Source organism: Nuphar pumila, chromosome 3 (genome assembly GCF_984573655.1).
Source record: "Nuphar pumila chromosome 3, dmNupPumi1.hap1.1, whole genome shotgun sequence".
Classification (NCBI taxonomy): Eukaryota; Viridiplantae; Streptophyta; class Magnoliopsida; order Nymphaeales; family Nymphaeaceae; genus Nuphar; species Nuphar pumila.
In genome coordinates this window covers 146,865,567-146,937,655 of record NC_143251.1, presented here as the reverse complement: position 1 = coordinate 146,937,655, position 72,089 = coordinate 146,865,567, and the positions used below count along the sequence as shown (strand labels likewise).

The 72,089-nt window shown below is 38.5% G+C and overlaps 3 protein-coding genes across 3 annotated transcripts; 2 read left to right on the top strand and 1 right to left on the bottom strand.

Moving 5' to 3' along the window:
- Positions 1–12,834: 12,834 nt before the first annotated feature.
- Positions 12,835–25,108, top strand: LOC149844333 (phosphomethylpyrimidine synthase, chloroplastic-like). The gene is given in 5 exon segments (XM_090002144.1): positions 12,835–12,888; positions 12,890–13,000; positions 13,002–13,610; positions 13,755–14,440; positions 24,779–25,108. Coding segments are annotated over 4 exon segments (1,443 nt in total). The 5' UTR covers positions 12,835–12,849; the 3' UTR covers positions 14,439–14,440; positions 24,779–25,108.
- An 11,319-nt stretch (positions 25,109–36,427) lies between these two features.
- LOC149844332 (protein LURP-one-related 8-like) lies at positions 36,428–37,696 on the top strand. The gene is made up of 2 exons (XM_090002143.1): positions 36,428–36,742; positions 36,850–37,696. Exons 1-2 carry the CDS (start codon positions 36,494–36,496, stop codon positions 37,246–37,248), a joined length of 648 nt encoding a protein of 215 aa, XP_089858269.1. The 5' UTR covers positions 36,428–36,493; the 3' UTR covers positions 37,249–37,696.
- A 12,965-nt stretch (positions 37,697–50,661) lies between these two features.
- LOC149844331 (mediator of RNA polymerase II transcription subunit 22a-like) lies at positions 50,662–70,606 on the bottom strand. The gene is made up of 4 exons (XM_090002142.1): positions 70,297–70,606; positions 52,672–52,858; positions 51,295–51,360; positions 50,662–51,078 (listed from the first exon to the last, which is right to left on the bottom strand). Exons 2-4 carry the CDS (start codon positions 52,849–52,851, stop codon positions 50,842–50,844), a joined length of 483 nt encoding a protein of 160 aa, XP_089858268.1. The 5' UTR covers positions 52,852–52,858; positions 70,297–70,606; the 3' UTR covers positions 50,662–50,841.
- Between the last annotated feature and the right edge of the window lie 1,483 nt (positions 70,607–72,089).

The window sequence follows — 72,089 nt, the reverse complement described above, 5'->3', positions numbered from 1 at the left end:
TGTGTGGGGTGGGGTGGGGTGGGGTGCGGGTTGGGGGCCGGGGGAGGTGGTCATGGGCTCCTTTTTAAAGGAGGAGTGCCAGTGGTTGGGCAAAAAACTTTGTTAAGTGTTTGGTCCAAACACTGGATTTGCTTCCACGATATTTGGGCTCTTTAACAACTTGAAACCTTTGAAACTGCCCAAGCCCTTTCCTTCTAGTTGGCTGTTCAAAATTACACATAGCATCCCTTCTCAAGCATTCAATAATCAACATGTTGATCTTGTCCATTTGACACATAAATGAACCCAAAAATTCCGTTCTCTGTAATCTAGAGAGCAGTAACCTTAATACCAGCTTGCTATAAGGAAAAACCCTGATGGATCTCTCAACGTTAAACCGATCGCTATAAATGTAGAATTTGAGTCCATTAGTAGGGGCTCTTCATCTTTCAGCATGATTCCAATTTGTAATGACATGGTGCATGCAATTATGGTCTACATACCAAAAATGTGTTCTCTTATGTTTGCACAACCTTGTATTCTAGTAGGAGTTTGCCTAATAAAAAACTTGCTAATAAGAAAAAAGTATTCCTCACCGCATTGAGACATGAGTAGATTGTTAAGATTGAAAAAATATCATTTTTCAATATCTCACAGCTTGAGATTTTTCATTATACATGATTGACCTTGGGACTCTCCTAAACTTTTACTACCTATTTCACAATTGATAGAATTCCTTTCACATAAGGCAATTTCTTCTCAAAGAATGACCGTACTATATAACAAAAAATGACGTGTTTTCCAAAATGCTTTATAATTTTTGAAATCTCCTTCATGTCCAAATTCACAAATTTTTAGTTTTAAAAGGATATTTTTATCCTTCAGATAAGAGAAATTCTTTCAAATATGCAAATTTTCTCTCAAATATGTGAATATGCAAAAAGGCAAATTTTCTCCTAAATATATGAATTTGCTCTCAAATATGCAAATATCCTCCTAAATATGTGAATTTCTTCTCAAATATATAAATATATAAAATTCTTTCCAAATATGTGATTTTCCCCCTAAATATATGATTTTTCTCTCAAATATGCAAATTTTCTCTTAAATATGTGGATTTCTTTCTAAATATGTGAAATTTCTCTCAAATATGTGAATTTTCTCTTAAATATGTGAATTTTCTCTTAAATATGTGAATTTTATCCCAAATATTTGATTTTTCTCTAAATATGTAAGTTTTCTCCTAAATATGTAAATATCTTCTTAAATATGTATTTTTTCTCCTAAATATGTGAATTTCCTTTTCAAATATGTGCATTTTCTCTTAAATATATGATATTTATCCTAAAAAATACCACAAACTATGACATAAATATGCACCTACATGAAATTAAATTCACTGTCTTTGCCCAAATATTGCATGTATTATGACACCTCTAAATTTAAAACCCAAAATTTTACCAAGATTTTTTTTTTAATATTGATTGCAAAAAATAATTTAATATAATGTCATATTTGGGTTTAAAATGTTTTGGGTGGGTCACAAAGGCAAATCAACTCTAAGCATTATCAGAGTAAAACCAAAATATTGCTTACATTATCATTATCAAAATACACAAAATATTCAAAACACAAAACTTGAAAAACAAGATTTTATAAACAAAATCCCAAGTTGAACCCTAGATCCTCTGGAGAGTGCTAGTCCTTGATGTCATTCCTACCCAGCTGCATTCACTAAGTGCTATGCCCTATACTTGAATACAATTTCATCAAAGGGTCAGACTTCTGATAGTCTAATAAGTCTATACTAATTTCAGATAATTCAGAATATTAAAACATATTCAAGTGTCACAATTTATTTATGATTGAAGATATTCCACAGAAAGTATGACCAAAATAAAGAAAAGAACATGCTTAAGTGTTTGCATTATAAGGGCATATTTTTATCTCAAACTGTGTGATTCAAAAGTCTTTGTTTCAATATTTACTATCCACTCTGGTATGTGGGGGAACACAACATTGCATACAGTAGAAGCATCTGAAGGTATATTATTCTCAGGTATTTTAACCCAGGTGTTTGATTGAGCAGACCCAAAGCGGGCGATCAATGACCAAAAGAAATCCTCGCTAAGGCAAAACAATATAGGATGCATCTTGGACTAGTTGCAGTAGTTGGGAGATCTATTACCTAAGACAAGTTCAATAGTCTTGACCTTCTCAAAAACTTACGAGGCAAGTAGAGACTCTGATAAAACTTTCATTCTCAAACATAATCGAAATCACTCAAGGTTGTACCATCTACCTTCTCCAGAGTAGAGATCGATCTAGAATGGGTCTGGAGGTTTAGCTTTATTACAGGGGTCTTTATTTGATGAAAGCCAAACCAAGGTTTAATAACCTACTTACCCATTTTATGGTAGAAACTATAGTCCTCTGACCCAATTTAGTGAGCACTTTGCTTACAGGCAAATCTTAATTTTTGTTGAGTGTGTAGACATGTTTCACTTTTCACTTAGTCTTTTTCTACACTTGGATGGTTCAAGTTACCCCGAGCTCGTATTTGAGACAAACATAATACATATATATGCCCTACACACTAAAGGTTCCTCGAACCTTGGCATCTTTTGGGCCACATCTGTTTTGTTTCATGCATAACAATATTCATTAGCGAAATAACTCATCGCCTGTAGGGTGTCAAAACCCCTGACTTTATTGTCGAGCCACAACAATTATAGAATGTTTCTATGTATGTTTACTGCATGCAAACAAGCGCATATGTGCAAACTTTAAAATAATGAATATCATTTTTGCACATGAATCTAATTTCACCTGTAAAACAATGTACGTGAATATCATTTTTGCATGTAAAACGATGCATGCAAATTTAAGTAGAGTGACACGTGCGAATTAAAATATTATGATGCATGTGAAAATATATATTTTCATGTAAATCGATCATTATAGTTTGAATATTATTTAAGTAAGGTGATGATGTATATAAAAATATTTGTTTTCACGTAAAGCGACACATGCGAGTTTGAATATTATTTAAGTAAAACGATGCATGTGAAAATATTTTTTTTAATGTAAAGTGATACATTATAGTTTGAATATTATTTAAGTAAAATGATGCATTAAAAAATATCCGTTTTCACGTAAAGTGATGCATGCGAGTTTAAATATTATTTAAGTAAAGTAATGTATGTAAAAATATTTATTTTCACGTAAAATGATGCATGTGAGGTTGAATATTATTTAAGTAAAGCGATGCATGCGAGTTTGAATATTATTTAAGTAAAGCAATGCATTCGAAAATATTTCTTTTTTTTACATAAAATGATGCATGAACAATATAATATTATTTTATGCATGCAGAAAACAAAAAATACATGAAACTACAAATTTCTCATATACGAGGCACTGTGATGGTTTAATGTAGTGAAAACACATGTAAGAACAATATTTTTTCATAATTGAGCACGTGTTAAACAATATATTTTAATACTAAAATTATGAGCATTTGGCATAGAGACCTACCTCATAGAGTATAATGATAAGAGACGGAAAATTATGCGAAGTGCGGTGTGGAGAGAGATTGATCCGTGGAGTTAATGATCAAAGTGAACCGAAGCACTAGGGAGGACCGACTCTCTAGGTGAACTAGGTCACTAGGGGCTACTGGACCGAGTTAATAGGGAGACCAAACCAGCTAGGGAGGGTGACTGAACCACCAAGGTGGTGGTGGAGAGAGGAGAGAAGGGAGAGGAGGAAAGAAGGGATAGAAGGGCTGAAATGAGGCTAAGGAGGAGGGGGAGGCCCTCTCTTTATAGGAAAAAGAAAGACCCAAGTGTATGCTTCGGGATTACACCTGGCAAACCCCATGTAAACTATGGGCTAGAGGGGGAGGGAGGAAGAGTAGGGTGTTGCTAAGTGGCAACAACAAGTAACACTTGGAATAATGAGTAAAATCATGAGAGAAACCCATGGGTTCAAAAATGAGGCATGGTAAAGTATTTTTAGATCCTGATCCAGTCCAATTGATCCACATTAAACTAGTTTGGTTAGGCCTAATTAGTGAAACTAGGTTTTTCTATGTTTAATTTATTCCAAATAAGGTCTTTCAAAAATAAAAGTTACAAGATAGTTTATAAAGTTTTAGAATTTACAAATACATGACTGACTGTTGTTCAACTTGCAGCTTGGACAACTACAATCCTTGGGTCATAAATATCTCTGAATCTATCATAAAATTACCACTATGCCAACGGGACTTGTTGGGAGTGCTTCAAACTCATTTTAACTCAATTTTATTCAAAATCAAGACTGTTCTTCTTAAAATTTCGATATGAATGCAATCACGTGTTCAAAACTCATAAAATAGACCTTTCAAATTATGATTTTGCCCTTGGTATTGTCTAACATGCTTTGAGTTTGCGCAAACTCCAATTTCGACAAAATTATTTTCGTTATCTTCAAAAATTTGATGTGAACGCGATCATGCACTAAAAAATCATGAAATAAGTTACCAAAAATATAACATAGGTATTATATTTGATAAAAAATACCAAAAAATTTATCAATTATTACATGTATAGTAGAGCAAATATACATAATCAAACCTATGATAATCATATACCAAGTCAAAAACATATATATGTATGAATATACTCCTAAATATGTGATACTTTTCCCAAATATATAAATTTCCTCTTAAATATGTTAATTTTCTTGTAAATATGTGCTTTTTCTAAAATAACACTGGTGATGATTTGATATCCATCAAAAGTGATTGGGATGAGTATGAAATTAACTATTCCCGACATAGTTCTAACATAATGATAAGGAAAATTATTGGAGAGACAAGAAGTAGCTCGAACATTTCATTAGGGAGGGAGATGTTAAGGGGCATATGAGATATTCATGTTGAGGATGTTCACATTTTTAACTCCATCATAGGGACAATAATAGAGACCTCCACATGCATAGGTGGTTTTGTTTAGAACATGTATGTCTCTAATGTGGTTATGACAAATGTGAAGACTACTTTCAATTTCACTAGTCACTATGGTGAGCACCCAGATGAGAATTATGATCTAGGTGCACTTTCTATCACAAACATGATTACATTTAAAGATATAAGAGGAAATAATATCAGTTCAACTGACATTTTGGAGGGAATTGAAGGAGATGATTTTCTTGATATATATGTTTTTCTAACATTGTTATCCATATCTCGCAACCTCTCACTAAAAATTGTATTCACACAATGTTTTCATAAAAATCCTAAATTTTGCATAATATGCGAATATGACTAGTTTTCATCCCCAAAAAGTAGATTTACACATCAAATACATGCATCTTCTCTGTTCTGCAACCCCCATGCAAAATTGTTCTCCTTAAAATGTTGTATCTTACTATATTTTATAACACTCATGCAAAATACATAAATTCATGCATACATCATGCAAATAATCATCAACGACACTTCATTGACGACTTTTTTTTAAAATCATTGATAATGTCCGATAAGCACATCTTTAACATCAAAATCAATTATTTTTTAGCATTATTATCTCGACCAATTTTTATGGTAAACACATTATACGCTGAATTCTCCACACATTTGTGAATCTGTTGGAGGATCATATACTAAAGAGAGTTTTACATGGATCCTCGAGAAATTTTGTACTACATATGCAGAACTCATATGGTATATATTTGGGAACGTGAGTAAATTTTTAGTTATTCGCATAACGTACACGCAAATTTTTGTATTCCACATGGGCGAAACGGAGCAAGGTGCAACATTTCAAAGAGTGTAATTTCACATGTGGGTTGCGAAACAAAGAAGCTACACATGTTTGATGCGTGAATCTACTTTTTTTGGGATGAAAACAATTTTGCATATGGTTAACTCAATTCGAATATATATATGTTCTTGACTTGATATATGATTGTTATAGGTTTGATTGTAATATATTTATCCTACTGTACATGCAATATTTGGGCAAAAAAATAAAATGTCATTTTATGCAGATTGCATATTTAGAAAAAAATTTGCATATTTGAAGAACAATAATATATTTAGAAGAAAGTTTACATATTTAATAGAAAATCTGTATTATTTTCCAATACAATTGTTATTTGACTCATTTGATTTTTCTTTTTTTAGAGTTTCTTTTGTTTGAAGCTCATGTTTTTTGGATTTATAACTTGAAGAAACCACACCTGGCTCGAAGACTTGGTCGCGTTGGCTCAACCTGCTATACCTACTATCGTTATACTGGTAGCATAAAACTTTGAGGCTAGGACCCCGCCCTCGAGGCCTATGTTGGGTGTCAGCTTGCACAGAGAGGAGACACCCATGGGAATGAAACCTTGACCACCTGTCTAGTGGACAAGGCCCTGCCCTACTGCACCAACCCCCTTGGGCTCTGCTGCTGAAGCTGATTTGGATAGTTTCCTTGGCACTGCCAGACCATTTTCAATCTTAACATAGATATGTTGCTCTTTTGAAACACTGTCTGATTGTGGATCGGCCATAATTCCCACAATTGTTTGGAAAGCATCCAAGCGTTGAATCAGAATTTTGTGCTCAAATTTATTTTGACCCTAATGCATGCCCTCCATTTTGATGTCCTGCTTGGGGAAATCTCTTTTAGACAATCAAAACATTATGAACCACTTTATATATATATATATATATATATATATATATATATATATATATATATATATATATATATATATATATATATATATATATATATATATATATATATAGTAGGGCGTAACTTCTGCTTGAGCGCCTACTTAATCAAGCTGGCCATCCATCGCGCTTGATGGATCGCCAGCATAAAATAAAATGCTAAAACAATGCTTTTGGTGCAAAAACGTGTGGAAAAAACCCTCCTCTGAGACCTTTAGCGGCACTCAAAAGGTAAAAGGGATGTGTGCGTCATTACAATTTTATAATAACGATGAACCAAAAGGTTCTTTAGACCTGATCTGTACGTTGAGGCCACATTTGGAATCGAATTCTCGAAAAATATTTATCCACAAATTGGATCATATGGTTTTTCTCCATGAAATTCTTGAAAGCGACGAGGAGAAATTCTTGAAAGCAGTACAATTTTTATTCTAAACCTATTGAGCTGCAATGCAGTAAGCAAGAGGATTTGGACTCTAAACATTATATACTCTATGATATAAGATATATGTAAAATATTTTTTAATTCTACTACAAATGTCAGCACAACAAAGCCTCTGGTGGCAGCAATCAATAGATATTTCAATCATATCAACGTATAGCGTTGAAAATTTGACATTATTGCGATATCCCAGCGCACACTTACAAATTGCAATAAGATATTTTTAAGAAGCGAACAAAACCAATGATGCGAATGTTACATAAGGTGGATAACCTTTTTTGTAAATCATCCACTTTAAAGCAAAAGTGGCAAGAAATATCGTCGTTCGAGGACCATTTTTTTAAAGTCTGTAACCCATATCCCATTTTTTCATACGACTTTAGGGCATGTTTGAAAGAGAGAAAGATGTAAAAACAGTGATGTAAAAAATAAAAAATTCATACCGATTTTCGAGAGACTTTGAGTTTTTCTAAAATATACATTTTTTTTATAAGAAACATTCTTCCATGGTGAGTGGTGGAAGAATGTTTCTTACCAAGAAAAAAATTATTTTTATTACCCCACGTCCATCTCACCATCATGACCACCACCCTCTTCTATCATTTTTTACATTTTCTCACTCTATTTTTCTCATATTACACAAACAAACAAAAAACTTCTTTATAGAGGCAAAACTTTTTTTCCTGTGAGAGTTTTCCTCCCTTTTTCGACAAAGAGATATATGTCGATTGACAGAATGGGAGACTGTTTTAAATCAATTAAAATGTTCATAAAAGACTTGTCGTTTTCCTAAATAGCAGTTATCAAATAATAGATTCACTTGCTGAAAGGGAAACTCTTTTAAATCATTAATTTGTTCATAATAGACTTGTTTGTTTTGCTGAATGCTCTCTCTCTCTCTCTCTCTTGTTGAATTCGATCGTCGTTTCTGATATCATGTGAGAAACTAGGTTTAACAAGTTACTGTTGAGATGGCATTTGGATAACTTTGGAAATTTGGGGTTCATCCTTTTTATTGTTGGATTCAATTATATCCGGATCATGATATTGTTCACCCACAGTTCCATATTTTTTCCTCCTTAAATTAGGTTGTAGAACCACACTTGCACATGCAAACTGACGCTACACGATTCAAACAAACAGCCAAACAGAAAAAAGAGAGTAAAAATTATATATTGTTTTTAGATAATAAAGTGCATTCCAATGCTACACTTTTTCATAATTAAAAAAAAGTAAAAACAATTTTTGTTTTATAAGATTTAATTTAAGATTTGCATTCGAATGAGCATTACGGACAAGAGCCCTAAACCTGTCTGTGCTTTTCAGAAGATTGGTCCGTCTATGTCGGTCTCAGCAAGCACCCGACCCGACCCACGCATTTCCTTCTACCACATTCCCATTTGGTTATCCCTTCCCTATATATATGCATCTGCATGTCTACGACTCGGCGTATTACCTTGTGATAACCATCTCATCTCGCTTGGCCCGCGCTCTTGTTCCCGGTGGATAGGCAGGGGAGTGTTTTCACAGAGGTTCCCTTTCTTCACTTCATCACTCTCGTGGGAGTTTATCTGTTTGTATGCTAACGATTGATCCTCTTCCTCCTCCTATCGTGATATAACCCGTGTTCGCTTTGATGGATTGCTTGCTCGTGCTCGTGCTCTTGCATGGAAAAAGAAAAGTCCTTTATCATATAACCCACTAGGTTCCCTCCTTTTTATTTTTTATTTTTATGGGGTTTTCTTTTCTTTTTTCTTTATCATTGCTAAATCATGTGCGGAATCCTTGTTAGATTGTCATTTTTGCTTCTACTTATGGAAATTGTTGTTGAATTGGATGCATTTTCCTATTTCTCCTCATGTTTTCCTCTTATTTCATTATACTTTTTTCCTCATTCGATCTGTCCAAGTTTTTTGGAATCGTGTTTGTACGTTTAGAGTTCCCTTTTTTTCTACGATATCATCTGGAAATGGGTGAGACCAAATTGCATCAGGACTCTTTTCTGCCTTACTTTGTGTGTGTGTGTGTGTGTGATCTGGATTTGAAGTATCTGTAAGTCTGCAATTTCACCATAGTGGTTAACCTTGTGGATCAAATGACGGTGTTGGCATTAATTTAAACCCTCACCCTCCTTCTCTGCGTTGAGCTCAACTTGAACTAGTTAAATATGAATTGAAACGGTTTTCAGCCTTCTAGGAATACTAAACTGCCTTATTTATTGAAGGTTTGCAAATATGAAGCCGAACCTTTTCTTTTGTTGTTTTATTTATTCATTTCTTTATTTTCAATTGACTCAAGATATACACAAAGTATTAATTTTACCATATCAACAATAGGGAAGCAGCATTCACACCCATCTTGGCGAATCCATTGTAATTTGATACAAATGGAAACATAGAATTACAGTTACTCAAAGTAGGTTCCAACTTGTTCCATTTGATTAATCCCTGATATTCCACCAGTTCCAGCATATGTTCTTCATTCATAAATTCCATAAGATGTAGACTATTAAGAAGTTATTGGCAACAATCTTATAGCATAACCAAGAGACTGGTTTTATCCAGTATTTGTCCTAGGAAAATTATCTTACCTAAGGATGATGAGAAACTCATTCAAGTAAAGACCAAACGACAGCCAGTCCAACAAAGACCTTATCTTCAATGAACAGAGTACCTTTCGGTATGTCTTAGTTTGTGGTGGTTGAAACATGCTTGATCTTAGGAATTAGGACATCGTTCATGCTTTCCTGAAATCCATACCCTATCCTGTTGCATGACGTAAATTATAATATTATTGGTTCATCTTGTTCTCATTGTTTGTCTTGAATCTTGATGATACTCTTGAAGCTCCATTTGCAGTTATGCTATTAATAATCTGTTGTATACCTTCACTATTATATTTTTGGTTAGCTCAAATCACCTCAATTTCCATGCTCCAGTTTTACAATTCCACTCTACGAGAGTCTTCTTCAAAACTGGGGAAATATCCTTTATACATGAAGCAGAGTGTCCATATTAGGAGGCCCAAATCTCTCTCTCTTTCTGTCTATCATTTTATTGTTTGCCAGTAGTATAAGCCAAAAATTTCAATAAAAAAAACATTCATGTAACTAATGTCTGGATTGTTCTTTTCCAGATTTCAGGTGCATAGAGAAACTACATGCTTTCAAAACTTAAAAAAAAGGTTGAGGTTCAACTAAATACTAAATATCTAGATTTACATATGAAGTGATGCTGCGTGATGCTTTACCATATTCCAGCATAGCCCAATTTTTTGCCTGTTATCCTGTTGTTCACTTCTAGTACCTTAAACAGATAAATTCTTTTTAAGCTTTCTTATCATCTAGATCTCCATTAGGGCTCGTTCCTAAAATAATAATTCTTAGACTGTTGCTCATCTTGCATTAGCTGATGTATTATCCCCAAGATTGAATAAGCTCCATCATTGTGAACTTGTCAGTGCTTTCATGGCTTTTTTTCAGTTATTTCTTTTTGTTTGCACAAATATGTCATGTTTGTTTTTGAGGTTTCTTGTAAATTACATGACAATTTCTTCCAACATGAGCACACTTGCTTTGTGTTATTATTTTTGATGCTCTTTACCTAAAAAAGATCTTCTTCTCCTCCTCTTCTTCTTTCTTCTTCTTGATACAATGTTGTCAGTATTGTTGTGAATAGTCCTGAAACGGCCAATTCGTATCATATCAGCCAAAAATCGATAGGAAACAGTGCTGTTTCAGCTTATTTTTCAAAAATGCTTAATTTTTTTTTAAATATTTTTACTGACACGTGTCGTCTCCTGGTTGAAAACTGCCCAATTCAGACTGATTCAGGTCAGAATCTGAGTTGGTTGATTCCCTGAATCGTCAATACCGATACTGACAACATTGACTAAATACACAATCTATAAAAATTTAAAAAATGTGCACAATGACTGCCATCTTAAATATGTTTTTCACGTTACGTGGGATGAGAGCTCAAAGACATGGATGTCTTTGCCATGCAATTTGTCACTTGCAAAGCGGAAATTATGGTCTGAAAGATTAGCCATTGAAGTGTGATAACCCAAATAAGATGACCAAAACTCTCATCCAGTGGCGGTAGTTTAGGTTCCAGTTATTTTGTTTAATCACCTGACATTGGACCTATATATATATAATTTGTTTATTTATTTACACCTTAGACATTTACATGAGAAAGTCATCAGAAAGAAAATGATGGTTGGGTAACTGGTTCCATATCTTCTTGTTCATGAGGTGGCATATTTTATGCACTTACAATTTTGCATAATCACCTGTTGGTGAATGGAAAATAGACTTGTTCTTGGCCCTTTCCAAAGAGCAATATGTTGACATGTTTATATACGCTACACAATAGTATACCACCTTTTTGCATTTTTCTTGAACGTTCAACAGAGAAACAGAAAACAGGAAACTATGAATTCAAACACAGGAGATTATACCTGATAACTTGCAAGTTGCCTTTTTATATCATAATTTTCATACTTTCATTAAAAACATTCATACATAACTTTCATCCCAGTTATGAGATGTTATGGGAATTCCTTCTTTCAGAGCTGAAATTTAGTATTTGGATAGCATAGCTGGAGACTGATTTTTACTGCATGGATTCTCTTCATCATTGAGTTCATTAACTTTGCATAGTGATAATTACATATCGCTTTTATTGCAAGTAATACCGAACATCTACGTATGGCTGATAATCAGTATCATGTTGTTACAGTGATGGCATCCATAAACCCAGCACTGACCACGTCTATATGCAAACAACAAAATACTGCTAATTTGGCTTCATACAAGTTACCAAGAACATTTTTACATGGAATTGAGGAAATAGGGAACATTTCACATGTACGAAGGGCAGGCTTGTCCAATGACCTCACGAGCTTGGGACCTAGAGCCTCATTGACTTTGGGCAGTCCAACCATTGGTTCGGATCCTAAAAAACACAGCAAACACACAGTAAATCCAGTTGCCCCTGATTTTCTCCCACTTCCCTCCTTTGAGCATTGTTTTCCTAGGAGTACCAAAGAATACAGGTAAAAATCTTGTTTCATTCTCCTGTTTTAAAGTTAAAATTATTTTAACAAGTCCATTAAAGGACTTTTTTTGAAAAAATGATGAGTCTAAACTGCTAGATGCTTTTGTTATTTTCACAGGGAAGTCATTCATGAAGAATCCGGGCATGTCCTCAGGGTCCCTTTTCGTCGGGTCCACTTATCTGAAGATGAGACTCATTTTGATGCATATGATACCAGTGGCCCTCAAAATGTAGACCCACGTGTTGGTATGTGTTGGGGAACTTATGAATTGATGTTCCTGTAGTATCTTAGTCAAGTTGTAGCAAGAGAATGTCGGAAGCTGAGTCCAGATTTATGGACCTGTCCTCAAGCTGCCTCTCTCTGCACCTATAGTTTGATAGCTAATCTGTGGGATCCAATACAGGCTACTAGTTATGTGGAAAGATGCAAGCAGATATCATATTGATATTGCTGTTGCTTGTTCTCTTTTTTTTTTCTAGTTTCTGAACTCATTCTTTGCCATTAAACTGCTAATGTTACTTTGTTGTCTCTTGATGAGTAGTCTGAATTAATCCACGTTATTCTTAGTTGAAGATTATTTGTTTCGTCAGGGCTGCCTAAGATATGCAAAGACTGGGTTGAAAGAAGCGAACAGTTGGGAATGCCAAGGTACACCCAAATGTTCTATGCCAAACAGGGAATTATAACTGAAGATATTTCTATTCTGTGCTGCACGTGAGAAGCTCAATCCAGAATTTGTGCGTTCAGAGGTTGCACGTGGCCGAGCCATCATCCCTTCTAACAAGAAGCACTTGGAGCTGGAACCTATTCTTGGTTGGGAGAAACTTCCTGGTCAAAGTTAATGCAAATATTGGGAATTCATCTGTGGTTAGCTCTATTGAAGATGAGGTGCATAAGCTACAATGGGCTACCATGTGGGGTGCTGACACAGTTATGGACCTCTCAACTGGTCGGCACATACATGAAACCCGTGAATGGATCCTTCGTAATTCAGCTGTGCCAGTAGGTACTGTGCCGATCTACCAGGCCCTTGAGAAAGTCAATGGAATTGCAGAAAACCTGAGCTGGGAAGTTTTTAAAGATACCTTGATTGAACAAGCAGAACAAGGTGTGGATTACTTCACCATCCATGCTGGAGTGCTGCTACATTATATCCCATTAACCGCACATCGGATGACTGGTATTGTTTCTCGTGGTGGTTCAATTCATGCAAAATGGTGCCTGGCTTGTCACAAGGAAAATTTTGCTTATGAGCATTGGGATGACATCCTTGACATCTGTAATCAATATGATGTGGCACTTTCCATTGGTGATGGGCTGAGACCTGGGTCAATCTTTGATGCCAATGATACTGCACAGTTTGCAGAGCTTCTCACACAAGGCGAGCTGACACGCCGAGCATGGGAAAAAGATGTTCAGGTAAAATTCCCTATCACAGCATGACAGATTTTTCTTTCATTTGTTTTTTATTCAAAATGCTTAAATGAATTTGAAATCAGTAATTCAATATTGTGATTATGACCGGCATGATCAGTAGTTTAGTGATTGATTGTTGCTTTTCAGGTAATGAATGAGGGGCCTGGGCATATTCCAATGCATAAAATTCCTGAAAATATGGAAAAACAGTTGGAATGGTGCAACGAGGCACCTTTCTATACCCTTGGTCCATTGACAACGGATATTGCACCAGGATACGATCATATCACTTTGGCTATTGGTGCTGCCAATATAGGAGCACTTGGTACTGCTTTGCTATGTTATGTGACTCCTAAGGAACATTTGGGACTACCAAACAGGGATGATGTTAAGGCTGGTGTTATAGCATACAAAATCGCTGCACATGCTGCTGACTTGGCAAAATGTCACCCACATGCCCAAGCATGGGATGACACATTGAGCAAAGCAAGATTTGAATTCAGATGGATGGATCAGTTTGCATTGTCCTTAGATCCCATGACTGCAATGGCTTTCCACGATGAGACCTTGCCATCAGAAGGTGCTAAAGTTGCACATTTCTGTTCTATGTGTGGTCCCAAGTTTTGCTCAATGAAGATAACAGATGATGTGCGCAAATATGCTGAGGAGAATGGTTATGGTACTTTGGAGGAAGCTGTTCAGGAGGGTATGGATGCTATGAGTAAGGAGTTTTTAGCTGCAAAGAAAACTGTCAGCGGGGAGCAACATGGTGAAGTTGGTGGGGAAATCTACCTGCCAAGGAGCTCTGTTTCGGGAAACATGGAGAGATGAAGGTTGGTACACCTATGTCACATGTATCACTAACATTTTGCATTCATAATGATGTTATTGCTGTAAATTCAAAATCCTATTGAAAAGGTAGCATATCATGATATATTCAAAATATTGATGAAAGAAAGAGTGATACTTTGCAATAATATCATATGATAATATTGTTATGATGTTTGAAAATATCAGGAAAATACAGACCAATTTTCAATATTGGAGGCTTAAAGACCCAATGTTTTAGACTAAGAAAGTAAATTGAAATCCTGATAATTTCTAAAAATGCAAAACCCATTTGATTCAAATTGTCACTTCTGTAAATGAGATATTTTTGGGACCTTTTGAATTGGAAGTAAATGTTTTAAATTTTTTTAGGAAATTTAGGTTGTCTATCATTTTTTAGATGGAATCTAGGGCTTTTCATAACTGTTTTTCCGTATTCTTTTCAAGTGTGATGATGTGGCTTATACCAGTATACGTGACTTTGATGTAGGTGTTTGTAGCTTTTGTTGAATCTCCTCTTGATTGCAGTATTTAGATAAGATTTTATTGAAGTACTACTACAAGAGTGACTCGTCTTCTAGCCTGCTAGAATTTACTTCACAATAATTTCTTGTCCTTGTGACATTCTTGTGGTTATTTGAACTATTTAAGTTTTAAATTTCCAAATCTGTGCCTTTTTTTTCCAGAAATTAGCTTTCCTTTTCGAAGTTTTTTGAAATTTCTTTTAGCCTTGATACCATGCATGTTCCCTTGTGACCTACTTTGTACAGTTGTGTCTAGAGTTTGTTTTACTTTGGTTGAGTCATGATGTAAGTGTTGAGTCACTTGTAAGTTTCTCCGAGCCACCCTTGTACTTTGGTTGATCAATACCCTAAAGGGTTAGCCCGTAGATCTGAACTGTAATGTGCCTGCGGGCAAAACAACGAATGAATGTAAATGCGTTGAGTTTTATTTGTTCACACTCTTTGTGATTACCTTCAAGTGATTGTAATTTCTCTCTTCTCTTTCACTCTCTTGCACTGTCTATACTCAAAGCTTTCGCAACGGCAAACAAGCGATCGGATAGGCTTGCAGCGGTAAAGAAGGGCCGCCGCGCCGCACTGGCCTGTTGAAGAAATAGGTCTGTGACAAGTGATATCAGAGCTCATTCTTGAGTTGTGGAAGGGACTCTAGAGTCGATATTGAGAGACGCACCGACAGGTCACTATTTGTGAGCAGGATATCGTAGTGCCCCAATACAACTTATGCAACACCAAAGGTAAGACAGTTGCTGAGACCGAGAAGATGGGTTCATCTCGGGGCCATGGGCAGATAGTCGAGACTGTCAATAGACTGGTGGTTGATGTGACTTCGTATGATGAAGCGTTTTTACGGGCATTGGAGTCGTTTGGAGGATTGGACGATGAGGTAACAAGCCTGCGAGAGTAGGTGAACTTGCTGATGGGGTAGGTGACATCGTTGACTACGATAATAACTGCCCTGTAGACTAAATTAGGGGAGCTTCAGTTGAAGAACCACACATTGTAGCAGACAATGATCCTAAATGGTGAAAATAGCGATAGGCCATTGAAGATAGATGTGTCGAAGCCAACAAAGTTCAATGGCTTCAAAGACAACAATGCCCTTGAGAATTTTTTATTCCAGATGAAAAACTATCTGGATATTCAGAATGTACAGGCCGAGGACCTCAGGGTGAAGGCTGCAACAACTCTGCTTAGCAGAGATGCTATAGCCTGGTGGAGAAGGAAACATAACAACATAGAAAGAGGACATTGCGTCATTGATACTTTTGAGGCCTTCAAAATTGAGCTGCGAAACTACTTTATGCCGTGGAATGTTCAACGTCAAGCATATCAGATGGTGTCGGAATTGAAACACACTAGAGCCTTGATAGATTACATTAGGACATTTTAGAAGCTCATGTTGGACATAGCCAATATGCCAGATGAAGACAAACTCAATTGGTTTATTGTGTGACTACAGTCGTGGGCATAATCTGAAGTGAAAATGAGCAATCTTGAGACTTTGGAAGATGCATCTATGACAACCGAGCACTTAGTGGATACTCAACACAAGACCTTCACTCCATCGACCAATGTCGGGAAGAAGCCAAACTATGGAGGCAAGAAAGAGGACCAACGTGACAACAAGGGTGAGGCGTCAACCCAACACCACTTCGACAAGAAGCAAAATTTTAAGAAGTACAATAACGATAACAAAGGTTGTGTTGTGACTTGTTGGTTTTGTGGTGATAGGCATGTCACAAGATAATGTCCAAAGTGATTCGTGAACGACGACGAACATGCCAATGTGGTGCAAACAGATAGTAGTGATACCGAGGTTGTGCAACCGAGGATGGGGGTCATGTATACCATAAATACAGCTAGAAGTTGTGCAATGAAAAGCATACCAATCAACAAAGAACTTATGTACTTGGAAGTTATTATGAATAAGAAGTCTACTATAGCAATGGTAGACTCCGGGGCCACACATAACTTCGTCTAGCGGGAAGAGGCACAACGATTGAACTTGAAGCCCAGGCCAAATCAAATGACCATCAAAACAGTGAACTCTAAGGCCAAGACCATCCTTGGTGAAGCAAGAGATGTGGCTATCCGAATTGAGAGTTGAGCCGACACGCCAACTTCTCAGTGGTTTTCTTGAACGATTTTTGGATGATTTTGGGCATGGAGTTTTTTTGAAACCAAAATGTAATAATGCTGTCGAAAATGAACTCATTGACTATCATGGAGTCGAACTCGTTGCACGCAGTGCAATGCCTCATTCTTGGAGGCAAGACTTCAGTGCTATCGGCGATGCAACTAAAGAAGGGTGTCAAGCAAGGAGAGCAAACATTCTTAGTTACTGTGCGCACTGAAGAAGGGAAGGTTGAAGCAACACTGCCGCCGACTTTAGCCCCACTGTTGGCAGAGTTTCAAGAAGTGATGCCCCTATAACTGTCGAAGCATTTACCGTCAAGACGCGAGGTTGACCACATGATTGAGTTGACCTCGAGAGCAAAGCCTTCTGCCATAGTCCCTTACCGCATGGGACCGTCGTAATTAAAGAAGCTACGCAGGTAGCTGGACGAGATGTTAGAAGCATGCATCGTTCATCCCTCAAAAGTACCCTTTGACACCCCTGTGCTCTTTTAGGTGAAACATGATGGCTCCAAACGACTGTGTGGATTACCGTGCATTGAACAAAGTCACGGTGAAAAATAAGTATCCGCTGCCTTTGATAGCGGACTTATTCAATCAGTTAGGCAGTGCTCGAGTCTTTTCGAAATTGGATTTGCGATCAGGTTTCTGGCAGGTGAGGATTGCAGATGGTGATAAACCAAAGACAACTTGTGTCACTCGCTATGGTGCCTATGATTTTTTTTGTGATGCCATTCGGGTTGACGAATGCTTCGGCCACGTTCACAACATTGATGAATAAGATTTTTTATCCTTAGACAAGTTTGTGGTAGTCTATCTTGATGACATCGTGATCTACAACAACAACATGGAAGATCATGTTGGGCACTTACGAACAGTGTTTCAGGTGCTGAAGGAGAATGACCTCTGTGTCAAGCGAGAGAAGTGTCTATTCGAATAGGAGAAGATCAACTTTCTTGGTCACGTTGTGGGGCATGGTTTGCTGCGCATGGACGGGCAGAAGATAAGAGCCATCCAGTAATGGTGTCTTACCAGAGTTGTGGTCATTCTTTGGCTTGTCAAAATACTATCAACAGTTCATCAAAGGCTACTCTCTCATTGCTGCGCCCCTTACAGATTTGCTGAAGAAGAATCAGGTATGACTCTGGACATGAGCTTGCCAAGATACCTTCGATGACTTGAAGAAAGCCTTAGTGAGGGAACCTGTGCTGCGATTGTCAGACCACACAAGACCCTTTGAAGTTCATACAGATGCTTCAGTCTTCGCCATTGATGGAGTTTTCATGCAGGAAGGACATCCGATTGCTTACGAGAGTCGAAAGTTAAAGGATGCTGAGAGACGCTATACTGTGCATGAACGTGAGATGATGATCATCGTGCACTGCCTCAGGACCTAATGACACTACCTTCTGGGTACCCAGTTCATCGTCAAGACGGACAATGTCACCACAAGCTATTTTCAGACGTAGAAGAAGCTGATGCTTAAGCAAGCTCGATGGAAAATGTTTTTGACTGAGTTAAATTTCGCATTGGAGTATAAGGTGGGGAAGACTAATGTTGTTGCTGACGCATTAAGTCACAAGGCGAAACTGACGGTTGTGCGTGCGAAGCCTTCCAAAGTTTACTTGTTGGACCGTATCTACGAAGGTATGCAACAAGATACAATGGAGCAACACCTTGTCTCGCGTAAGCGAAAAAGACTCGATGATTTTGGCTACAAGATGACCTCATCGTGACAAAATGGGGATGCATCTTCGTGCCGCGATGGGGAAGCCTTTGCCGCGAACTACTTAAGGAGTGTCATGATACACTATGGGCCGGTCATCCAAGATAAGAGCGGATCTTAGCAGTCCTTGAGCGCGACTACTATTTGTCGCTGATGAGAGACAATGTGGAGGGGTATATGCGAATGTGCCTCATCTGCTAGCAAGACAAGGGGACCAATCAAAAGACTGTTAGCCTCTGCCTATTCTAGAATGTCTTTGGGAAAGCATTTTCATTGACTTCATTGTTAGTCTGTCGAAGGTAAATGACTTCAACTCCATCCTGGTGGTGGTGGACTGTTTCTCTAAATATGTCACCTTTGTCTCAATCATGGTTGCCAGTTGAGGAAGCGGGAGCGGGAAGCGATACGGGAAGCGGGAGCGGGAAGCGAGGCACTTTCAAAATTTTAGGAAGCGGGGAAGCGTGGGACCACTTAGGAGCGATTCGGGAAGTGTCTCGGAAGCGACCTAGGAAGCGTCTCGGAAGCGAGGGGGAAGCGAAAAAAAAATAAAAAATAAAAAGTACAAAAAATTGAAAAAAACAGGGGAAGCGTGGGGGAAGCGAGGGAGAAGCATGGGGGAAGCGTGATGGGAAGCGCGCTTCCCATTAAAGGAAAGCGCGTCCCCCATTAAAGGGAAACGCGTCCCCCATTAAAGGGAAACACGCTTCCCAAAAAAGGGGGACGCTTCCCCCCACGCTTCGGAAACGCGACGTTCCGCGCTTCCGAAGCGCGCTTCCCCTTTTAGCTAGGCGCTTCCGGTAACCCTAGTCTCAACTTCTAAGGAGTGCCCCGCAGAAAAGACTGAAGAGCTGTTCGTCAAGCATGTTGTGAAGCACTGGGGTGTACCAAAAAGCATTGTGAGTGATCGCGATGCTCGCTTCACAGGAAAATTCTGGTGTGAAGTGTTTCAGCTACTCGGTTCTGATATGCTTTTTTCAACAAGTTTTCACCCAAAGATGGATGGGTAGAAAAAGCGCATTAACGGGCTGTTGGAGCAGTATCTCATGCACTTTGTTAGTGCCAATCAGAAATACTGGGTGAAGCTCCTGGACGTAGCTCAATTATGCTACAATCTTCAAAAGAGTGAGTCTTTTGGCCAAAGCCAATTCGAGATAGCTACGGGGCAACAACCACTAACTCTGCATACTCTAGCCGCACAGGAAAAGGGAAAGTCATCATTTGCCTATTAGTTTGTTCGAAACTGACACAAGCAGACTGAGTTGGTGAATGCATTTTTGCACAAGGCGGCTAAGAGACTAAAAAAGTGGGCGGACAAGCATCGCCGCCCTACTGAGCTTCGAGTTAAGGACCGAGTGTTTGTAAAGCTTTATCCTGATCGCACATGCATCTTTCGTGGATGGCACCGCAGACTGATCAGGAAGTATGAGGGACCATTCACCATCACCAAGAAAGTGAGCAAGTTGGCGTACAAGTTGGACTTGCCCCCGAACTTCAAGGTGCACCCGGTGTTTCACTTGTGCAACCTAAAACCGTTCTATGTGGATGAGGGAGATTCGAAACGTAGTGTACTACAACACGCTCCTATTTTGCAGAGGGCCCCAACAACACAACAGTTCGAGAAGCGTCTCAGCAAGATCCTTCGTCACAAGGTCAACTACTTGGGCGAAACGAAGAAGTATTTTGTGTAGTGGGAGAAGACAGCGGAACTGACATGAGAGCCAACATTCTGGATGAAGAGCCGCTATCCAGATAAAGTCAAAGCTTATCATGAAACAAATGGCGCCGAGGGTGGTGCATGATTTGAAGGGGGGAGCATGTTTCCTTGTGACCTATTTTGTACAATTGTGTTTAGAGTCTGTTTTGCTTTTGTTGAGTCATGATGTAAGTGTTGAGTCACTTGTAACTTTCTCCGGTCCACCCTTATACTTTGGTTCAGGTTGATTAATACCCTGAAGGGTTAACTCGTAGATCTAAACTGTAATGTGCGTGCGGGAAAAATAGTGAATGAATGTAAATGTGTTGAGCTTTCTTTGTTTACGCTCATTGTGATTACCTTCAAGTGATTGCAATTTCTCTCCCTCTCTTCTCTTTCACTCTATTGCACTCTCTATACTCAAAGCTTCCGTAGCGGCAAGCGAGCGACCAGATAGGCTTGCGGTGGTAAGGAAGGACCGTCGTGTTGCACTGGCCTGTTGAAGAAATAGGCCCATGATAATGCAGACATCAATACTAAATAGTTTACTAATTCAATGAAAAATAAGAGGCACTACATGTGCACATATATATGAGACCTTGGCAAGTTACACTTAATATATGAGACAATGGTATTCTAGGGCCAGAAAGGGTCTAGTGAACTTGTTAGTCTACTGAAGGCTGTGAAACCCATCCACACATGCACACAATCTGCAACTATTCAATTTAGTAAATCTATTATTGTTTATCTGCCGTGTCATCCATGTTTATGCTTTGTCTCCGTTGATGGCACTTATGCTATTTTCTTATGTCAATCCTTTTGTCTTATCTCTGCAGGAAACTGTTTGGAATCGTGAAGGATCGGGGCTGAGTTCCACATATTGATTGTCCTTTTTGTTTGTTATCTGGCTTGTGGGTAAGTTATGGTTTATAAAATAAAGCCAAGCCATTCCTCGTGTAGAATTGTTGTCTTGAGGAACAAAAACAATCTTGTTATCTATTTATAATGTTATTGTCCCGAACCGAGCCTTCGAAATGGGGCGGTTGCAGTGCGGAGCTCTACTGAGTAGAGAATGCATCGAGTGTAGTAACACGCGGTGTGTGTTGGCTTGATTGGTGGTGTGCGGTGGTATCACAACACATGATATGCAATGGTATCGTCGTTAGTGCATCGTTGTATGGCGGCATAGACGTAGAGCACTATTTGGTTAAGTAGTGTGAGTGGATCAGAGGATGTTGCCTTTGGAGATTTGGTTAAGGACCTCTCGGCTTGTAGGAGCATCTCACGCGTAGCGGTTGGATGCACGAGGATGCGTGTGGCTAATTCTCTTAGGAATCACCTTAGGTGATTCCAATCGAGTATGGTGACTTGAGGCTAGGCGAGTGAATGCCTAGGCGCCAGTGAATGAGTCTGGGTAGTGCTATGGTGTTCAATCATCAACTGATCTTCGGACTGGGGGCCATAAGGTCTTGCTCTTTCAATGGTGAGGTTTGACTGTAGCGTGTGCATGGAGTCGCAATACGCTCCATAACATGCAAGGCTAAGGCAAGTTTGTGTCCTTTTTAGAAGTGATAGCTGGTATGAGACAGTTATGCACTAAGTGACATAGACTAGATGTAATTCACATTTAAAGATGCGCTTGATCAACTTTTGTTATGCAGCTGTGTATGAGGTGGTGAGTAGGGCCAATGAAAGGGTTCAACACATGAAAAAGTGTTGGTGCACGACTTTTGGCAGTTAAGTTGTTTAGACTAAGCAGTCTGGCGCCATCGTGGGTTTGCAAAAATTTTTATGCCCATGACAAAACGATCAGAAGGCGTGCGGCGGTAAGGAAGGACCGTCGTGTCGCACTAGCTTATTGAAAAAGTTGGCTCATGACAAATTAACATCAAAGCATAAAGATTTATAGATACCTTGTTGTTCATTGAGTGCGACACTGAAGATGACAACGATGGTTTATCTTGGTTACACAAATTTGCACAGTTGAAGTATTGTTGATCGAGCACAGAAGCAAGATGTTGGCAGAGTGATATGAGTCATCTTGTCGGTGATAAGCAGAAGTGTGAGGTTGTTGTTTAGTTGGCTAAAAGAACGTAGATAAGCCAAAGATTTCTACCAGTTGTGCGTTAGGCTCATAGGTGGAGTGTGACGTTTGCCTTGTGCATGCAGAGAATGCACGTTGGATTCGACTGTATGTATTTGCACATTTGGGTATGAGAGACTTAACTAAACTTTTATATTCTCTTCCAAGATTGTGGGTTAGCGGTATGCCCATCTTGAGTAGAATGTTCATTGTTTTGGTCCCTTGACTTGGCAGTTCCTTTGTGAATTGTGTGTACGAAAAAAGTTATTGTTTGTGACTTGTCGATTTAGTTCATACGAGAATGTTTTGCTGGCTTTGAATGAGAATTGCAACGTGCTAACTTTGGATGAGAGTTGTAGCATTGAACGTTTTCCCCCATGTGAAGACAAGTGCCCAGGAAGACGTTTTGAAGGACCACTTTAGGGTGATACGCAAGTAGACGTCCTCCACTTGAGGACTAGTTTGGACCATTGAAAAACCACAAGTTGATGCCTTAAGGGAGTTGATATCCTTGCGGCACGCGTTGGTGGTCGTCCTTCTCTGTGAGGACCACGAAGGGCTTGAAATTGCCCTTGCTGGGGTTAGAAGGCACCCCGACCATGAGCATAAAGACAACAAGTTTGTCGTACGGGCGAGGATGACCCGCTTGTGCATAAAACTGCACTGGGGTCCCACGAGCAAAGAATGCTCAATGTTGATGGAGCATAAGACCGATGTCTAAGTGATCGGGGGTGCATTAATGAATGGGACTTAACGTGTTAAAGGTTGCAACGATAGTGGATGGAAACCAGAACAAGTTGAGTAGGGTGAAGAAAATAAGTAAACAAAATATAATTACAAAGGAAAACTGACATATTTATTAAGACTGTGTTCTTACCTGCATCGGCATTGTCGATGACGACAATGGTTTGGGTGAGGGAGAATGTCTCAGACCGAGTATTCGGAATGGGCTGGTTGCAGTGCAGAGCTCTATTGAGTGAAAAATGCATCGAGTGTAGGAACACACAGTGTGTGTTGACTTGATCGGTGACGTGCAGTGGTAGTACAACATGCGACAGACAACAATATCGTCATTAGTGCATCGCTGTATGGCGACACAGACGTGGAGTGTTGTATGGTTAAGCAATGCCAGCGGATCAAAGGATGTTGCCTTTGAAGATTTGGTTAAATACCTCTTGGCTTGCAGGAGCGTCCCACGCGTAGCGATTGGATGCATGACAGTATGTGTGGGTTTGGGCTAATTCTCCCAAGAATCACCTTAGGTGATTCCAATCCAGTATGGTGACTTGGGGCTAGGCGAGTGAATGCCTAAGCGTCGACGAATGAGTCTGGGTGGTGCTCTTCGCTATGGTGTTCAATTATCAATTGGTCTTCAAACTGAGGGCCGCAAGGTCCTGTTCCTTCAGTGACGAGGTTTGACTGTAACATGCGTATGGAGTCACAATACGCTCCATAGCACGTAAGACTAAAGCAAGTTTGTGCCATTTTCAAAAGTGATAGCTGGTATGAGATGACTATGTACTAAATGACATGGACTAGATAGAATTCACATTTAAAGATACACTTGATCTACCTCCGCTAGGTAGCTGCCCACGAGGTGGTGCGTAGGGCAGGTTTGCGGAAAATTCTATGCCCGTGACAAAGTGGTCAGAAGGCTTGCATGAAGGACTGTCGCGCCGCACTGGCCTATTAAAAAAGTAGGCCCGTGACCGTTATATTGGCCTTCATTAATTTTGAATTGCATCGGGGGTATCTACATTTGCTTTTCCCCCAGCGTGTTGCTGTGTAGTACAGGCTGAGAAAGTCCATTTGAACCTGAACAAGATAATGCCTGTGTAGGGAGTGTACATCTTCTCTTTTCTTTCTGCACAGGGTTGCGGTTTGTTTGTCTGGGTGGGTTTTCAAGAGAGCAAGATTTGGATAAAGGTATCTAGATCAAGTTCAACCACGGTGAGCCTGGAAAGTGAGAATTTTCCAGCTCACACGTACTAATTTTCTCCTCTCGTTTTTTCTTAAATTCCATGATCCATTGAAGCACCTCCTTTACTTTGCTACTACTGCACCAATTGTCAATGTAAGAAATGCCTCTTCTTACATAATTAGATGTAGCAATATGTGTGATTTTACAAGCTTTATGAGCAGATGTTTACTATTGTTTACTATGTTTCGTCGCAAGCCCAGATATGAGTGGGCAGCAGGGGTGCTTGGACTGTCTTCCCTGGTTTATGGGCCAGAGAAGAGAGAGGAGCAGGCTGAGAAAGTCTCTTTGAACGTGAACAGAGTAACACCTGCGCAGGGAGGGTGCCACTTCTATTTGTCTGATTTTATAGGGTGCTTGTTTTCTTGACGATGCTGGAAGAGTGCTTCTCCTTTTGCTTTTTGATTCTTGTGGTAAGTTTGTAATCAAAATGTGATATGCAGTGTGCCCCACTTCTTTAGGTGATTTTACTCTAGTGCACGCTCCGTGTTGGATGGTCCTGTAAGATTTTGTCCTTTGTTGAAATTTGGTGTAAAACTATCTCTAAGCGTTTTCTCAATTTTTTAAATTTTTCCTAAGTTTGTGGGTAATGAGTTCTCTTCCCATAGTGTTGAGAAAACTCAAGTTTTAAAGGTCCAGGCCTTTAAGGGTTGATCTTGGGCTTGTGCATTACTTTATTTCTTGAACCTTAAACCTTGACATTGGGTTTGGGTTATGGGTTTGACTTATTTTTTTAGTACTTGAGACACATCTAATCCTTAAGTCTAAAACTGACCATTGATCAAACTAGAGAAGCGACAAGAGTTGGCTTTTGACTTAGATTTAGATTTTAGATCTTTGACCTTGGATTAGGGGTTTGACTTATATTTTTAGTACTTGGGATGGATCTAATTGCTAAGTCTAAAACTAATCATTGACCCAGACTTAAGACTGTCATTGACTTTGCTTTAAACATATTTGGATCTTATCTAGACCCTTTAGACCATGCCTAATGTTTTTGCACAAAACTTTAATAGTCTTAACGGTCTAAAAACTACCTCTTATCCTTACTTTGATTGATCGTTGACTTTTGACTCAGTCAAGTTCATAATTGATCTTGTCAGTGTCATTCCAGTTCATGTATTAGCGCCCTTTGCATAACATCTGAGCTTTTATGGTTGACCATTTTGGCCAGCCAAGGCCCTTTATTTCTTGATGTTTGGACCCATTAAAGGCCTTTTACCACCTTTATGGGTGGCCTTGGGCTTGGGGCCTATATAAACCCCAACCCTCTCCCATTTTCTCATCCCATTATTCTCTCCAATCTCCTCTCCATGAGCTCTGCTTTCTCTTTCTCTCCCACGAGTTTTGCTTCATTCTTCTTTTTGTACTTTTGAAATTTCAATTTGGATCTAGATTCAATTATTGTTTGGATCCTTATCTAAGATCCAGATCTTGTTATTGTTTAGATCCATAACCAGTTGCTATCCATTTTGGATTCAGATTTAATTCAAACCCAAAATCCATATTTAGGGTCTAGATTTAGTTTGTATCCAGATCCAATTCAAATCCAATTTGGATTTAGATTCAATTTAGATCCAAATCTAGTTTGGATCTAGATCTAGTTGTTTGGATCCATATTCAGTTCAAATTCAAATTCAGTTTCAATCTAGATTCAGTTGTTGTTCAGATCTAGATTCAGTTCAGATTCAAATTTAGATCTATATCTAGTTGTTCAAATTTAGATCTAGTTCATATCCAAATCTAGATCTAGCCAGATCCAAGTTCATTTGCTATCCAAGCCCAATTGATATTCAGGTCCATTACTAAGATCTCGATTCAGTTGTTGTTTGAATCTATACCCATATCCAAACTCAAGATCCATATCCAATTCAAACTTAGATCTTCCTATCCTATTCAAGAGGTTGTTCATGGTGGTTTGTGTCGAGTTTATCAGTCTCACCCAATGCAGGTCTCACCCAATGCAGGCCGTGAATCAAATTTTTGAGAGTAGGCGAATGCTTGGTTGTATCCTGAGAGCATAGTTGTACGAGTACCTATTGTATTGAGGACTTGATCCTAAGTGGGGTAACTATCGCTTGAAAGACAACACGTTTATGTGTGCCTCTGAGCTCATTGGTTCAATTTCAGTTGCTTGACCCATAAAAGTTAAGTTAAAAAATTCAACAATTTTCAAGCGATATTACTGCAAATGACGACTGTAAAGGTTGGAAACGAGGAGTTGCCCAAGTTGTCCTAGTTCAATGACATCAATTTCAAACGATAGCAACACACAAATGCTCATCTTTCTCATGATTGTTAAAGTGGTCTACGTGCTCACAAAAGACAATCCAGAAGAACGAGAGGACAAAACCTTTGCTGAAAATCGTAGGACACTAAAGTGAAAGCAGGATGACTTCGTGTGTTACAGACACATAATGAATGCACTCTCCGACATCCTATTTGATCTCTACTCAGAAGTCAGCACTACAAAGAAGTTGCGGGAAGCCTTTGAAAGCAAATATAAAATAGAGGATGCAAAAAATCATAAGTTTTTGGTTAATAAGTATATGAAATTTAAATTCTTTGATGATAAGTCATTGCTACATCAAGTTTATGAGATGCAGATTTTAGCTAATCAAATCAAGTTTGAGGGTATGAACCTTGATGATTCATTCAAGTGACTGCAATCATTAGTTGATTGCCCCCATATTGAAAAGATTATCGAAGAATTGGAACATAAGAATGAAGAGTTTACCTTAGAATAACTTCTTCAACATCTTATAATCAAGGAGGAAGCTTGATCTCGAGATAAGAAAGATATAGTAAAAGAAGTTCGTGCTAAGGTTAAACATGGTAGAACGAAAACTAAAGTTAAAACCCGAACTTAGGAACAAGAACAAAGAATCCAAGTTCATTGCTAAGAAGAAAAATAATGTTTCCTACTATACTTGTGGAAAATCAGGTCACTATGCTAGAGGATGCCGACACATGAAGAAATTTCAAGGCAATAAAGCTAATAAACCCGATGATGACCTCGTGGGTGTAGTTAGTGAGATATTTATGATTAATTTAGATAAAGGGTGATACATGAATTTTGGATCAACGATTCACTTATACAAGGATAGAAGTATGTTCGAAACATAGGAAATCATGGGAAAAGACTATGATTTATATAGGTGATAAACATTAAGCTAAGGCTCATGAAAAAGGGAGTGTGAAACTATACCTCCGAGAAATGCTTAACCCTTCAAAATGTGTATCACGTACCTACTATCACGAAAAAACTTGTATCTGCCTATTTGCTTACAACTCATTGTTTCAAAGTTGTATTAAAATCTGATAACATTATACTATCGAAGAATCACAAGTTTATAGGTAAAGGCTATGCTACCAAAGAGTTGTTCAAACTCACTTTAATTTAGAAAGTTGATTAATCTTTTGTTTATATGCTTGACTCATATGATTTGTAACATGCTAAATTAGGACATGTTAATTATAAATCTTTTGAGAAACGTGAGTAACTTAGAAATTATTCCTAAATGCAAATATGAACATGTTAGAAAATGTGATATATTTTTTTTGCTAGTCTTGCGCTCAGGTAAACCTCATATATGTGTGCAAGAATGACAACTCCCCAAGCATATTCATCGATGGAAGTTAATGGTTGCAACAATTCCAAGTAGAGCAAGAATGCGCTGATATCGTTCACAAGATTCTTTCTGCACTTTCTTCTAAAAGTCAATAGTAGCTTTCCATCAGAACTTTTTGTCAATGTGGGGTCATAGTGGTTCCTCAACCATGATAAATTGACTACAACACTGTCTCATGCCTGATCATCTGCATCTATGAGGACACGACCCAGATCCTTAAGTGACCCCAGCGACGTCTAGTCACTGGCTTCCCATGGCATTTCAATCTGATAGTATGTATTACATCCTCCAACATAATTGTCATCTTAATTTCTTTGAAGATGAATGTGTTTGAAGACAAACTCAAAAACTATACAATAGAATCTACGAGACTATGGTCGATGTTCTATGGAGTGATCTTCCAAAATTTTCAAAAGTGCATCTGATACAACAAATCCTTATGGGACTCCGTCAGTGCTAGAAACCATGAGTGTGCTTTGTGCTAGAAGAATCAGTGCACACGGGTTGGTGAAGGCTGATGTGGTTGCAAGTATACATGTACATATTCAGTAGTTATAACATTTTCACTTATTGAAATGCAAGTACACAAACACATGGCTATATATATACACACACAAATACTTTTTTGTTTTTGTTTTTGAAAGATGACTCAAAGATATTGTTTTAGACCTTATGTTCATGAATTAAGCTTACACACACATACACAAAGACATCAAGTGGTTCCTCAATTCTTACAAACATCAAGTTACATACAAAATAAATGTAAAAAAATGTGTCCCTCGACGCCAGACATTGTTTTCTATTGTGACCTCCTACTTGAAGCATGCACTCTCACTGAGTATTGCATTGCCCTCTTTTTCCTCTGAACCCTCACTATGCTTTATGTTCAAGCCCTCACTATGCTCTATATTCTAACTCATAATCACATATTCTGCCTGAGGACCCTCTATAATTGCCCCAACCTTAACCTCACTCTTCTCCACATCTAGGCCACTACTCTCTTTCAATTTGAAGACATCATAAAGAACTACTTCAATCTCTATCTTGCTACTACCATTAAAAGTGGTTATGTTTTCGTCTTGTTCAAGCTGGGTATCAAGGTTGGCAACAACCTCACCATAAGCCAATGGCTTAAACTACTTCACCAATGAGTCTCCCTCTCCCTTCTTTGATGCTTTAGGGATGGGTAACAAATATTTGGTCGTAATATTATAAACTTTTTTTGTAGATTTAGTAGCACTTGTGGGCTAGTATGAAAATTTTAGTAGCTCATTAGTTGGAATTGTATATGTTTGCTTGAATGTGTGTAGATTTCTATGTTGCAGATTGTTGAAGTTGTATTTTTGGTGGAGAAGATCTGACAACAAATTTTTTGATGATGGAGCATAATCCCTCTCTATCAGAGTGGCAAGCCTATTGTATGTGTCAAGATATGTCTTATGAAACACCATGTAATCGTCAAATTTCATAGACCCTTCGGGCTCATTTTGCCTGTTATTTATCTTCTTTATGCTGGCAGGTGTAACTTGTGTATTTTTCTCTTCTTTTTTGCCATCTTGTAATGAAAAACTTAATTCTTACGATAACAACAGAAAATTGAATAATATACATACAAAAAATGATAAAACCTATACATGCAAAAACCAAAAAAAAAAACTAGACTAGCCTTAACAATAACAACTGGATAATATACATGCAATAAACTTTGGTGCCATCTCATAATAAAAAATGTTAACAATAGTAAAAAAATGTTTTTACTAGAAAACAATAATGGAAAACTATTTCACTGAAAAACCTAGTTGTTGGTAACCTTACCAAAAAAAACTTGGTTGAAGAACGCCGATGAAGTCACTACTGATTGTTTTTACCAAAATATTTGCAGGAGATTCGATGAAAAATTCGTCGGAGGAGGGCTGAAATTCAAGGTTTTTTCATAGTTGGTGAATCGTGTTCGATAAGGTATTTTCGTAAAGTCATCGCCCACCAGAATATTTGTTTGAATGTTGTCAGAATGTCACAAAAATGATGTTGGAAGATTGCTAAAAAGATTGGAGACTACAAGAATGCCAGGTGTTGCAAAAATATGGCATCCAGATGAAAAATTCACAATTTTTTATAATTTTGCAATACTCGTCTGCAATTTCGCAATTATTGGACTTCCGCAAATTTTATGGTTTTCGCTGGTGATTACGCAAAACTCATCACATGTTTCACAAATTATTTGGAATTTTACAATCTTTGTTGTAATATCGCAATCTTTGATGTGCTTTTGTTGACTAGTTCCATCGGTGTATTATTTTGGCGTCATGACGTGCGAAAATCCGACAAAAAAATTGAGAAACTGCGATATTGTCCATTCGGCCGGTTTGATAAGTTGTGAGGCATTTTCGAAAATGTGTCATTTTTGCCGTACAGGAAAAATAACTTGCAACACTAAAATCACAAGATGGGGGTATGACAGCGGTAGGGATGATATGGGGGATAAATGGAGCTGAATTGCCGAGGTAACTTTGAATTCTGGTTTTCCATCATACTCATGATAGCATGTGGCCCTGCTCATCACTTACCATAAGGTGCCATGCATCCTTTAGTTGGTGTTCAAGCTTTGTGAATTATAAGCACCATGTCCGTATCATCAGGAATCGTTTGTCAATTGGACGTTGTTGCTGTTGCCTACTGCTACGCGTTGTGCTAGCAATTGCACATGGTTACACTACATGACCAATCTTTTGTATGGCTTTTGTCAGTAGCTCAACATTTGCTAACTGTCCAACTCAATGCCGTGATTCACAACCAACATGCCTTGTGCATTTCTGACCGCAGCATGCATGTTACCATGCTCAACTATCAGGGTGCCTTATAAAACAGGTGGCTGCGAACAGGATAGATTGCATTTTGCAAAGCCAAAAAATATGAAAGACGGCATAGACTGATTAAGTTTTTACTCATGCTAATTCAGTGATGACCTTAGAAAGCAGAAGAACGGCTAATGACCAACACGTCCTTGCTAGCTGCAGATGCTATGGATTGTTGGTTTAGTGTCAAATATATATAGTTCTTTTGGATAAGCAAGCTGGGAAATATTGGTTATGACAGTGCGACCTAACCGTCCAGCTATCTCGTTCGACCAAAAGCAGAACATGTCATATTAAATATAACCAATTTATTCCCTCCTACGAATCCAATTAACCAAAGTCAAAATATCACAAGCACCACCCCTTCTTGAGGGGAAATTTTGCCAAGGGAAAAATTTGGCAGCTCACTTGATGAAGGTGTGTGCGAGGAGGCCTGCACTGTCACAAATCACAAAGGAGATGTACACTTCACAAGTAAGATGTACGGTGGGGATTGAATATAATTAACGATGGCTTATATACAATATGACCTGACACGTTCTTCATCAGACCCTGGTTTAATTTAGAAGAATGCGATGCAGTCATCCCCAACCTGGGATCTCATCGTTGCAGCATGGTTATTTTTTTTTTCTTTCGGAAGGTTCTTAAAATATTTTTGAAGGAATTGTTGCAGCTTGTTTTGATTAAATCTAACTAGGTGGATGAATTGAGAGTGGTCGATTTGATAGAAACTGACCGTTGGATTGTATTTTTTTTAAATGAAATTTAAATTATATTTAATATTTTTGGAACCTGCTTGCTTGAAAATTTTTAATCGTAGGAAAATCCTGCACACAGGTCGGGTTCCGGTGATTTAAATGCTGAGCATACCATGTAGATCACATCTTCGTGGTTAGATTTAATTAAAGCAAGCTGCATCAGTGAGATCTCAAGGTTATAATGACAGTTAGGACCACTGGATCCCCCCCCCCCCCCTCCTGTTTTAGATCGTCGTCGCAAATTACATTCATTTTTGGTGTTTTGTTCTTCGGTGAAAAATGTGGAGGAGGTCTAAGCGTTACGTCACGTGGTACGAGATGACATAAATGGCCCTTATTTTGCAACTTAATCTGTGGGCTACCATTGTTAATTATCTCATATGTACATGAGATGTGAACCATGCACCAAGTGCACATCCACATGCATGGTGCGCTTAAGCTAGCTGAGCAATATTATGATCAAAGTATAGCACTTAATTACCAACTCTCTCACTTTCTTTGTGACAATGGTTGGCCAGCTCCACCAAATTAAAAAGCTGGCCACACACGTTGCTGGGCTTTCGGGCACCCAATCAGCATTAATAAATGCCAGATCCGGTCGTGTTGCACATGTTATCCATCGGCCACGGGCAAATGTATATGATAGCTGGCCACATCTGGCACACGACACGAATCCGTGTCATTGTTCGAACCGGAAAGTATTAATTCGTGACTAACGTACGTCTGATTCGAGTCACTCGCTTTGATTCGTGTTCTCGTGACTTGGAAACTTTTGATATCGTCGTCCAACATGGCATGTGATGGGGTTGGGGAATAAGATGCATTGTGTTTCAGGTTCCAATCCCACTGGGTTTGGAGTGGGGGCAACCCTTTAGCATGTCAATGTCATCATAACCTTGGTTGGAACTTGGTTAGCTGTAACATTTTAGTGTCGAATTTGAACCCATCTTTAATGTGATCGGGCAGTGGGATATATGTCGGGCCTGTTCACGCTACAACCAATTAAATGGCAGTTAGACTATATAATTGTGGGCACCATGTAATGAAACTTGTATGCGTTGTTGCAGATTAATTATCTTCACCACCAATGCTTAATTATTAATTTGTCGCTGCTCTCTTGTTCATTCGTTGATTCGGTGCGTCAAATTATGCTGGTTAAAAGCAATGCTAGAAAGCACCCCTTGGTCGGCTTGCCTGGTGGTGAGCACATGTGGGGGGTGGGGGTTGCTTTGAAATTAATTTGTGGTATATATCCCACCCAGACTGTCACTCTTGAGTCTGGGCCATATCCTTTCATTTCATTTATATTGGTGCAAGTGGGTTGGACCCTAACCATGGATCTGACCCATATTACCAGATTTGGGTAGTCCAGGTCCCAACCTCTGTTGGATCCGGATCAGTAACATCGGATCACCTATATACAGCTAGCTTTGATTAATTTTCCATATTAATAAGTGAAGTGATATAAGCGTACCCGATTTCATTAGATTTAGTTTCACAGTGGTTCGGACATGGTGTGGCTCAGAAACCCATTCTGGTTTGTGAGACATGAGTCACATCTTGCTGGATCCAAAAGCAGACTTGATTTGCTAAAACCAGACGCATTAATGTCAGGTCACATACTGGTTTTGTGAGTGCTCACGAGTATGCAAATTCTCTATGGGCATCTCAGGCATGCACATGGTCCGCTCTTATCGCCCGCCTTGCAAGGAGCTCGACGAGTATATGTCGAGCGACGATGATTTCTCTTTAGGGAGTTTCACTACGTTATACTAACAATTGACTTAGACTGAGGAATGAAAGATCTTCTCCATCATAGCAGGGGGGTTCTTCATGGGGCACACATTGTGCTCTATGGGGCCCGCAGGTCCCAAAAATCAATATGCCCCTCATTCGGTGTATCTCTAAAACTCGATGCTCATTCCAATGTTCATGATGCTTATTCGTACTCATAACTGGCTCTACAACCTTCGATTGCTCGTCGGCTCGTCATAGGAAGGTGACACATCAGTTCCTTGTTGGCTTGGACTCTCGTGCACCAAAGACTTTGGTATTGTCTCGCTTTTGACCCGTTCAACACTACCGTTTAAGACAATTTTGTTGTTCTAAGTGTGCATGAAATATGCACTACCTCGAATTCGCTTCTGCTAGGCTTACGTAGCTCGTGTCCCAAATAGCATGTCAAATTCTCTCTCTGCACGAGACAAGAAGTGTGGAGAAAAAGGTCATGATAATCTACAGGTAATGGTTTGCGACACACTCGAGTTTCTATCTAATCCCATCGATAAGCTATCAGGGGCACCATCGTAACTTCTTTTATATGTATATATAGTGAGTCATCTCAAAAAAATAAAAAAAGAAGAGCAGCACCTAAACTGTCTTATCCCCTAAATTGTCCCAAATGGCTTTAAATTAAGGAACAAAGTTTTTGGTGTTTGCTTAATCTAAAACTCATAAGATAATAGCTTACTTGGTAGAAAACAAGTATTCGATTAGGCATTTTTTGTATTTTGATGCGTCTTTAAAACTATATAAAATCAATGACTTATTGCACCAAACTTGGTGAAATATAAATCAAGGTTTTTCATTGACTGCATTCAATATTCCAAAGCATCGATTTTAGTGAATAAACAACGATAAACACGTCTATGTGATAGGATTGAGCAAAAAACATATGAAACTATTTTTTTTGAAGCATTTAGGACAATCTAGACAGGTGAACGGAAAAAGCGATGTTGTGAATGTGCTCAAGTGAGCGAGGGAAGGGGAATATGACCTTTGTAATGCAGGTCATATGTCTCAGACTGTATTTGGACGTCCACGTGCCGCCCTCCCACCTGCTCTGTCTACTGACTCTAATTACTGTTATCGGAGAGGCACCTACTTTTCCACAAGGAATAATTGGAGGGCAAAAATGACAAGTAGGAAGAGGCAGAAGAGCATGGACGGCAATCAACTTTTTAAGACAAAAGTCAGCACAGAATTCGGGACCCTCCTCCAATCTCTTTCATACATCTTCCCAACTGAAAATTGAGGGTTTATTGGGCATAGCTTCATCTTCTTTTTCTCTTGTAGACGGGTAAACCCTTTGTCACCTCAAAGTCTACGGGTTTTGGTAAATTCATGACGGCAAATAAATGATGGAAGAAATTGGTTGTGAGTGGGAGGAGGGGTGGAGAAAGAAACAGCATCATTTTGAAGATTGGGTCGGCCTCGTGCTTGTCCTTATCAGGGTTCCACCCACGTCTCTCATCCTTTTTAATTATTCCGTCTTTCTCATGCATTGCTTTGCATCAATTTATTTCCATCGAATCATCATGTTACACGTGGGTAGGCAGGCCTCCCCCACACATTGGGCCATGCCCAACCGCCCGCCACCCCTACCCCACAGAGACTTTGGAGTTCAAGGGGCCATACACATATATTAGGAGACTTCCAATTAAAATTCTTTTCTCCTTAGAATGCGGGTCTCGGTTTGGGTTTTGCAATCTGTTACCGATATGTTGGTGGATATTGAAATGCTGGGTCTGGACTCCATTTAATTTTTGTTGGCTTTGGTCGATCGAATACCAAAATACATGTCAAGCCGATAGCAAAACAGATTGAGACACACGTGAGTCCCAAGATCGCCACATGAATGATTCGATTCATGCCACTCACCCACCCCAAGGCCATCAATCCGCTTGTTAATGCAAAAGATCCCTGCACCAACTTGGAGTACGTATATGCATATGCGTGCCCAGAATCTGGTGGAACATGAGTGATGGCATATGGTCCCTCTTGCCTGGACCAACACCCTTGGCTTCATTTCAAGGTAGGATAATAGAGGCTGCAATAATCCAACGGTTGCAGAAAAGGATGACACCTATAGCACATGGTCCATATGGTGGATGAACATGATATATTTGGATTACGAACCTTTGGGGGTTTCAGTCATTCCCAGAACCGTAATATTATTCTGTTGCTCATTCAATTAACTAAGATGACTGGAGTAAATCTCCATATATCCTTTTAGTTGCCGATCTTGACAAGGAAAATATAATACCATAAGGTGAAAGCAAAAAAAAATTAACCACCATTATCGATCGAACAAGCAGCAGCCCTGATTTAGACGACTCTCTTTGTTTAGGATGCAACGACAGATAAATTAAGGGGTGTGCTTATCGAAAAAAAAATTAAGGAGTGATGTCGAGCGTGCATAAATGTCAGAGAGAGAGAGAGAGAGCCAAAGGCCTTACTCTTAAACCATGGCTGTACTGCACCTTTTGTTACCTCATTTTAGTCGCTTTCATCATGAATAAATTGACAGGAAGAGGTTTAGATTAATAAAATAAAAATAATTGCGTAGTTAGTTACTTGGACTTATAGGGTATTACTATTGGGTTGGGCCCCAAGTATCGGATGATTATCCTGATTTTATAATGCGAGGGTGCCCCAGTACCTGGACGCGTGTCATCCTCTTAAGACCCCCAATCGAATCGAAGCACAGCCACATGTTTAAAGTAAAAAAAAAAAAACAAAGAGTTCCTTCCATCCCACCAGTGAATATTCCTCGCACTACGTGCGTGAAGAGTCGAGCTATAAATATTCCCCAACCCTTGAAAGTCCGGGCGTGAAGAGTCTGAAGAGTAGCCTAAGAATCAGCGAAATAGATCAAGCGAGCGGTGATAGCCATGACGAAGGTGTACCCGAATGCGGCCGAGGAGGTGAGAGGAGCCATCTCCTCCTCCTACTCGGATCGATCGGAGTCAACGACACTGACCGTGTGGAGGAAGTCGCTGCTCTTCAATTGCAGCGGCTTCACGGTGTTCGATTCAAAGGGTAACCTGCTCTTCCGGGTGGACAACTACGCCTCTGAACCCAAGGGTGAGGTCGTTCTCATGGACGCCTCCGGCAAACCACTCCTCACCCTCCGCCGAAAGGTTAGACAGACAGACTCACTAGACCTTTTCCTTCTCTCTCTCTCTCTCTCATCATTTTTCCCGAAAAGCGTAGGCATAACTGACTTGACTGACTGACTGATATGCAGAGGCTGAGCCTGGGGGACCAGTGGATGGTGTACGAGGGGGAGGTGGCATCAGGAGCAGGAGGGTCGCCGACGAGGCGTCCCAAGTTCACCGTGAAGAAGCACGGCAACTTCTTGGGGTCGAAGACCATTGCCTACGTCTGCTCCTGCTCCTCCAAGGCTGCTGCCCTCTACGAGATCCAAGGCTCTTACTCCCAGCGGTGCTGCGCCGTCTACGACGACAAGCGGAGGAAGGTGGCGGAGATCAAACGGAAGGAGGCCGCGGCCGGCGGGGTGGCTTTCGGAGCAGATGTCTTCCGGCTAATCGTTCAGCCAGAGATGGACACCGCCGACGCCATGGCCTTGGTGCTCCTGCTCGACCAGATGTTCACCTCCCGATGGTCCTCCTCCTCCTCTCCCTGAGCTTTATCTTTCTTTATACCTACACTCAACTTTGACGAAGAAGATGAAGAAACTTATCAACACTGTGTTTATGACGATGGTGATGGTGGCTCGTGTCATGCGTTCATCATCAGAGACGAGTGGAGGCCTTAGCCTCATACAGGGTTGAGATGGTCGCCTTCAGAGAGTAGGGCTGCTTCTCTCATGTATTCGGTGATGAGACGGGAGAGGATCTGGTGGCTTCTTTCTTTCTTTTTCCTTCCCCCCCACTTTCTTAATTTCTTCTTGTGGCGCTGTTTGTTTTTTGGTTTAGCGCCCTAGGGCTTTCTCGATCAAGTTTTGGTAGGATTTTCCTAATTACCCCTTCTTGCTTTCTTGCCCCTTGAGGTCTGGTTAATCATGCTCCACAAGGAAGATTTGGTTGCCTGTTTATAAAATTTGTTGGAAAGATTTGACATTTAAAGAATCACTAATGCATCTTTTTCTTTTCTATTCATGGATGGTTAGACGACCCTTCAAAGTGCAATTCCTTTACAAAATTAACTTGTGAGAATTTTTGTTCCACCATCTACCATTAGAATTTGATTTCATTTTTTATATTATCGACCGACAAACGAACGATACCAGTTGTGGTTGGAAGGTTGGCGCATCGGCCAGTAACAAAAACGGATGCGTAAAAAAAAAAGGAAAAAAGGGAGAAATTGTCGTCTCTCCCTGTTTCCATCTTAAACTTTCAAACCCTCTCTCCCCTCCCTGTTAATATAAAACAAATTCAGCATTCCATTTTATTCGTATTCGTACGGATCACCGGAACAATATAAAACAAACGTCAATTCTCAAAGGCTCTCTGAATGATAGGACGTATATATATAAAGAACTAACTAACGATTACAAATCACTTTTTCCTTCAAATTTTTGTATTTTTTGTAGATCAAAATGTAAAGGATGAGACCTACATGGTTTTTTTTTTTATGACAAATAATTAAAATTTTAAACGGGTCAAAAAAAATCAACGGCTCACAATGTGTCAAAATTTTATAACTCAGAACATCACATTTTTACATAACAAAAGTACGATCAAAAGCTTGATCCTTAGTTTGAACACATTTATGTGGTTTTGAATCTATGATTTCTAGCTCAATAGTTGCTTACCTTCGTTACAAGCAAATATTTTCTCATAGTGCTAACCTTGTAGCGCCTTTTTTATGCTAAAAGAACATCGTGCTAACGATGGGATGACATTGGGGAGATTGACCATCCACATCTTTCATGGTGCCGATCGATTTTACTTAATAATCGAGCAACCCAGCCTCTCATAAAAAGGCTGACAAACAAAATCGACGCTGTTTTACAAGATTTTCAGGTCTGCATCACAGTTTCATCGAAAGCTCATGAGCCACCAAGCCATGGCGGCTTTGATTAACAACGACGTAATTAATATGAATGAACATGCCGTTCTAATGGAAAATGCACTCCTTGATCCTTTACTCTGACCGCATGTCAAAGTCCATTTCTGTACACGTTTATCCTTCCTCATGCCTTTGATCAAGTTTACTTTTTTTTCGTACGTTTCATGCATTTTATTTATCATGGCATCATCATCTGTTCACCTAAAAGATGCCACGCATCATTTTCGTCAACCACAAGGATGTTGAGTGAGGCTACTGGTTGGCTGCTATTATTATTCCTTCACAAGCTACATAGAAAGAACGTATTATACAAGTTGGGAGCCAACTTTCGAGTCTCTCAATAAAAATGCTTTCGGGTATCACTTCTTTAGAATTTTACTTTTTTTTGTGTTTCGTGAGAAAGGTAAGCCCGAATTATGGATCCAACACTAAGGTGCTGGTACTGGGTCCGAGTCTAACCGAACCTAGCAAAGACAGTACCAAACATGGATATGGATAACTGACCAATGAAATGATTATTTTATATGTTTAATTCAAGACAACTGAATAATTTCTCAAAGACGTAGGCATTTATCTTAAATATTTGAAAGCTAAAGTGGCTATATGTAAATTTTCAATCATTAGGCGACTTTACGTAAATTACCCTTAAATATTCAGCCAGTCATGGAGTAGCTTTTTGTTTGTTTTGATGATTTGAATAACTGTTGCGTGTTCGTATCGTCTTATCTTGTGTGCATCAAATAATCGTATAACCATACGCTACGTTTCCTTGGTTATCAGACATTCACTACATGGTAACCGTTTGGATTCAAGTCGGATATCCTCCCTAATCCAAATCCATTTAGTTGGATTTGGGATCTATAATTTTTGTACTCATGAAGAGCTGACCTGTTTTCCAAACAGATCTATATTTTAGATCCCACTATGCACTATGCAGAAAGGGATCTACGTGAGTCAGGGTTGAGTTGGGTCGGGTCATCAGTTCTGAGGAAGATACTCGACCCAAGTTACATCCTTCTATGTTTTATTTTTTTTATAATCCAAGGAAAAGAATAAAAATAAAAAAACATCACCCACAGCACATTGGCTGGCCTCGGATTAGTAAAACTGCTTGAGGAAGTTTTTCTGTTCATCAAGGAGTACACCCAGCTTCGACCTTTGGGCAAGAGACGCCACCCGTATGTTTCCAACTCGTGACGTCCCGTCAACTTGGTGACATTGTCACAAGTCGCCCTACCAAAAAGCGCCGTTGCAGCGCAAGTTGGACGTAGTTTTTTTTGTTTTCTTTTCTTCGATAACACGCGAAGGTTAATATTGACATTTTATGTGCCAATAAAGGCATTTTATGTGGTGTCAAATGCTATGTTGTAAATACCTAATATCTAAACTTTAGTGGGTTGGAGGTAATATTTTAAAAAATTAAAGCTAAGCTGCTATAATAGCAGCCATTGATCGCTTGAATGGGCGGTGACGTTCTCATAGCACAAAAGTTTCGTACCTACAAATCCCTTTTATTCATCCGTGAACTGTACCCTTTAAAAAAAAAAAAATCTGGCTTTATATCGAAGCCCCGTGATTCAGCTATCGACTCAAGTAACAAAGAAAGCCCAATGTTCATTTGAACTTTAAAAGAAAACTCAGAGACTACGTGTAACGTGATGACCAGGTTTAGGCGTTTAGCATGGTCCTCAAAATATCCTCTCTATCCCTAAAGGCTACAGTGATGTTGGGGGCAAAGAACGAATAGTAAAAAACGATTTGGAGATGCGGGGTACCACCTCGCGCTTGCTAAGCGAGCGCTCTACCAACTGAGCTACATCCCCAGATTTGGAAGTTGCTTAAGAGTCGGGGTAGGTACAACCGGCTAGCATGGCCTGCAATCATTTTCTTTTTTTAAAAAACATGGATGAGTTATCCTAGTTGCATGTTCGCTGTACTCAACCCTTGACTGGTTGGGATGGGTCAAGCATAAGCTAAGACCAACTATGTCCTCATTGACTCAAACAGGCCTATGTAGTCAACGGTTGGAGGTATGGTGCCTATGGCACCTCTTAACCAGCACCTTCATGCATGGGATAGGAAGGGGAGGTGCATGGTGAACTTTTGAAGCATCCGATTAGTATTTGGAATTGGCCTAACCGAGGCGCACAGGTAAGGTGGCACGATGCCACAATTTTTTTTTGATAGGCCAAGAAAAAACTCTCCCATCACCGACCACATATTGGCTTGTAGGGTAATTCGTAAATTCATTGAAAACTAAAGCAAGATCGAATACATGTTCTCGTTAAACCATTGAAATAAAAAATAGGATAAAACTGAAAGCGAAAGCGATACTTGAATCCATAGCGCTCCGGTTGATCGTTGATGGGTATGATCTTCCAGAACCTGTATATGTGGTTATTTTTCTTTCTCTAAACCTGATGAGAGAAACTGAATTTTTTTCTGACAATGAGAAATCTGAAGAGGAAGGACCTATATATAAGGTTTGGAGACCATAACTTAATGTATTTAGGTGTCTGTCTCCAACTTAACCCATTAAAGAGTTGTAGATATGACAGGTCTCTCCAGATAGTGTATCATACCATATGAGATACCACAGGGCCCATCTTGATTAGATCACATGAACCGGGCCTGAACCTAGGACAATCTTACAATATGTGGTTCAACGTATGTAGGCCCACACGATTTTTTAATAATTTTTCACTTGGGCCATATATGTAACCTTATAATAACACATTGTAACCTTATGAGCTCAAAAATATTGTTTTATCAATTGATATCTCTACCAATTTGGTTAATTGATTATGTCAACATAGAACTAAAGTGGTCCTTATTACAAATAACGTAATTGGACCCATCAATGATCACGTATACTGACACAACCGAATGACATTGATCAAGTATGGATGTGAAACATGAAAATTGCATGCAATGTGATCAAACATGTCTATTTCCAACTGGTCCTACTCAAAACTTTAGTGAGATCACAATATAATGAATACAGAATGTAACTGAAACTTTAACTTTATACCAAAGTGGCAAAAGAGAACTTTATTATATCATAGAACATCCAAATACAAACTCCCACTAAACCAACATATCATAAAATGATAAAACACCCATGCGAGCATTATGCTCATGAAAGACCTTGGGTGACAAACCTTTAGTAAGCGGATCTGCAATCATGGAGTTTGTGCCAATATATTCTATCGATATATGACCATTCTGCACTCTTTCTTTAACAACAAGGAACTTAATGTCAACATGCTTTGTCTTCGACGAGCTCTTATTGTTGTTGAAATATAACACTACTGAATTATTGTCACAAAATAACTTTAGCGGTCGTTCAGCATTATCCAAAATCTACAACCTCGTGACAAAATTACGTAGTCATATCCCATGGTTGGATGCCTCATAACAAGCCATAAATTTTGTTGCCATGATGGAAGAAGCAATGCGTGTCTGCTTAGCACTCCACCAGAAAATAGCTCCTCCATCCAACAAAAAAACATAGCCTGATGTGGATCTGCGATTGTCTTGGCATCCCATTAAGTCAGAATCAAAATACTCAATCATCTCCAACAGATCTGACTTTGTGTATGTGAGCATGTAACCTTTTGTTCTTTGCAAATATGGTATAACTCGTTTGGCTGCTTTCCAATGATTCATATCTGGGTTACTAAGATATCTGCCTAGCATCTCAACAATGTATGCTAAAATTCGGACGCGTACATACCTGAGCATACATAAGACTCCCTACAACATATGCATAGAGAATCTGTTCCATAGCCTTAATTTCAGACTGGTGTTTGGGGCACTGATCGATACTAAATTTGTCTTCTTTAGCAACAGGAGTATCCCTTGGTTTGCAATCCTTTATGTCATACATTTCTAGAATCATTTCGATATAGTTCTTTTGTGATAATCCAAAAATACCTACAAAACAATCTCAATGTATTTGGATTCCTAATACAAAAGAGGCATCCCCAAGATCTTTCATTTTAAATTTCTTTGTCAGAAATCTCTTGGTTTTGTACAGTATGCCTATATTATTACTGGCAAACAATGTCATCTATATACAAAATCATGAAAATAAATTTACTCTCACTAAACTTATGGTATATACATTCATCAACCACATTTATCTCAAAACCAAACAAAAGGATAACTTAATGAAATTTATGATACCACTGACGGGAAGCTTGCTTAAGTCCACAGATGAATTTCTTTAGTTTGCAAACCATCTTCTTGGCATCGCCTGAGACAAAATATTCCGGTTGAACTATGTATATTGTCTCATCGATGTCCCCATTAAGAAATGAAATTTTAGCATCCATCTGGTGTAGCTCTAAGTCATAATAAGCCACAAGTGTCATCATAATCCTGAAAGAGTCATTCGTAGAGACTGAAGAGAAAGACTCTATATAGTCAATTCCTTTCGTTTGAGTAAACCCTTTTGCAACAAGAGAAGCCTTATATTTTTTCACATTACCCTTTGAATCTCTTTTGGTTTTGAATATCCATTTTCAACCAATGGGTTTCACACCTTCAGGTTATGGGACAAGATCCCATACGTCATTGTCACTCATGGATTTAATCTCCTCATGCATTGCTTCAATCTACTTTTGAGAGTTAGAACTTTATGTGGCTTGATAAAGGTTGATTGGATCATCTTCCATTAGGCCAATATCACCCTCATGTTCTTGTAGAAAGACAATATAATCATCTGAAATTGTCTTATTCCCTCTCTAGTGGACTTCCTTAATGACATTGGTTCTTGAGGTATTTTTTGAGATTGTTGAGTTTGAACTTCAGAAGTAAAAACTTAATTTTAGATAGGGAGATCTAAAGAATACCTAACAAAATAGCAGCTAACCATTCTGGAATCCAGTTTCTTTTTATATGGCCTGTATTGCTTAGCCTCAGCTGGATATTCTCAAATATGAAAATGTTTTAGACTTGGCTTTCAACCTGCCCACAATTCGTATGTGGTCTTGGTTATTGTTTTAGAGGGTACCATGTTCAAAACATAGGCTGCAGTCTTTAATGCTTCTCCCGAGAGGGACTCTGGTAAGGTAGAATGAGAAATCATACTCCTTACCATATCCTTAAGAGTCATGTTTCGTCTTTCAGCAACATCATTCATGCTAAGAGTGTCTGACATGGTATACTGAGGGACGATGTCGCATTCCTCTAAAAATTTAACAAAAGGCCATGGACGTTGTTCACCTAATCCATCATATCTGCCATAGTACTCACCATCACAGTCAGATCTGACAACCTTAATTCTTTTGCCAAGTTGGTTTTCAACTTCGGCCTTAAACGATTTGAACACGTTCAGAGACTGAGACTTTTCATGAATTAAATATAAGTACCCATAACGAGAATAGTTGTCTATAAACATAATAAAATATTGTTGACCATTCTAAGAAGCTGTAGAAAAAAGTCCACAAATACCTATATAGATTAGTTCTAAGACATCTGTTCTCTTTTTGGAACCTAATTTTTTTTATGTTTGTTCATTTCTCTTTTATACATTTAATATAAACCTCAAAGTTAGTAAAATCAAGGGAATCAAGAATCTTATTTGACACAAGACTTTCAATTCTTTGTTTAGAAATATGACCTAAGCGCTTAGGCCATAACAAAACAAAATTCTCATTTGTCAGTTTTTGTTTTGTACCATGAGAACTTAGTTGCAAGGTTTCATGAAATGAGACAATAATATCAAGTAAGTAAATGTTATCAATTGTAGATAAAGAACCAATCCCAATAAGATTTGAATCAAGAAATAATTTAAATTCATTATTTCTAAATAAACAAGAATAACCGTATTTATCTAAAATGAAAATAGAAACCAAATTTTGCCTAAAAGATGATATAATAAATATTTTTTTCAAATCTAAACAATTTCCAGTCTTTAATAACAACCTAAATATGTTTATTGCCTCAACTTCAATTATTTTGCCATCGCCTATATAGATGAATCTTTCAACATTAATTGGCAACTGACAATTTAGGCAACCCTGCATAGACACAATTATGTGAGTGGAAGCACCAGAATCCATCCGCCAAGTGTGTTCGAGCATAGAAGTCAAATGAACTTCAAAATAAACCAAAGGAGCATACATTTCATCTCACGCCAGGCATGATACTTGGTACAATCCTTCTTCATGCGACCCTCCCCTTTGCAAAAGAAAAAACTAGACTTTGAGTCCTGATGTCTTTTCTGTTTCTTCTGCGATTGAGGGTCAACTGCAGCTTTCTTAGTTCTTTTCTTTTTCTTAAATTTGTCCTTAGAGGTTATTGTCAAATGAGTACTTTATGTTTTCTCTTGCTTCATTCTATCCTCTTCTTGCACACAGTGTGAAATAAGCTCATTAAGAGTTCATTTTTTCTTCTTGGAGTTATAATTGACCTTAAACTGAGTGTACTCTACAGGAAGGGATATCAAAACTAAGTGCACAAGTAAATCCTTAGACAACTCGAACCTTAGTTCCTTAAGTTTTGAAGCAAGATGAGACATCTTCATGATGTACTCCCGAATGTTTTCTTTGCCCTTATACCTCATTGAGACAAGACTCAAAAGAAGAGTACTTGTCTCAGCCTTTTTGTTTTTTGCAAAACGTTTTTCAATTTCTTCAAGAAAATATTTGGCATTTGCCTCTTCAAATATGGTGCCCCTGAAGGATTCATGAATTGCATATTTCATGATCATGAGACTCATGCGATTAGATCGATCCCACCGCTGAGAGTTCTTTTTATCCTCAGTAGAATTCCTATCCGTAAGAGCAAGTGGTTGATCTTCTCGTAGTGTAAGATCCAGATCCATACAACCAAGCACAATCATAACATTTTCTTTCTAGTTTTTGAAATCGAAATCGCTCAAAACAGGGATGAAATTAATGTTTGCAGATATCATAGAAGCAGAGGTATAAACTGAATAAAGAACAGACAAACTCACGATTAACATTTATATTCACATGTAATAACATAAAATAACATATTTAAACAATGGTGAACCCCATTACAAGATACCCAGTACAACATCAACACTTAGTCTTTAGATAGAAGTGTCAACTTGTAAGTGGTACTCTCAATACAATAATCAAAATATAGACAATCAGTCATGTCAAACAATGAGCTTTTCTTTAGACCGACTCATTATTCACATGGATAACCAAATTATTGTCCCATATTTATTACTGAAAGTATATATTTGGGCTCGACCAAATAGTAATCTTCTTTTGGGCCGATCATTATTCGCATGAACCGCAAATATATAGCAATCACAATATTCTAAAATGAACTAACCTATACAACAGAGGTTACTTTGACAACATATTGATTCAATTAATTTAATTTAAAATATCAGACGCAGAATCAGAAATAATACCACCGTTTAAATATGTTAATGAATGCACATGAACATAAAAAAAAATTACAATTATAATATGCATGTGGCCTGAAAGATTAATGAAAATAGCCTACCAAAATGACCCATAAAGCACACCAAATAGCCCTATAAAATCCTTAATTTTTTTTAAGACTTATGCATGAGTCGGGCCAAAATCTGGGTATGAGCCTACACCACCGGGTTGAGTCCAACAAGACCTAACCCGCACAACATTGCAGCTGGCCCGATTCAGTCCCCTAAAACTGAATGGGGACTGAACCGGTCAGCAACCCCATCTTCAAACGAGACCTGAGTCACTTCGGCCTGACTGGTTACCGAACTCGGTTCAGGTCAACTAAAGGAGCTTGTTCCCAATAATACACAGGACCAAACCGGTCCTGTGTACCGACACCAAAATGGCCCAGGCCTAGCTGAACCGGCCATGTGCACAAGGGGGAAAGTCAGCCAAAATCAAATGGTCGAACCACCCATGTGCACAGGAGGTCAGGTTGGCCAAAACTGAATGACCGAATCAACCTACTAAAGGAGTCGAACCGGCCTCTGGTTCTGTTAAAAATAGAACCAATCCCAAAAACTGTGTTGATTCAATCCCTTCTACCAAATAGTGACTCAATCAATTCAGTGCTTTCTATAGTCCCGACCTGGCCACAACCGAAAGGCCCAAAATAATCTTATTAAGAGTCCATTTTTCCTTCTTGGAGTTATAACTGACCTTAAATTGACTGTACTCTGCAGGAAGGGATATCAAAACTAAGTGTACAAGTAAATCCTCAGACAACTCTAACCTTAGTGCCTTAAGTTTTGAAGCAAGATGAGGCATTTTCATGATGTACTCCCAAATGTTTTCTTTGCCCTTATATCTCATTGAGACATGACTCAAAAGAAGAGTACTTGTCTCAGCCTTTTTATTTTTCATAAAATGTTTTTCAATTTCTTCAAGAAAATGTTTGACATTTGCCTCTTCATACATGGTGCCCCTGAAAGATTCAGGAATTGCATATTTCATGATCATGAGACATGCGATTAGATCGATCCCACTGCTTAGAGTTCTTTTTGTCCTCAGTAAAACTTCTATCCGTAAGAGCAGGTGGTTGATCTTCTCGTAGTGTAAGATCAAAATCCATACAACCAAGCATAATCATAACATTTTCTTTCTAGTTTTTAAAATTGGAACCGCTCAAAACAAGGATGAAATTAATGTTTGCAGATATCATAGAAGCAGATGTATAAACTGAATAAAGAATAGACAAACTCATGATTAATATTTATATTCACATGTAATAATATAAAATAACATATTTAAACAATGGTAAACCCCATTACAAGATACCCAGTACAACATCAACACTTAGTCTTTAGACAAAAGTGTCAACTTGTAAGTGATACTCTCAATACAGTAATCAAAATATGGACAATCAGTCATGTCAAACAAAAAGATTTTCTTTGGACCGACTCATTATTCACATGGATAACCAAATGATTATCCCATATTTATTACTGAAAGTATACATTTGGGTTCAACCAAATAGTAATATTCTTTTGGGCCGATCATTATTCGCATGAACCGCAAATACATAACAATCACAATATTCTAAAATGAACTAACCTATACAACAGATGTTACTTTGACAACATATTGATTCAATTAATTTAATTTAAAATATCAGACGCAGAATCAGAAATAATACCAATGTTCAAATATGTCAATGAATGCACATGAACATAAAAAAAATATAATTATAATATGCATGTGGCCCGAAAGATTACTAAAAATAGCCTACCAAAATGACCTATAAAGTACACCAAATAGCCCTATAAAATCCTTATTTTTTTAAGACTTATGCATGAGTCTGGCCAAAATCTGGGTACGAGCCTGCACCACCGGGTCGAGTCCAACAAGACCTGACCCGCACAACAATGCAGCTGGCCTGATTTAGTCTCCTAAAACCAAATGGGGACTGAACCGGTCAGCAGCCCCATCTCTGAACGAGACCTGAGCCGGTTCGGCCTGACTGGTTACCGAACTCGATTCAGGTCACCTAAAGGAGCTTGTTCCCAATAATACACAGGACCGAACCGGTCATGTGTACCGACACCAAAACGGCCCAGGCCTAGCTGAACCGGCCATGTGCACAGGGGGGAAAGTCGGCCAGAATCAAATGGTTGAACCACCCATGTGCACAGGAGGTCGGGTCGGCCAAAACTAGATGACCGAATCAGCCTACTAAAGGGGCCAAACTGGCATCTGGTTCTGTTAAAAATAGAACTAAGCCCAAAAACTGTGTCGGTTCAATCCCCTCTACTAAATAGTGACTCAACCAATTCAGTGCCCTCTATAGTCCCGGTCTGGCCACAACCGAAAGACCCAACATAGCCCCCCCCCCCCCCCCCCCCCCCCCCTCTCCCCTCGCCCCTGAAAGGCTAAAAAATGAGCCTAGAGCTCCCTGATGGCCAAAACAGCCTAATGCCACCCATGAGGGTTGATTGAGTTGACCACCACTCGGAAGGCCAGAAAATCGGCCTGGCACCACTGTCGTGAGGCCAATCTCAGTTCAACACCTTCTGGAAGACCGAATAAGCATTGATCGCCGTCTACTCTGAACCCTGAGTCACCCAACGACGATAGCTGGGGCGAATCAAATGCCTCACCATCGTCGCTGGACACTGGACGATGACTAGGCGAACAAAGTGTCCCATCCATCGACAACCTGCATTCAATCACCCACCGGCAACTTGGGCAAACTGAAAGCCCAACCTCCATTGTCGGGCGCCATCCGGCGTGAGTGTACCGTCGAAAACCTGTCGATAGTTTTGCCCTTGTCACCTGATGAGATGGAGGGGCCGAATGACCCTTCTTGAAACTGAAAATGAAACCAGGGTTTGCTGGGTGATCATAATACATGGACCACCACTGTCGGGCGTCGTTCGACGAGGGTGATCAGGCGGAGGCCCAGCCGGCACCCACCCCAGTTTTCTGAATCATGGTTGGGTCAATCGGCTCTTCCCCTGACCAAAACTGAAATGGGAAGGGGTCGTTCGGCCCCTCCATCGTCCTGATCAAAAAATAGGAGGGTCGAACAATTCTAGTAGAGACCGGGCATGACCAAAAAATGCGCAAGAAGAGGGTCAATCGATCGTCTCTCGATCATGCCCTGAATCCGATCAAAAGATCGATGCCGAAGGAAAATGAAACATAAAAAAAATATGTTTCAATGATTAAACGAGAACATGTGCTCTGATACCAGTTGTTGGGTTCATAAATCCATTGAAAACTAAAGCAGGATCGAATACATCTTCTCGGTAAACCGTTGAAATAAAAAACAGAATAAAATTGAAAGTGAAAGTGATACTTGAATTCATAACGCTTTGGTTGATCATTGACAGGTATGATCTTCCAAAACCTGTATATGTGACCATTTTTTTCTCTAAACCTTATGAGAGAGACTAAATCTCTTTCTGACAATGGAGTATCTGAAAAAGAAGGGTTTATATATAAGGCTTGAGAACCATAACCTAATGTATTTAGGTGTCTGTCTCCAACTCAACCCATTACAGAGTTGTAGACATGGTAAGTCTCTCTATATAATGTATCATACCATATGAGATATCATAGAGTCCATCTGGATTAGATCACATGAATGAAGCCCTAACCTAGGTTGGTTGGTTCAACGTATGTAGGCCCACACTTGGGAAAAACCCTTGATGTCACATCTGCCCACTGGGTGGTACACCCAACTTCAAGCCACGCTTTGTACCATCACTGTCACGGAGGCACAAACCCATGGCATCTCCTTAAACCCTAGGGAGCCTCCTGCTTCACTTAGGGCAAGGAGTTCGAGGTCTAGATAGGAGGACACCTCCTTGTCCACAAGCCCCATACAACGTGGGCAACCACTTGATCAATGTTATATCCAACATCTCAAACGTGACAGTCGTGGTGAAATGTTCTGGTTCATACATAAGTCGGAACTTATATGCCTAAAACCAACTCGATCACACATAACTGGTCAAATAAAGCTATTGGTCCCGGTTGAACCTGTCCAAGGGAATTACTTTTTCGCTGTTCTGAATTCATGGCAGTATCGTTCTAGCTTTGTAAAATATTTTGTACACGTGAAAGCGAGACAAATCCAAAAGCACCGACTCAGACCCGATTGCAAACGCACAAAAATCACCATAGATTACTTCAAAATCAATATATATGGAGCTGAATCCTGTGAAGGCTTGAGAAGCCACTATCAGCCTTGGTTCGTAAACCAAGATTGCTGCCACTTTCACTTTCTTCGATGATATGGTTCGCTTCGTATATGCCCACAAGGGCTCTGGTCATCTGGTAGAGGCAACTTGTGAAGGTCACCAAGCTGATGTGTCTTCACAAGTTTGAAACCCACAGATGGCATCCCTTGCGGCAAGGTAGAAGCTGAGTGTACTTGCAGTGGGCAGGATGGGACCTCGAGGGTTTTACCAACCAGAGGCCTGCCAATGTCCAGTGTGTAATGGGGGTTCCTTGGCGTAGACAAAAAAAAAGTACACTTGGTATGGCTTTATGATGTCCATAAGAAAAACAATTTGTTCCTAACATTGCAAACTTCAAACAGCTGTAAAATCAATGCAACAAGCAGTTCCATCATTTATAGGACAGCCTAGAGAATCTTCGGCCAACCATTCAGCAATCACGACCTTTTAACTTTCTTATTCAGAAAAGATGAAGACGAAGAAGAAGACGAACATGATGATAATAACACCATCAAGACAAAGCCATCATATGCGTTTACAGGAACCCAGTGTTCATACTTGTGGTTGATCAGTCCTTGCGACAGAGGAATAATAATGAGATTCGATTTCTTTCAAACTCACAGTTACTTGCTCACTAAATGTTGCCAATAAACGCTCTGTTCTTTCTGATTGTTGGCCAAGTTCATGCTTGCGTTGCTTGACATGGTCACTCAGAGATGCAAAGCCTGAGAAGATCGCTGTCTGCTTCAGTTCTGAAATTAATTTGAGTAGTGAGTCGGCTGCTTGAACCTGCTTGCAGCAAATGGATCAAAGGCATAAAAAATAATGCAACATAAACAGATAAGCAGAAAGGAGTGTCATCTAACTGAACCCTATAGAAAAATACAGTAGACTGATAAAACTAGACCAAAACAAGCAGAAATAAATATAGCAGACCGATAGAACTAGGCCCAAACAAATAAAAATATTGAATTAATCTGATAAACAAATGCATTCTGACATTACCACTCTAGCTGCACGGACCTCCATCTGGAATGCTTCCTGTGAGTTCCTGTAGGGTGGGTCATTGACCTACAGGAAGACAGACTTCACTTTCAACAATACCATAACAAGAACCCGAATAACAAAATAGTAATATCAATGCCAAGACTCTAAATCTCCAAGGTAAAACTACTCCGTTTTGAAACACTCACAAGATATTCAGAAGTTGTTTGGACATTGCAATGGCTAAAGCCAAGGGGATGCCACTTGACCAAAACAAGGGAGGAGCAGATGAATAGAAGCAAGAGTTATTTATATACAACAGGCTATGAAGATATGAGGCAATCAGTAGTGTGTTTTTTTCCACACTTATTGTATGACTAATAATCAGTACCCCAAAAAAAGTCTGTCATAATCAAGCCTTGTCCCAACTACATCGAGTCAACCAACAATAGATTTTCCATTGTCCTGACTACATGGAGTCAACCAACAATAGATTTTCTATCATAATATGCAATGATATCAACAAATTTTGGAACATTGACATTTGTTCCATAAAACTCTATTTCTTTTAGCACATTTCTAGTCTTTTGAAATTAATACACTGAAACAAGGACAGTGTTTTCTGTTTGTTAAAGCCACAATCATATACTGCGTGTGAAAATGAATGTTCTCTCTCATCTTTTTACATGTCCCCATGGCCTAAAAAACTTCCGAATCACTCGCAGAAGTATTGTATCAACATTAAATATTAATAATACATGCACTGTGCGCATTGTGAGGGAAATCGATTAGCAATGTTCATTGCATTAAATGAGTACAACAGGCACTGCATTCATTTGTTATTATGTCTTAATGGGGAACATTTCTTTTCTGAGGGAGTTTCTCACGAACTATGTAGATCAGAGAGAGAGAGAGAGAGAGAGAGAGAGCTATGCATATTTCAGACTCATTCTGTAGTGTCAGGCTTTAGGTGAGCAAGGAGACACATCTCCTAGCTGAACTTGGGCCCTCTCCTGGTTTGAGTAGCAACAGCCTATTATCTATCCTTGACAGGGACTAGGCCAGGCAACTCCCTATGGACTAAGCAACAACACACTAGCATTTAACTATGGCGTTTGGGATCCTAGACAGACAAAACGAAGACCTTTTCCAGCCTAGCCTTGGAACAAGAACTTCTCTCCAGCCACATTCTTCCCCACAATGATTCCTCTGTATCTTGGTTGGCTTAAGTCATGGTAAAAAATCAAAATATAGAAGTTAATTTATCAAGTAATACATAGAAAGAGAATATTACAGACATCCAACAGAACATTTAGCAAGAGAAAATTTTATAGATGCAAACAACAAGCAGCAGTCAATTTAGTCCATTTATAAAAGAAAGAAAGAAAAGTGAATTACCCGTGCCACATTTACCAAAACACTGAAATTGTCAACAATATTAGCAATGTCAGCCTCCAAACGCTGCAACAAATTTTTTTGCTTTTGAGCGGCTGCTGCTGCTGCTGCTGCTGTAGGGCCTGCAGCAAGGGCACCACTACCGACACCTCCAAGACCAACTCCGCTACCACTCTTGTTCATATTGAACCTACACAAACATATAACTGTGTCCACCTTATTACTGAAGAATAAGTGTGCAGTGCATGTGCAACTGTGTGAATGTATGCATATCCAATTCAAGAGGACTGACTATTCATTTGTTCATGTTTTTGAACTTCAATTACAGTACAAAAATATCAACAAATAAGACAGAGAAAGGACTATTGTGACCTGGATTTTAAATCTTGTAAGAAGCTTGGTGTAGCTTATCTATTAAAAAGAAGAAAAATCTTTTAAATTGAAATATTAAAAACCTCATGATAAAATTGTGATGCTTAAAAAATGACAAAATTCTCATCTTACAGAATATAAATGCCACTGATTTACATATTATAAAAGCTTAAAAACAAGAAAAAGACAGTTCCAGCTTAAATACCACAAGGAACAGGTTGGGGACAATCATGACATGAAACAGGTAATCATAATTATAATACTTCCACTTCTGTTTGATAGTCACATTAGCTTTGTCACCATCATGCACAAAATAGTGTGTTTATGTCATTTGGAGTTTAACAGCAAAAGCACTCCAGCCTGGTTGCCACAATCATCACTAGCATAAATATTAGATCAAAAAGAAGAAAAAGAATGTATCATTACTAAGATAATTTGCTATTCCTATCTACAATTTAGGAAGGTATTGTTAAAATATGATGTATATCTATATATATATATATATATATATATATCTATATACATAGATTACTGACACATACACATATATATAATATATATATATGTCTGTGTCTATCTATATATATAAATATATATATATTTATTTTGTAAAACCCGATAGGGGTATTTCTGTAATTTCACCCTGTACACGCATATCTTTGATATGCTTTTCTCCTTTTCTTTTTCCTTTATTCTTTTTCCTTTTTTTTTGCTTTTTTCTTTTTTGTTTTTATTCACTTGAGAGGGGTCCACATAGAGTCGTTGGACCCCTCCAACGGTCATAAATATGACCGTTGGAGGGGCTCCAACGACTCTATGGGAGCCCCTCCTTGGGTCCCTTGCTGTGTATAAATAAGGGGCTCAGCCCCATGTATTTGCTAAGCTTCTCTTGAAGCATTCTATGAAGTGAGATATATTTTTTATCTTCTTTTTGTGCTTAACCACTTTTGTGGTTTATTTTGCCCTTTAGTGGCATCTTGTGTATGTGCGTGCTTCCGTGCTTTCGCTTGGAGACGTTGCTCTTTTCATTTGGCACTTCATTACATGGTATCAGAGCCTTGGCTAAGAAGACTTCATTGGATCCTCCATTGACAAGTAATACCTCTCCACTCTCTTGTCTTATAAATTTTTCTTCTAATGGCCAACAAAGATGCAAAAATCGATCTCTCATTCAAATTGGATGGGACCAATTATCGCATGTGGGCGGCCGCTATGGAGAATAATCTCAAAGGTAAAAGGCTTTGGGGTTATGTATGTGGAACCATTCCGGAACCACAACTAAAGTTAACTAAATTTGAAGGAGGTGAAGAAAAAGCCTTGAATGAAGAAGAAAAAGAAAAGGCTATTCTTGATTACTCTTCTAAAATGGAAGATTGGGAAAGTGAACATGCTAAAATCTTGGCATGGTTCATGAATAACGTCGAATTGAAGATTTGTGCAAATCTTGCAAAATTCAAGAAGGCTAATGAAGCATGGTTTTTCATGAAAGGTATGTACACTCAAAGAGACCTTGCTAGGCACTTTTTTCTTCAAGAAAAGGTAAGAGCTACCAAGCAAGGTGATATGAGCATTAGGGACTATTATAGTGCCCTATCCTCTTTATGGGATGAACTTGTCCTTCTCGAACCGCAATGGGAAGGAAGTGCTATTGCTATGAGACAAGAGCAAATGGAAAAAAAGAGGTTCTTTCAATTTATTCATGGGCTTCATCCCGAATTTGAACAACTTAGAGGATCTCTACTTCATAGAGCCTCTACTCCTCTAAGCGATATTTTGGCCGATTTATGTCAAGAAGAAACCCGTTTGGCCTTGAAAAGGGATGTTGATGAAGTACATGCCGTGTCTAGACCCGGCAACAATGTAAGATCATATAAACCACCACATTTTTGGAAGAATAATGGTGGAGGAAGGAAAATCATGTCATAATTGTAATGAACCGGGCCATATTCGTCCCGATTGCCCTAAATTCAAGAAGAAGGTAGCTTCCGTGGGAGAAACTCCTCCAATCATCAATGAAGATTCAAAGAAGGATGGTGACATAAAGGATTCCATCGCTCATCTAACCGAAACTCTTCAACAATTTATGAAGATGAACGCCTCTACATCATCATCCTCACCTTCCACTTCCGGTGTCGCCATTTCTTCATTCCCAGGTATGTCTTCTTGGATTCTTGATTCGGGTGCCTCTTTCCATATGACTCCAAATGCATCACTTTTGTCAAAACCAAGTCTCAATAAATTTAAATCATATGTATCCACCTCCGATGGAACTTCTTTAAATGTTGAGGGTATTGGAAACCTTGAGAAAATTTATGACCAAAACAAAGAATTTTTTGTTCCCAAAATCCGAATCATCCCAAAACTTAATCTAAATCTTTTCTCCGTCTCTCAAATTACCGATTTTGAATGTAATGTCTCTTTTTCACCAACCCATTGCTATGTGCAGGATCTCCGGTCCGGGAAGCGGATTGGGCAAGGCCATAGAAGAGGGGACCTTTACTATATGGATTTTTTGTTTTTGCCATCCAAATCATTTTGTAATCATGTTCAATCCAAAGATATTGAGACTTGGCATAGGAGACTTGGGCACCCTAGTATTTCTAAATTGTACCTTTTTCCATTTTTGGAAAAATTTTGTAATACAAATACTTTTACATGCAATGATTGTATTCTTGGGACAATTCACTCTCTTCCATATTCTCATAGCAATTTTGTGTCAAAAAGGCCTTTTGAACTTGTGCATCCCGATGTATGGGGACCGGCACCCGTTATGTCCAAAGGAGGCTTTTCTCTTACTATGTTTCTTTTATTGATGATTTTACTAGATACACATGGGTTTCTATTATCAAGAATAAATCCGATGTCTTCACCATTTTTAAAGAGTTTCACGCTCTTGTTCAAAACCAATTCCAACACAATATAGCCATTTTTAGATCCGACTCCGGAGGAGAATACATGTCTAAAGACTTCCAAAATTATTTTAAAACAAATGGAATTTTGCACCAACGATCTTGTCCTAAAACTCCGCAACAAAATGGTCTTGCGGAAAGGAAACATAGGCATTTAATTGAAATCACAAGAACTCTTCTTGTGTCTAAATGTGTTCCTAAAAACTTTTGGGCCGAAGCTCTTCTTACCGCAACATATCTTGTGAATCGTATGCCCTCTTCCTCTTTGAAAAATGTTTTGCCCTTTGAAAAATTATTTAAAATTACTCCCGATTTTAATAGACTAAGAATCTTTGGATGCAAATGTTTTGTACTTAGTCTAGGACAAGATAAGTTGTCACCTAAAGCTATTGAATGTGTGTTCATTGGCTATGGTGAGAATCAAAAAGGCTATAGATGTTATGATATTCGAAACAATAAATTATATGTGTCGAGAAATGTAAACTTTATTGAAGAACAAAATGGTTTCAATATCCACACATCTAAGGAAGACATCGATTATTCTTTTCTATTTGACTTAGCTCCTAGAATTGAGTCTCCTGAGGCTATTTCTTGTGATACTAGTTGTGATGGGATTTCACATTATAATGATATACAACAACATGATAATACCTCCCAAAATGAAAACCTTAATGATATAAATGTCTATACCCGGCGGATAGGAAATGAACATCAACCAGCTATTGACAGATACTCTCAAGACTTTTCTTTAGAAGAATCTACTGACAACCATCTACCTAGGAGATCTTCTCGTACCAGTAGGCCACCACAAAAGTTTGTGTCCTATGAATCTTTTTCTCCGAATTATAGGACTTGTCTTATGTTAATACATTCGTATCACGAACCTTCCTCTTTTAAGGAAGCTAAAGATCACCCACATTGGATTGAAGCCATGAAAATCGAATTAGAGGCTCTTAACAAGGCCCAAACCTGGAGCATTATTCCTCAACCTTTAGGGAAGAAGGCAATTGGGTGTAGATGGGTATATAAAGTCAAAACTAAATGTGATGGGTCTCTTGAAAGATACAAAGCTCGTTTGGTAGCAAAAGGCTATGCCCAAGAATATGGGATTGATTATGAAGAAACCTTTGCTCCTGTGGCCAGAATGACTAGTGTACGAACCTTAATTGCCTTAGCATCCATCAAACAATGGCCTATATACCAACTTGATGTTAAAAATGCTTTCTTAAATGGAACTTTTTGTGAAGAAGTTCTTATGGATCCTCCGCCGGGTCTTGAAATTGGGAAAGGCAATATTCTAAAATTAAACAAAGCTCTTTATGGGTTAAAACAAGCGCCAAAAGCTTGGTATGATCTTTTTAGCAAAGTAGTTCTTGATAATGGTTTCTCCTCATGTTACACTGATACTGCTTTGTTTGTTAAATCCTCTAATGAATACATAACCATTTTGTTATTATATGTTGATGATATGATTATCACAGGTAATGATAAGAAAGGTATTGATCTTATTAAAAATATTCTTAAGAAAAATTTTGATATGTCTGATCTGGGTTTTTTGAGGTATTTCTTAGGAATTGAAGTTGCATACTCCCCCAAGGGGTATGTCCTATCTCAGATGAAGCTTGCCTCTGATATTATTGCTAAGTCTGGGCTAACAGATGACAAAAGGGTGGAGACTCCAGAAGTGATCAATGCCAAGATGAGAGCCAATGATGGCACTCCTTTAGCAGATCCCACGCCTTATCGTCAATTGATTGGATCCTTAACATATTTATCTATTACCAGGCCTGACATTTCCCATGCTGTTCATAGTGCAAGCCAATTTCAGACTGCTCCTACCACCACTCACATGGCAGCAGTAATGAGGATTATCAGATATCTAAAAGATTCCATAACTAAGGGAGTATTCTTATCCTCTTCTTCACCTCTTACTTTACTTGCGTATACTGACTCTGATTGGGGGGGTAACCCCGATGATCGTATTTCGACCACAGGTTATTGTGTGTTTCTTGGGGAGTCACTTATCTCCTGGAGGTGTAAAAAGCAGCGTAAAGTTTCTCTCTCATCTACTGAAGCCGAATATCGGGCGATGGCCACTACCACAACTGAAATTATATGGTTAAGAAGCTTACTTAAAGATATGGGTGTCTCATTCTCAACTCCCTCAAAGCTATGTTGTGACAACAAGAGCTCCATTTATATCGCTAGCAATCACACTTTTCACGAACGAACGAAGCATATTGAGATGGACTGTCATTATGTTCGAGACGAGTTTTTACGAGGCACCATTCAACTTCCATATGTTCCTACCGAATATCAGTTGGCGGACTTCTTCACCAAAGCTTTGCCTTCGCCTCGCTTCTACTTCCTCCTTAGCAAACTCTCGGTGATCTCACCATGTGTTTGAGGGGGGGTGTTAAAATATGATGTATATCTATAAATATATATCTATATACATAGATTACGACACATACACATATATATAATATATATATGTCTATGTGTCTATCTATATATATAAATATATATATATTTATTTTGTAAAACCCGATAGGGGTATTTCTGTAATTTCACCCTGTACACGCATATCTTTGATATGCTTTTCTCCTTTTCTTTTTCCTTTATTCTTTTTCCTTTTTTTTTGCTTTTTTCTTTTTTGTTTTTATTCACTTGAGAGGGGTCCACATAGAGTCATTGGACCCCTCCAACGGTCATAAATATGACCGTTGGAGGGGCTCCAACGACTCTATGGGAGCCCCTCCTTGGGTCCCTTGCTGTGTATAAATAAGGGGCTCAGCCCCATGTATTTGCTAAGCTTCTCTTGAAGCATTCTATGAAGTGAGATATATTTTTTATCTTCTTTTTGTGCTTAACCACTTTTGTGGTTTATTTTGCCCTTTAGTGGCATCTTGTGTATGTGCGTGCTTCCGTGCTTTCGCTTGGAGACGTTGCTCTTTTCATTTGGCACTTCATTACAGGTATTCCCTCGTATTTCATTAATGATCATGTAAACTGTGTTTGAGAAGCTTAATAGCAACATATAGTTTTTTCTTCCTTTTACTTTTAACAAGTCTTTGTTTAACTGAAGCTATGTTTACATTGTATTTCTTGCCTATTTTACATGTTAATATATGTGCTGTGTCCCATGCATTTGTAGATATTTATTTTCTACAGAAATTTTTGCCTTTTAATCTTTTTGAATTCTTAATATATATAAAAGCATGGTATTCCTCATTTCACAGTTCAAATTTAATTTCATTCTCATGTGCACCCATTATATGGTATCTGCACTAAAAAAAGAAACAATGCCCCTTAGACCTTAGTATTCTAGTATCTCAATCATTTGATCTTCACTGAAGTACAGTGTTATTAAAAATGTGCCTCAAGGTACAAAAAGTGCACCTCGCCTTGAGGCGCACATATAAAGTGTATGCTTACTGAGGCGCACACCTCATGGTGAGGTGTGAACATATCTCATTTTTTACGAGTCAAATGGGGGTCAAAGCCCCTATTTGACCCAAAAAAGGGGGAGGCCCGACTGATTAGGGCCTCCCCCCCCCCCCTCTCTCTCTCTCTCTTATACTTTGATCAACTTGGACCACCCACAAGTGCACACTCTCCCCCTCTCTCTGTCTGCTTATACTTAGAGTTTTAAGCTTGTGATATGATCCTCTGCATTGAATAGTGATGCATACTCCTTGCATATAAGTGCCCTTAAGTTTATCTTATTTTTATTAATAATTTATGTTACCTATAGTTGAACAGGTAACAGCTATATGAATTTTCTTGGATTTCCATGTATGCATCTGCTTTTACACTAATTATTCATCTATTTTAATTTTAATGAGTTGCTGATTAATTTATTTTGTTGTCTTAAGCAACTTAGTTTTCTTTCTGTCTTTAAGATATTTCACTTATACTTTTTCAAGAATGTTGCTTGTGGCGAGATTAGGTTTTAATGTTTACCTGGTGTTTCTATCCATGGTCACCCTCTCTCGATCACTGATCTTCTTGGGGGCGATAAGGTTCTTGTGCCAATGTAGTCATTACATTTTCTCTTTGGTGCATATTGTTTGATTACGTTATAATGATAATTGCTAGTGATTGAAGCACTTCTATGATCAAATGATCTGTTATATGATATTTGTTGATTAAAGCTTATGTTGCATTTCTTTTAGTTATTAATTTTATTTATATTTTTAGATATTTTTAAAGGATTTTTTAAATTGAGTCTTATGCTTTACACCTCGCTTCAGTTTTTGGTGGAGCGCTATGCTATGCCTTAACAATTTTCACAACATTGCTGTAGTATATGATCCCAGCAGAGGTGGTCTCAGTTACACTAATATCAGAACATATCTCATCAACTCAGAAGTTGCCAAAATAAAAAAAAAATAATGAAATTTTCCCAGTACCCATTTTTTAGCATCATCATCTGTCTTATGCAGGGATCTGGTATCAGGTATATTTCTTGAAGTTTACTCATGCATGATGCAGGCTTTTCCTTTTTCTCCTTAAATCTGGTGAGTTGGGTGCTTTATCTAAAAGTCAGTGTTGATTTATGTTGAATCTAGAGTTGCCAGTCGGGGAAGCGGGAGTGGGAAGCAATTCGTGAAGCAGAAGCGAGACACTTTCAAAATTTTAGGAAGACGACTTAGAAGACTTAGAAGCGAAGCAGGAATCGTCTCGGAAGCGACCTAGAAAGCAAACCGGAAGCGACATAGGAAGCAAGGGGAAGGGAAAAAAGAGAAAAAAGAAAGAAAAATAAAAATAAAAACACAAAAAAATGAAAAAAGAAGGGGAAGCGAGTTTCCCCTAAATGGGACCTATTTTTTTTGGCGCTTTACACCACATTTCGGAAGTGCCACATTTCACGCTTCCCCGTGCTCAATGACGCTTCCGGTAACTCTGGTTGAATCTAGTCCAAACCATTTCAATGAAAAAATACATCATAAATTACAAACATCATAATTTTAAAAACAGATCTTATGGACAACCAATAATTCGATAAAAATGACAAAATACCCACTCACAGTGAAGGTTGTGGCCTAGAGAGTGAAGGCAGAAACATTCATGCACACAACAAAGAGAAAGCAAACCTATGCAGCACACAGAGGTCCCAAATAAATAAGATCACAAGCTCTTACAGAAAGTTTTCAGGGGAGAAATGCTGGAAATCAATATCGATGATAACTACACCAGGATAAATATTTAAATCACACATTTGAAATGGCAAGGCGTTTTTATCGGAAAATCACATTGGAAGCCACTACTGTACATGTAGATTGATCAGAATAAATTGGTACTGTGCTACTCAAATGGTAATGCTAGCAACCAAAGGTACAGCTAAATGTCTCATTTGTTTCACTTTTCTCTAGTCATTGTTTTGCCCTACAAGTAGTAGACTTAATTTGCACTTTATGAATGAATTTATTTCAACTTAAAGCATTCAGGTTGATCAATGCACTTCACGCTAAGCACAGTGTTGCAAAAACACACATTTTTGGAGTCTACTCTCATGTTTCAAAGGGATGTTTGCCATTCCCAATTCTACAGAGCAATTTAGAACAGCTCCAATCCTAGGAAAGTTTATGTTTGAGCAAAGATCCACAATGTTGAGGAGCAATTGCAGCAAGTAAACACATACCAGGAGTGTTCAGCACATGAAAATTGCATGATTCAAATCCATGAAGATTGTATGATTTATTCATTAGAAAACCAACTCTACAGTATTAAACAGATAGCAGATGGATAGCTTTATTTGCTCTAGCCCAAGCACAACCAAGTGAAGTAATTGATAAGAAGATCCTCAGATACTAGTCCAGTATAAATCAAGCTTTACAGGGCAGCGGCAGTCGAACAAATGGGTTGGAAACAATAGATTACGCATGAACAAAATGAAGACTAGATAGCGACATTTGACAAAGCAGAAGGAAAAAAAATTGCTATCACACAGCAGCTGACCAACAGAACAAAAATGGTAATCACTGTATCATTCTAATATACAAATGACAATTTGCTACGTTATTTAAGTGTGCAGATGGTAAATAAGGCACATTTAGAATCTAAGTTTTTAGCCCCAATAAAATTTGTATCCAACCCATTTTTATGCCTGGTTCTTTGCAATATATACTATAACTAACCTAAACTGAACCACCTTCTATCCAAACCAATTTGAACCTGAACCATTTTTGGCCTTGACACACATACACACATCCAAATTGATTAAAACCCAAATCCAATTTGTACTTGATCAGATTAATTCCCAGACCGACTTGGACCTGAATCTTCTACCAAACCTACTTGATTTGATTTACATTTTATCCTAATATATGCACATCCTCAATCTCATCTAATCAAAATCTATTCAATAATTACTCCTAAACTTATAGAGAACAACTTATCCAATCAAGAATAAACCAGTCACAGATATAGGCGATATTTTGAAAATATAGTGATAATATATATGTAAATTCATAAAATTATATTAAAGGCACAATATCACGATATTTTGAAAATATAGTTATAATATATATGTCACGATAATATAACGATATTATCCCGATATTATGAGTTACCGATTACTTTTTTACATCTTTTCTACATCTTAACTATGTTTTCTCCTCTTTTATATTTTTTATCATATTTGTATTTTATTGTCTAAATGTGTTATTTTTTTATTTATTCTATTTTTATCTTTTTATATTTTTATATTTTTATATTTTTTTAAGCATCAAGATTTATCAACTAAACCTATATTATCATGAGAAATTGCCTTGCCGGGATATAGCCGAGACCAATATTTGTGACTATGGAATAAACTTCATAATAGAAGAGAAATTTCTCAATCAAAATCATTTTAAGATATTAAATTAACTATTAAAAGAGATTTTAAAAACACACCTAAAGTTGATGCAATTATAAAGCAGTCTCAATCTCATACTTGATGTGTGCAACATGGGTAGCTTCTAGAAAGATTTGGTTGTACAAAAGTGGAAATGGTCCCCTTTTATCAAAATTTTCTCATGGTGAATTGTATGGATTGTTCAAACTTTAATTAATGTTTTCCTTATTCATGGAGTTGCTGGGATTTTCAACTAAAAAATGGTCAAATGTTGGAGGTGTACAAATAGGGTTCCTTATCAATGCAACAAGACCATTTGTTGTGAATGAATGGATACATAATTCAGATGGAGTTTGTATTGAGTGTACGAATCACAACACATCATCTGGTAATCAAGCTTGACCCTCACAAATTAAAACTGCATGATCATAAGAATTAAGAAACATGATAGCATGCGCACATAGATTATGACAACCCATCTTGATCCTAATAAATCATAAATCCCACAGCATCAAAAACCATCAAAACCAATGCCAGCTTAATTGTTACGCATCAGTGAATTATCAATGTAGACATGTGTATTAGCCATTTAAAATTAATGAAGATAATAAACATTTTTCTATGACCTATTTCCAGGGCATGTTACAAATATAAAGAAATTTCACTAAAGCAATTGCGACACTGCTTGCAAGTAAATGGTAGTCAAAATAAACCAATCACTATCTGTGCAGAAACACATACACTCTACCATGTGGTGTCGCAACTAGATTATACCTAAAAAAGCAAGATCAGCCTTAAGTAATAGCAGTTTCAGTAGGAACAAGCAATTAACAGAAATGTTGGAGGCAATCAACAGATTAAAACTGAAAAGTTCTATGAGATATAAGACACACAGCTTGGTCAATGCAGATTTTATGCAGTTAAACTCATTATTTTTGTGTTGATGGAAGAGGCAGAAACCAAGGTTGTTTGTATTGTACTGTATCATACGATACATATCGTTACTATGGGAAATAATGATACGATACACACTCGTATCATGATACGAGCGTGTATTGTATCTCTATAGCATGTATTGTACGATACAATCTTGTATCGTTTATGGTCTTGGACTAACTTCTTTACCCCCACCCGTCCAACAAAGTGAGGGAACCCTTGCCTATTTGACACCACACCCGGGCGCCGGTGTGACGCATCGCTTTCGGGCGACGACCTAGCAACCCTTGCCCATTTATCACTGCCTCCGGGCCTATAGAGTACAGCGCGTCGCTCAGTAGGGAACGCCCCAACGAAATTCTCATATTGGTTCATATTCATAGGGTATGACTAAGTTTTTATGTTGGCTGTCACAGGCCTACCGCAACCCTCCTCCTTTATCTAGGCTTGGGACCGATAACTCGAGCCCCTCCTAAAGTTTTAAAAAATTTATTGTTTTATTATAAAAAATCATATTGCACCCCTTTATATTTTAGTTTTAAATTTTATTTTATTATAAAAAAAAAATTACCCCCTTTAAGCAAAATCCTGAAAATTTATATTGCCCCCCTTTATATTTTAGTTTTATATTTTATTTTATTATAAAACATTTTTGCACCCTTTAAGTAAAATCCTGGATCTGCCACTAGAAAGAGCTTTTGCGGTTTGCTCAAGAGTACATTTCCACTATTTTCTCACTCAAGGAAGTGGGTTAAGGTGAAAAAATCTTCGTTTTTTGTTTCATTTGTGTATGATTGAAGTTAAAGAATGGTAATCTCCTTTCGTATTTAGAAGACATTACTTTACTTTTAGCTTTTTTTTACCCTTAATCTCATTTTTTGTGTCCTTAGAACTCAAAATGTGTACCTCAGTGCGTTATTGAGCATTATTTTACATATTTGTAGTGATTAGATTTAGTAATTTATGCTCTAGGAGGTCGATAGGGGGTGGAGGTCTTCGAGGATGCCTCTCAAAGGATCCAACATTGAAATATTGTACACCTATTGACTTGGATATACTTCAAAGGAATAGTAAAGGATAGCTTTTGTGGGTTTGTAGTGCATAGAGGATTATATAGATTTAAATGTTATATTGGGGGCATAGCAACGCCACCGTGAAATTATATACACATTGCATTCCTATTGATCATGTTGAGCTTCTTACTAGTTTTATAAAAAGATGATAAAAGAAAGGCACGAGTGCATGCAACATTTGCCAAAGAGAAATTGTCAGAGGTGGTCCCTGATTTAGAAGATGAAGATGGCCTATCATCATCTCAAGCCACTGGACGATGCAATAAACAAAGGAAATCCTTGAGATGAAGTTTGCTACTAAGTATGACTTTTATTACTTGTTTCTGAAGTCTAGCTTATATGCCTTTCTCCTTAACATGACATTCCATAATTGAAAAATGTAACATAATAATGAGTTATGAAAACTTTTTGGCTTTTGAATGTATCATTATTTTGTCTTAACCGATTGCATTTGCGGTGATTAGATGTGTGGCTGCACAACCAAACGTGTGGTTATTTAATGTTTAAGAACATATATATGTTTAGTTCATCTTATTACATCTATGTTTTATATGTGATTTTATGGTTGTATTTTGTAAAAATCATTATTGTTTCATGTGTTATGATTTTTTTATAATTTTGTCTAATTTATTCTGATGTTTAATGATTTTTTTTGAAATTTTTGTTAATTTTTATAAAAAAATTATGATTTTTTACGATACAATTCGATATATATCTTACTATCTTACATCCTTGGCAAAAACAATAGCCATTTTTTTTTCACAGGAGTCAACACTGAAGCATTCTTCTTCTTCTTGGCGCCTTGTTTCTTCCCTTCAATGAAAGAGGCCCTATTTCCTATGAAAGAGAAAATCTTACATAGGAAAGGGCATGAAACAAACACCCCCTTAAAGAGAGCTCACCCCTGATTGCCCAAGTGGTTAGGGTGGTCCTAGAAATATGGTGGAACCCCATCTTGCTCGAGATTGTTTCCTCCTGAGATTATGTCGGTGGCTTGCTCAGTGGGTACCTTTTGCGATCTAGAGCACTCATTCGGGGTTTGCTATCTAAGAAAGGGGGTCTATTAAGTGACCCCGTTCCTAGGTTGGTTCTTGGTCATAAAAAAAAGAGGAAAAAAAACTTTCACCCTAAAGCAGTGTTTTAAAACTCACCGAGTCAACGACTCGGCTCGGCTCGGCCCTCCAGCGAGTCAACCCGGCAAGGCAAACTCGGTTTGCCAAAACTCGGGCTTGACTCGGCCTGACTCGGGCGAGTTTTGGGATGTTTGAAATTTGTTTTTTGAGTTTCAAATTACAGTTTCGAAATATATAAGTACATATATTTTAACAAGGGTTAAACCCAGATTTTGTATAAAAAAGAAAATAAAAATCATTTAAAGATAAAAAAGCATTTAAATCCATAGAATAAAATCGCCATGTTGTTCGAACTACTGTTCACCCTGTGTAATCAACTTATTCTAGCAAAATATTTTAAAGAAATGATTCTCACTATATATGGAGAGTCAGTTGTGCCTATGGGAAGTCACATTTAGGTTTCATCATCCATTTGTTATGTGAACAAGCATTGTACATATTCAAATATTAGTAGTCTTTTTATAGTTGTGCCATTAATATATTTTCTGCATAGTTTTATACATGAGAAAATTGCTTATTTATGTTGATATTGGGCATTCTGTAAACTTTCAATATGCACATATATCCCTATTTTACATTTATGGATTTGTTAGAGAGGGAATTAAAACTTTTAAAACAAGCTAGCATATATGATTGGCCATTTTAGGAACCTTAGGTAGTAGCAGACTGAACTCATGGTGACCAAATCCTCTAATTCAAGTCATGAATTAGTCAAAGTGCTTGTATAGATATCAAATTCAATTATTCAAGCAAACCTCTATAGCTCTTTGCAGTTGTTTTTATATTCTTACAGACATTTGGAGACTATGTTTACTCAAAAACATGGTTTCAGACAAATTATATATTGTTTTTCTTTTAAAATCAAAAGTTAACAAAACCTGGTCCGAGTCACCGAGTTGACCCGCCGAGTCACGAGTCAATAAAGAACGAGTCGAGTTCCGAGTCACGGGTTTTAAAACCTTGCCCTAAAGAGTTGTCACTAATTTTAAAGTTTGTTGCAGTGACTAGGGATGCACGAGCTCGAGGCGAGCTTGGCAAGTACAAGCACGACTCGCCCAAGGTCCTGCATCTACAGGCGCAGCTCGAGCTCAAGCTCGACCTGTAACGCACCCCCCATCGTGGGTGGGTTACGGGAGGAGGGGGAACTGCCACCCCTTATTCGTGGGAGAGGAAGAAGGGATTCCCCCAATTAATACGAGGGGGGGGGGGTTAACCAACCCCATGGCTATAAAAGCCATGGGTGGGCCTCCTCCCCTTCCCCTACTCAAACACCAGAGTAGTAGAGAGGGAGCGAGAAGGGAGAAGCAGGAGAGGACCCACCATCGGTCGCCGACAGATAAACCCCCTCTCCCTCTCGTTGTTTTAATACAGAGGTCGTCGGCAACCTTACGGTTGTCGACGAGTTGCAACAAAACAAGGACAGGGAAAACCCTGTCCCTGCCCTGTAGTAGAAGAAAGGGAGCGACCGAGGGGTTTTCCCCTGTTGTTGTCACCTGTTGGTGACAAAAACGGGGGGGGAGGACCACCTACACCGAGGAGGCAGGAGGTCCGGCCGCTGCCCTCATCGCCACACACATCGAAAAAAAGAAAAAAAAAAGAGACAACAACCGCAGGAGATCGACGATCGCTAGCGGCACCGGCCCATCTGCAGAAGCTGCAGCAGTTCGACAACAATGGTGTTGCCGAAATAGTGCAGGGCAGACTCGGTCTGTATTTTCTGCAGACCGAGTCGGCTGTACTGCTCGGTTTGGGCATGACCCGGACTGAGCTAGGTCAGCGCAAACCAAGCCAAGGTATGAGTGCTCTGACAGACCGACTCGATCTTAACGGACTGAGTCGGTCTGTATACCGTGACAGACTGACTCGATCTGTTAGGACCGGTTCAGGTCTATTTGGCAATAGCAGACCGACTCAGTTTGTCCAGATCGAGTCGGGGTCTATTTTTCTTGATAACTCGGTACAGACAGACCGAGCCCGAATGGTATTAAGGGTAGACCGATTCGGTTTAGACCAAGTCGGTTCTCGATGTGGGTCAAATCGAAATTATATATATATATATGGGTGTACATGGGTGGGCGAGTGCAGTGGAAAAATCAAGATAGTAACGACCTCAATTTTTCCAATACGCACCAGATCTAAGTTGGATGCAAAACGCAAATTGGATCGTGGATACCCAAATGGATCCGAAAATAAGTGGAGTTAGTCCAAAATCCAAGAATGCTTGGCACAGACGCTATGCTTATGCCACACCATTACAAACAGGTTTGGATCAGGCATATCGGATTCAGGGTCCAAATCAAAATTTGGATGTGAGTCTTAAGTAACATAGAACCAAGATGATATAGAGGTCGTTATGATTGGTCAAAAGAGCAAAAAGACCATTTTTGACATTAGTATGCCTAAATGATAAACACAACATAACTTGGTACCCCGAAGTGGGATTCAGGTGATTATTGAATCCATAGATTCTACTACTTAAGTAGAATCCATTAGTAGGGGATGTGAGGACAAACTCTTAAAGTATGAAGTCAGAGTTTGGATATTTTAATCTAAGGGTATTTTGATCATTTTAAGATGAGACTGTAAATAATAATACAAGGTATTAATTGATTTTAGTTCAAAACTTGCATAAGGCTAAGGATATATTTTAGGAAGTGGAATTAAGCTTTCTAGATAAGTAAACATTTGCAAATTCCTCCTTAGTTGATTAAAACACATGCTAGCTAGTTTAGGCATTCTTCAATATAATTTCAAATGCTTCAAGTGTGCTAGTTTTGTTATTGTGAATAGACATTACTTTGCATGCTTAGGAATCTATAAAATTTAAGTGTGATGCTTAAACCTGATCATGCATATTTTCTGAGTTATGAAATAAATGTGGCATGACAATGATTGCATGTATGAAATTGATGTGTTATATGGAAATTTAGGGTACAGTTCCAGAGACTCAGGATAGATATTACCTTGGGGAAAGTCACGCTTATGCCTTGAGAGGGGCATTGTAAGTGTCGTGAATTAATCTTTTGTGGGTTGACATCCTTAACAGTTCAGATATATGAACATGTGTTAAAAAGTAGTTAGTGAATATACATTGATGATTGTATAACGCACTGACTTCAAGATGTGAATAGTGAGAGAAAGTTGTGTATAGAATGTTCACACAGAACATGATGGGGAACTCTACTAGGAAGCATGGTCTGGGGCAATGTTGAGGTGTGTGCCTCGTGAGTAACTTGAGAATATCTCAAACGTTCCTAGGTGACTTAGGCGGTTAAAACATTGCCCATTAGACATATGTAGGATGTAGCATGAACCACAAAACCTTTGAGATAGGTATAACTCATTGAGATACCTTGGGGGCAGGTATGACTACCCTGGCTCTTTGGCTAGCTACCGATTGAGCTCCTTCGCTCCCGGCTTGCAACCGGCGAGCTGCTGCGACACCTGTGTTTGTAGTCTGGGTTGGTTTGGACTACGTTGTTGTGAGTGGTTCATATGTCTAGCCAACATCATAGACTCTGAGTTGTCTACATGGGTTGTTATGCTCGAGAAGGCTATGTTCAGAATAACTGAATAGAATAGAGATGTCTAAGACTGATATTAGAAATACGGTAAAGGGGGTAAAACTAATAAATAGCATGTATATAAAATAGCAAACTAAACTAAAACTAAGAGCTTAGAGCTCAGTACAATTGCAATAATCGTGTCTATTTGTGAATGAAATCTTACTGGGTTTTTGAGACTCACCACCTTCTTTGGTTGCAACCCTAGGTTTAGAAACTGCTGCCATCATTCATCGGACCTAAAACAACTCCAAACATCAAAGTATGATTTGCCTCTACTCTTTTATTTTGTTTATGCATTTGGATGGATGTACCGACCTTTTAAGTACTAAATGAAAAAAAAAATTGCTGGCAAGATTTTGAGTTGATTCTTGAGAATATAGAGTAATTTCTCGGGCTCGAGAGGTCCAGGATTGGGTCGTTACACAACCTGAGCCTGAGGCGGCTCGTGCCGAGTTTCAAGCCGAGCTAGTTTAGCTCATCCTGAGTGAAATGGGTGCCCTTTCTTGAGAAAAAGAAAACAAGAACAACAAACAAATTTCTACCTTGTTTCCAAGCTACCAACAAAATAATACCATCCAAAAAACCCATCAAATCGAACCAAAGATCTTAGTTCTCAGATTTCCTCACAAAATCAGAAGCCTCTCAAATACCAATCATAACAAAATCATCAATACATCAAGAAAAAACAAAAAAGAAGAGAAATTTCTCGTTCCAACCGTTCATGAGCAATTAACCTCAAGCAAGCAAGCATGCATCTACAAAGAAAAAGAGAAGAGGGGGAGAGAGTGGGAGCACCGTTGGTGAGCGACGCCGGTCGGAGAGAGGGACAGGTCACGGAGGACGCCGGTCGGAGAGAGGATGCCAGTTGGAGAGAAGAAGCCGGTCGGAGAAAGGACGCCTTAGGCGAGGGGGATGCCGGTCGGAGAGAGGAGCAGGTCACGGAAAACGCCGGCGGAGGAGAGGCAGGAAACTCAGGCGAGGGAGCGTCGGCCGGACGTCGGAGGGGCGAAGGGTTGAGAACGCAGAGGGCAGAGGCAAAGAGGAGACTTGCGAGGGGCCAAGGCTTAAGATGGCTGAGTGTAGTAACCAATCCGTGACATCCCGAGGAGACTGTTTTCAAAGTACATAGAATGAACAATGAACCGAGTTAGCTCGAGCTCGACTCGGTTAAGCTCCGCTTTTGGCTTTTGGTATGCAAAGTCTTTGATAGCACATGCATATGAATATCTTAAAATTAGATCTTTTCATTTACTTTGTAAGAATAACAACATTATATATCTTAAAATAAAAGAAATGTTAAGAACAAATGCAAAAGCACTAACTATAAAAATCAAAATATCACACGTAATGGGCCAATATTTAAGGCAGTGCTTGTTCTGCAGACTCATTTTATCATACTATATGACTACTAATTTGACGTGATTCCTAAAAAGCCCTACAATTTTTTATATTTTCTCAATGTCCAAAATCACAAATATCTGACATCATTGGGATACTTTTACAAATTTATGCATTTTTGGGACAAAATTGTACTTGAATATGTCCAAGACCCACTTAAATCCAAATTCACAGTTTTTTTTATAAGAATTTAGACCTTACAAAGTCACATAAATTTATTTGTAAAATCTCAGTTAAACTGAAACCACCAAAATCATAAATATCTGCTACAACAAAGCAATGGATTAGCGACAACCTCATTCCGTCGCTAACCGGCTTAGCGACGGATTAGCGCCGAAGTAGCGACAAATATCTTACGTCATGAATTTTTCGACGCTAACTGACGACGGCATAAATTCGTCGCCAGTTTCGTCGCTAATTGCGCCAGAATAACGAACGACGGATTCCGCCGCAAATCCGTCGGTACTAAACAACGACCTCGGCTTGGCGACAGATTTACAATCGTCGCTAAGCCGTTGTTAAATTATATGTATAGCGACGGACATATCCATCGCTAATCCGTCGCAAACAAGAAAAAAATATTTGAAAATTAAATATCGAGAACGCTACAATTTATATTTCCTGTACAATTTATATTTCATGTAAATAAAAAACAAAGTACACATAAAATTACATATAAAAGGAAACTAAAACAATTAATCGTTTCACTTTAAAATTCACAAGTTTAATTATTTACAATTCAATAATTACATTTTCGAAAAAAAAATAGAACAAATTCAACACATTAATCTAATCATCGCCAAGATTTTGTGCATCTTCTTGTTCATTGCCTTGATATGTCTCTTCAGCTTCGCTACGCTGATTATCGCGAGCAACCTACACAAGAAAAAAACAGTCAATATTGATAAACAAAATATATTGAAATAAATTATACACCATATGTGATTCTATCATGTGCTCATATGTGTTCTAAGGCATTAAAAAAACTCTATATGTGATTCTATCTTGCTCATATGTGCTCTAAGACAGGCAAAAAACTCTATATGTGATTCTATCATGATTGATATGTGTTCTAAGGCAGTAAAAAAACTCTATATGTGATTATATCATACTCATATGTGTTCTAAGGCATCTATAAAAACTCTATATGTGATTCTATCATGCTCATATGTGCTCCAAGGCAGGCAAAA

What these genes read in the sequence shown, in the direction of transcription:
- LOC149844332 (XM_090002143.1), top strand. Translation starts at nt 36,494, where the DNA reads ATGACGAAGGTGTACCCGAATGCGGCCGAGGAGGTGAGAGGAGCCATC. An exon ending in TCCTCACCCTCCGCCGAAAG is followed by an intron (nt 36,743 to 36,849) that starts GTTAGACAGACA and finishes ACTGATATGCAG; the next exon opens with AGGCTGAGCCTGGGGGACCA.
- LOC149844331 (XM_090002142.1), bottom strand. Translation starts at nt 52,851, where the DNA reads ATGAACAAGAGTGGTAGCGGAGTTGGTCTTGGAGGTGTCGGTAGTGGT. An exon ending in TTTTGGTAAATGTGGCACGG is followed by an intron (nt 51,361 to 52,671) that starts GTAATTCACTTT and finishes GTCTTCCTGTAG; the next exon opens with GTCAATGACCCACCCTACAG. An exon ending in AGGTCCGTGCAGCTAGAGTG is followed by an intron (nt 51,079 to 51,294) that starts GTAATGTCAGAA and finishes TGCTGCAAGCAG; the next exon opens with GTTCAAGCAGCCGACTCACT.